Here is a 72,089-nt window from a genome sequence, read left to right on the forward strand (position 1 = left end):
GCATTAAGAAAAACACTAAATTGAAGATACAACATAAAAGCCAATAATCAAAGCACAATCTCAATAGAGCTTTGACAGAAACAATATCTGGACTGACAGTAGGTATACTGTAGGTATTTGGACTGAGAGTAGTAACAGCATGAAATACTTCCCCCAAAGCAATGGTATGGAAACTTTTCTAATGGGTAGGTGTATGTATGTGGGCGTTGGTACGTAGATGTGTAGGAATATGTTGAATTATTTTTAAAAGTAAAACAAGAAATAAAGTATATGATGGATTTTTGTACACAAGCAAAAGCATCATTCCTTCAAAAACCATAAGGATCAGGAACCACGCTTGACGGTATTTACAGGACCCCAATTATTATCGCGGTAGAGACTAACAGAATTACCTTCCTATTTAAATGTTTCCATCTTAAAGTACAGGCATTCTTGACAATAAATCCAAAGTTAGCCCTAGGTTACAGGAGAAAGGTGCAGAGGGAATTTACCTGGGAATAAGAACAACTTGCTGATGTCCTATTCTCTCCCTAACCAGGACCTCAGGGTACCATCTCACTTTTACATGAGCCACCAGTCATTAAGTTACAGTAACATGAAGAGCTGCCAGAGGACCCTCTGCCGAGAAGGATCTGTGAGTGTCTTCTGCTCTAACAATGAAAGCTGTAATGCTTCATTGCCTTCGTATGTACCTGTAGCAGAACAAAATGTCATATAAACAGCTTTCGCTTTAATTCTGCTTCTCACGGAGGAAGAAACACTAGTTTAACATGATCCTAATCATCTTGATTTCCAGTGGGACATGTAGATGCAATGCCATCATGCAAGAGCTTATTTCAACCCCAGAAGATGTCTGTTACACTACCAGGCAGCTCAGGGAAGGCAAACATCAGAGGTACTGATGCTGATGATGGGAAGACAAATCTCATCGAATCCTCGGGTACATGACTGTGATTCCCAATAGGCAAGAAGAAAACTGAGGCTTCAGTTAAGCAAAGTGTCTGAACTTGTATGAGAATACCAAATCCTTCCTTTTGGCAACACGAAGAAGCTGCCTCTCTATGTAATCTACAAGGAGGGGAAAGGAAGTTTCCAGTAGAAAGAAATCCTACTTGTTGCATCAGAAAAACATCTGTATGAGGGAGCAATTCAGTTGTGTTTTTTATGTTGGAGAAAGTAACTGGCATTCTGTCCCAACACTGCCACACTCTGGTCATCTGGTCCTGCAGTCATGTCATAGATCGTAAGTAGGGTATCAAAACCAGAAAAGAGCTCGACACAGAAGTCAAAAGGCAGGGCCTCAAAAGATGTCTAACTTCTGTAACTGATTCTACATGCCTTGAAATCTTACATACATGTGTGTTAATGTTTTCAGTCCTCCATTAGATGTACACAAAGAGCTAGAACTGCCAGCAACACGACACTGAAAGTCAGTCCACAATGTCCAACTCAGGAAATGCACTGTCACTGGGGCAGAGCTTCCAGACATTGGGTCTGGGATGTCAACTTTGAACAAACCTCCAGCTGATTATGTGTAATTCATCACACCGACCAGTAACCACTGCCCTGGAAAGAGCTGTCCTATAAAAATCATCATACAAGATTTCATCCCGGGAGTTTCTAAGGATTAGGGTAATGTCTTCTCAAAGTCTCTAACTCCCACATGTCAATCAATTAAAAAACCTCTTAAGTAGATGAAAAGTCAATTTCAAAATGGCTATAAAATGTAAATGTACTTAAAATATTTTCATTCAATATTTTAAACTTTTTAAAGTTCATAGCTCTTGGCGATGAGAGATGGCTCAGCTATTAAGAGCACTTGCTGCTCTTTCCAGAAGACATGAGCTCAATTCTGAGTACCCACATAGGGTAGCTCACAAACACTTGCTGTAACTACAGCTCTAGATCCTAAGCCTCTGGCCTCTGCAGGCACCTGTACTTACACACACACACACACCTAAAATAAACCTATTTTTTTTAAATTCATAGCTTTCAATGTACCAATGTGATATATTTCTTTCCCCTCCTCTCAGGGCTCAGGAACTCTGCAGAAGAGGGGAAAGAAAGATTGTAAGAGCGCATGGTAATGGAAGACATCAATAAAACAGCCTTCTAAACACAGCAGGATTCATGTAAAGGAACTCAAGAGAGACCGAGGTAGCATGTGTGTGTGTGTGTGTGTGTGTGTGTGTGTGTGTGTGCGCGGGGGGGGGGGGGGGGGGGGTCTGTATAGGTCCGAGCCAGACAGAATCCCAGGGCTGAAAAAGGAAGTGAACACTATCATCATCCATGAGCCAGAAGCTATCTTCAAGTGTCAAACACCTGAAAAAGAAAAATTAGTAATCTCCAATGGAATCTCAGTAAGTATACAAACCAAACTTCACGGCAGGCCCCATGTCCAGCAGTAGATGGCCAACACAAAACAAACTCAATGGTATTTTTGTAGACTTTTTGTTTCAGATTGCTTTGATTGGCATTTTTCTTACCTTACTGGTCTTTTGCTTATATAATATAGTGTGTGTACACGTGTCCTGCTTTTTCTTTCTTTTTTTTCCTGTTTGTTTCATTGTTTTGTTTTTGCTCATTTGTTTTTAAAGAGAGGGGAAGGAGGCACAGAGTTGAGTGGGTGGGAAGGAGATGAGGGGAAGGGATCAGAAATACAGTGCATGAAGAAATTATTTTCAATTAAAACTATCTGCACCTAGGACACAATACTTCAGATTCCATCACAACTTATTTTGTTAGAATGACTTAACACCAATGCTTGTTAGCAAGAGAATTTTTAGGTCTCAATAAATGAACAAGATGGTAATTAGAATTTTACAGCTCAAAATACATGGACAAACCAAGTCACTATTCTAGGATTCAGATGGCTGACAACCTGAATTTTGTGAGAAAGAAATACATATATTTCCACACATGGAATATATATGTACATGCATCTATGCAGAATTAATATGTTTTCCAGTTAGGTTATTTGCTACTCGTCATATTCTAAATGAAGTGGCTTCTCTGCAGACTTCATATGAGTTCTGGGTTAGCTACTTTATTTGTTGAACTCACAACTCTCAGGTAAAACCAAGACAAGAAATGATGTCTCTTCATGTCCCTGAAACAATGACTCAATAAAAGAACACACACAAGGGAAGTGGGCTGAGAGATAGGAGAGAGAAAGATGCAGTGTATGTGTGTGTGTGTGTGTGAGAGAGAGAGAGAAAGAGAGAGAGAGAAAAGGAGAGGGAGAGAGAGAGAGAGAAAGGAGAGAGAGAGCAGAGCGCCACACAGACAAAGTAGCTCTTTGTAAACATGAGAACAGCCTCTATTCCCTTCCTATCCCCTTTATAGTTACTGGCATGTATTTGCTTTTGTCTTATTTGTTGGGTGATAGGAGAACATGCAGATGATGGCCTACATGCCACGGCATGCATGTGGAGGTGAGGACAACTTATAACAGTTGGTTCTCTCTTTCCTACATGAGAGTTCTGAGGCCCAAACTCAAATCACCGACTGGCATCAGGGTCCATCATCCTGAGACATTGTGCTAGCTCCCAGACTGGAGTTTTAAAACATGGTTATCAGTGGAATCAGGTGGATTTGTTTTTGAGCGCAGACAGCACAATCCTTCATAACTAAAACATGTCTAAGCTGAAAGCATCAAGGCAGCAAAGTATGGCCTTGGACTGGAACTCAGAGGCCTCAGCTTGCTTAGACAAGAGGCCCTGCATCTTGTTCTCATACAATCAAAAGGAAGAAAGGAGGTGGGAGGGAGGGGAGAGGAGAGCAGGAGACAGGTACAGGTGTTAAACCAAAAATAAAGATTTCGCATTGTTATCTGTTGCAACATAAAACAAAAACATTATCTTTAAAAGTTGAATTGCCTGCATGCATTAAACTGTAACCTATCTCCTAAAACAAACAAACAAACAAACAAAAAACTTCGAGAAGTTTAAGCAATGCTGCAAAACGCAAACCTAATTCCATACCAGAGTTGCTTTTGTCTCAAATCTTGAAGTCTGATATATAACATGTCAGAGAAGTAAAGATGGTGTTAATATAGTTAGAATCTTAAACTGGTTTTCAAAAGGATGACATTTCCATCTATACAATTATATTAACAAACTACATGCCAGCATGTTTCTTATATAAGCAAGGACACTGTTAAAATAACAAACAGCACAGTATCATCTAACAGTTAAACTTTATCAAGACAATGTCTTAAAAATAACATGCTATTTCGTGACCACTTAACTCATAAATTCAAATGATACAACAGTCAAAAACTCTAAATCCCATTGTTTATTAAATATTATGAACTGCAATCAAATTTAACTTACTTTAAGAATAAATTACTATGCCTCCTTTTCAAGCCAAAACAAAATGGCTAAGAAGGAAATTAACATCCTATTTTGGTTTCTGCCCTTCCCCAAGTTCTTTCTCTCAAAAGCAGTGAGTTACAAAAACCAGTTCTTATTTAAGGTGCCCATATGCCTTACTTCCCAGGACTTTGAAGGAAGGAAGCACTATTTAATCTGAAAAACCCTGCAATCTCAGAGGTGTTCTGAGTAAGTTCCAGACATAGGTAAGAGAGAATCAGATTCACTGTCACCATTTTTGGAGACAAGTGTTGAGAAACCCTGGCTTTTTTCTCCAGTTGGACATTTTGAACTCTGCTTTCCCAGTCACGAAAGGGTTAGCTGAGAAATGTGGTGCCAGTATGTGATTTGAGCTGTGTGGACAGCTGAGGCAGAGGGACAGACAATTCCAGGGCTGCTCTGAGCTACAGTGAGTTCAGGAACGACCCTGGGACGCTGTCTCAAAATAAAAGGAGGGCTTGTGGCATAGCTCAGTGGTAGAATGCTGGCCTGGCTTTCACAAGGCCCCAGATGAAAAAGAAATGGGCAAGCAGGAATAGAAGCAGAAAAAAAAAAAAAAAAAAGAATAGTGACTGCGACTTTAACAACTAAAATTTATGAACTACTTCAAAGAGATGTCTAAATTGGGATTTATCTGACAGGGTTAAAATAATTGGTTGGAGATTAGTTGGTTTTTTTTCTGCGAAGTAGAGACTTTCCCAGTTTAAGTTGGTTTAATAGGATTCATATTTTAACTTTCAATTTTTAAATGCCATCCTAATGCACTACATAGAAAAATAATTTTGCTATAAAATAAGCCAATCTTATAGCTACATCAAAATGGATTATTCAACCCATAACAAGCTTATTCAAATACAGTCAAAGTCACTTAAGGTATTTCTACATTAACATCCAAGCTCTGGTTCACACTCACTCAAATGGTTCGGGTACAGTGGGTTTTTACTTTCTTTAAGGCATCACATAACCATGGTCAAGGGTCCTTCCAAACAGAACAGCTGCTCAAGCTCAGAGCGAATGGCAAACTTTTGTGGTTCCGTGTATCTGAAAAGGAATACTAAGTTTTTCAAGAGACACTGTAGCAATCCTGCTTGGATGATGAGATTTATGTACCATTGAACTAGTACAATTATAGAGGATTATGTAATACACACTTGAACTCACAGACTTAAGGGAAAAGTCAAAATAAAATGTGACATTCTGATGTTGGATCAAAAATGGCACAGACATATGTAAAACCAAAATGTGAATACTACAAAAACAAAGCTGGAATTTTGATAAATGGATGTTTGGTAGCTGAGCTTCCTTGTGGTTTAAAGTTACAGGCAATGGAGACTATGGAAGCTAGAGTGAGTTTCTCTGTGTTACTAGTGCTCGCTCCCACAGGGCAACAAGTCCTCTCCTCTCCTTCCACACAATAGAGCTCGACTTCAAGGGGTAGAACAGAGAGAGAAATAAAGTGAATTAGCGAAAACAATTTAGGAAGCTCAATGAGCAAACAAAACTGTATGCTTTATTTACCAAAAGCAGTGAAAAAAAATCAAAAAATAAAAAAAGTACAAAAGAGGTAATAAAACACAGTGAATTTTATTTTTCCTTAAAACTAGAAAAATGGCCCTGAATAGTTAGATGTACCTTTGGTGATAGTGTCTAGCAATGAATTTTGTATGTTCATTATAGGTATATCAGATGACATTTTTTACAGGTGAGCAGTGATGTAATTTCTATCATCTTTACTGTTGATGTTCAAATGCTAAGGTAAAGATGAAAACCAGGGGAGACAGAGGGTGACTTGTAAGGTACCAAGCATTATAGCTATGGATGTAAAAGCAGATTCCAGACAGAGTAATGGTTGCACTCACTCAGTACAGACACTCAACACCCCTATATTTCAGATACATTTCATAGCATGAAAGTACCCATTATCAGTTATCTCAAATCGGCTTATATGAACTTACAAATTAATCTTGCAATCATTAAGCAAGGCACTATTAACAGAACAAGATTTTATTTGCTAAGTTTAACAAACTAAGCATTTAAAGAAAAAAAATGATTACAGTAATATGGAAAGATACATTTATTGGCTTTTTAAAAGACAAATGCAAATGAGAATATTTGATAATCAATTTTTAAATTGTCTTAGATGTAAATAAATATAAAAATCTAACATAATACCTTCTTGTAAGAACTGCTAAGGTGAGTAATCCTTAAATATAAGCTTCTCATTTGAAAATCCCTAAAACTATTATTTCCTCTTAAATTTTTTTTTCTTTAAAGAACATTTGGTTTACTCACATTTTCTTAAAGTTCATGTGAAACCACTCTATCTTTAACAAAGCTATTTCTATATATTTAGTTTACTTAATTTTAAATTAATGAAAAGAAATCTAGACACGATTCCAAGAAAAGAATGTGAAAAGCAACTTATGCATGGTTATTTACAGTTTTCCTAAATAATATCATACTCAAAAATCTGACAGATCTTTTCTAATAATCACACTGCAAGTTTTAATAAACATCATCTATAGCAAAGAATAGTTCATGTTTGGAAATACGAGATGAATCTAAGAGCCAGAAACTAAAGCGTTTGACAAGATGAATAATGTGATTTTTATTACACTAGTGGTCAAGTCAGAAGCACTTACATGCTGGAAGGGTTTATCACTCAGCTCTTCCAAGTACATCAAACACTGATTAACCAAGTGTGACTGGAGTTTGCTGCAACAACTTTACGGAGTCTTTCAAGTATATGCGTATCTTTTAAATAGGCACATATACAAATGTGCAAAATAATGAAGTACAGATAATTAAAGAATGAGCAGACATGGCTTTTAAGCATAACCCACCCTGCCACTGAATTCCGAAGCTCCACCTCTCTCTACGTTTTCTTCTGCTCTCGGCAGTCTTCTATCTTAGCAAAGCTGTAGGTTTACAGGTGATGTGGACATTTCACATTGGTATAAGAAAGGAATGTTGGCTTGATGCAGTCTAGAGACAAAGAAAGAAGTACTCTTAAAATGTATTATACTTGAGCCAGGCGGTGGTGGCTTACGCCTTTCATCCCAGCACTCAGGAGGCAGAGGCAGGCGATCTCTGTAAGTTTGAGATCAACCTGATCTACAAGAGCTAGTTCCAGGACAGACTCCCAAGCCACAGAGAAACCCTGTCTCGAAAATACTTGTCATAATCATAATACTGTAAAAACACATTTTACAGCCGCATTTCATTTATGAATAGAACAGCCTTCTGGATAAAGATAACCATGTGTTTCTATATTTTTCTAAAAGACAAAGCCTCCATAAAAGATCTTCAAATAGTCTATAATATTTACATTATATTTGACTCTCGAAAAACTGCAAAATTAGTATACCACTTAAACAACAGTGCTCAAGTTAGCAATAGTTTTTTGCCTTTTATCTCACTAATACTACTGGTGCCTTGATGCCAATATTCACAAAGACATTTTAACAATTAAAAAGAAAATTTAGTGTCTTCTGCGAATAGGGAATCTTAAGGAATATTTAAACTAATATTTTAACATAATCTGGAAACACATTTATATAGACGTTATTTACATGTATATTCTTCAGCTAAAATAATGGTATTTACTTTTTACCTTTTTAATTTTTTAATTAAATATAATTGAATCATTTCCTCCTATTTTTCTCCCTCCAACCCCTCTCATATAAGCCCCTCTAGAAACCAGGCCTCTTTTTCTGGTACTGTCACATGTATGTATGTATGTATGTATGTATGTATGTATGTATGTACACAATTTCAAAGCTGACTACTTGGTACTGAACAACCAATTAGGGGGCTCATCTGTGAGGAAGACTGTTTCTCTCAATCTCAGTATTCCTTAGCTGCCTATCTTTATCTAAGGGTGGGGCACCTATAAGAAGTAACAAAAGCTATAAATGTAAATAATCAAATCATAAACCACACAGTTTACTTACAAGGAGTATAATCGTCCCTCAATAGCTATAGTGGATTGGTTTCAGAACCTCCCTCCAACACCTAAGTCCTCAGATGCTCAAGTACATTAGACAAAATGGTATGTTATGTACACATACCATGCATGCATCCGGAGCTGAGGAAACACATAAGGTCTCTTCATCTGAAAACTCCTTGGCTGTTGAATAAATAAGTGCTCGCTACACGCACAACTTCCAGAAACTCTCTGGATAACTGTCAAGTTCTCTCTGTCCACTTCCTTTTTTCCCTTACTGTGACAAATCTGTGGTCTTTCTGGATTTTTGGGTTTTTTTCCACCAGATGTCTGCCTACTTTTTGGAAAATATCCATTATTTCTTATTTAAGTATTTTGTTATAAAAATTATACTTTCCAATGTCTTCAGGTTTTGTGCTGCCGGTTACTTCAAATGTGCCTGTGGCAAACCATTAAAAAGAGATTGAGGAAGAAGGATTTAAGTTTCTCTGGGTGGGCTGGAGAGTTAGCTCAGCGGTTGAGAGCACTGGCTGCTCCTTCCAGAGGTCCTGAGTTCAATTCCCAGAAACCACAAGATGGTTCACAACCATTCCTAATGAGAGCTGGTGCCTGCTGCCCTCTTCTGGCCTGCAGGCATAGTGCTGACCTAAAAAGTTTCCTTAGGCACAGTGGTGCACAAGAAGGTCCCAAGTTTAAAGCAAGCCAGTGATATATACTATATACTCTTACTATATACTCTTATATAGTAAGAGCCAGTCTCAAGAGCAGGAGTTAACACGCTTGCTTGTTCCATGTGTGAAGTACTGGGCCTGATCACAACACCACAAAAGTAAATAAATAGTTTTCGTTTCTAATTCTGTATCGTAAAATTTAAATTAGTGAAATTCAATTTTAAAAAAGGGTCAGCAACGTATTAAATTTAACAAAGCTATTAAACACAGCAACTAGTATAAAGCATACTAACTACATGAAGTAAAATTCTGAGTACATATTAAATATTTAGTATGTATCTGGAAAATGTCTGTCTAATAGGACTAAACATACACCACATTAACATTTCTTACCTCTACAGTAAGAAGAAGTATCTTGTTCTGTGTGCAGCTGCCATACTTTCAGACATGTTTCTGACTTTTAGGTAATTAACAAACCCTCTGAAGAAAAGGAGCAGGCCTACAGAGAATAAATAACACGTTAACATGAGGGGCCACATGCACCATAGACCACTATAACTACGGCCTCTTCCGCTCAAGGAAGCAAATCTTAACTATGGCAAATCTGCAGAGTTTATTCTATATATTTCTTAAGCTACAATGATAACGCCATTGTGATAAAATGTAATAACATTTTATTGACATATTTTCGATTCTTTCGATTTCTTAATCCTAACTGTAACACAATTAAAGCAAATGTAAGCTATAAAAATCCAAAGTCACATAGAAATATCTATGTAATGATAGCGTTAAGTGTAAAAGTTAATGAATTTTATTTTATTGGTTCTCTGTGGGTTTCACAGCAGGCATTCCAATCCCACTCATCTCCCCATCCCCTGTGTCTGCTCTCTGCCCCTGCACACTTTCCCTGTCATCAAAGCCAAATTTAAAAGAAGAACCAAAAACCAAGCAAAAAAAAAAAAAAAAAAAAAAAAAAAACAAAGGAGAATCTTGTGGGAGCTATAGTGTGGCCGTAGACACACATACAGTTTACCCGTTAGTCTTTCCTTCCATGAAACTTTCCAATGCATATAACTACTGAGAAATTAAGATGTTTATTTTTAAAGTATTAAGACAAAATGAGTGCAGGTTAAAAAAAAAAAAAAAAAAAAAAAAAAAAGCCTGTCTCACAATATAAAGGGCCTGCCATTTGTTAAATCTGCACTCAAAGATGGGTACGAGTTTAAGTTTTTGTTTTGAACTAATGCAATACTAGTAATAAAAACCGAGACAGGCCCCTCTAGTGGTTTCGTTGTGATAGACAGCCGAGATGGCTCTCTAAGAGGAATACTATTTCACATAAGCAACGCCTGTGAAATGGTCAGAGTTTCAGATAAAGACCACTACATGAGTGTAGAAGCCAGAGCAGTGTTACTAGTACATGCCTCTGAAATCTTTACACAGTTTTCTGGAAAGCACTCAACTCCAGCAAACTCATAACCAGATAGAGTGGGGAGAAAACAAAATAGAAGGATGCATGACCTCCTTCACCAGGAAGAAAAACCCTGCCGGACTTGAAATCTAACGCCCAAAACACATTTTACCCCACACTCGACAGTTTTCAGAGTGCTGCAGAGAGAGGCGGTCTGTAGCAGACTGGAGAGAAGAACATATACTTGATGAGGAAATGAAGGTGTGACGTTTCAGTTAAATTAAGACCCATTTGCTTTCACACCCAACTCTTTCCCTTTGTGACCCTTTCTCTGGATTCTACCCTCATTCCCTTCCAGATGCGGGTCATAAACAAAGACGCTTTTTCTTTTCCCAATACAAAAAGTACTATTTAAAACAGACAAAATTTATTTGTGAGATCCCCTCTTTTGTCTGTGAAGCTGCTAGTTCTTAGACACAGTGTGCTCTTACAGGCATTTTCTAAAAGAAGCCATTCATTCCCACACTAGTCTCAGCATCGTTCCTGTAGTTAGTGCTGATGCAATCTGCATCCTCCTGTAACGGAATCTGAGACCCTGGCTCTGATGTGGAACTGGGACTGTGGTCTCAATTCTGCCCATAGTATCTCTCTCTGACTTCACTCACCTCTTAACCATGGACACTGAAGCAAGCACACTCACTAATAAGAGTGAATAGAATGGATAGCTCCCCCCCCACACACACACACACTTTTAGGTAAAAGACTCAAAGAGCAAAGAATTCAGAAATCTAGGATACAATAAACAATACATAAACCCACCTTAACCAGTATATATTTATGATCTCCAACATAGTTACAACATTAAAATAATTTCACCATAACATTACAGAAAGAATTTAGCGATCTTAATTGGCCACCAACAATTTGTTTTCAAAAAAATCCTAAAGGTCCAATAGTATGACTAAAAACCTAAAGAAAAGACTGCCACCTACTGTAATCTAAAAGAATTAAAATACAAATTGTCAGTGAAGACATTTAAAACACGGGTCAAAAGTATAACATGACGTTACAGTTAACTTAATTAGCATGGACTATTGAAAACTCATAAATGTCAGCATGTAGTAGAAGCCTGCCTTACAAAAGGACAACTAAAGGGAAGTGCTGTGGGCAGCGCAGGGAGCCTCTCCTGCAGCACCACATTAACGACGGATAAAGCGCACATTCCTAAAGCACAAAGAATGCTTCCCTAATTCAAAAATACGAGAAGGCACTGACTGCTCAAACCCTCCTACTCGCATGACAGCATTAAAATTATGCACGTGTGTTTCCTGTGGATAATTAGTAAAGATGACAATATTTACATTAGGCTGAAATTCTCAAACTCTGTAGGACTTGTTTGTCATTCAGCCACGGGTTCTCTGTGCTGACAGTCTCTGCTTTTTCCATGCAGGGGACATGTGGCACCAGAGAACTGAGAATAGCCAGTGCACGGATTTACACCAGAGATCTTACTTTTGCTCTACTAGGAACACAGCGTATCTGCACTTCATGACTTCAGAGTTACCGGTTAATTGAGTAATAAACTAAGGTTATTTAAACAGAACTAAATTAAAAATAAACTTACCAAGTACAAGAAATATCCACCAAAGCCAATATTGTCCATTGAAATAGCCAGTAAAATAGTCAGAAAACTATGGAGTGAACATAAATATGTTAACCATGTAGGTATTATTAAATGTGAACACTCAGATTACTCTAGGCATCAGAATAATTTATCTCAAATAATCTTTAATGCTTAAAAAACAGCATATTAAAAATAGCATGAAAGAAAAGCACAGGGATAATACTTAATGATATACATATATATTTGGGGAAAACTCTTATGCAATTGCACACTTATATAAAATACTTCATAAACAAAAAACTCCAAACTGCTTGCAAGAAAATAAATGTCTAAATGTTATACACTGGAGCTAAACATTTTTTTTTTCATCGAAAAGTTCACATCAGTTTCTTATAGTCTCAAAGATACAATTACCATCCCACACACACCACAGCAACCTGCTGCTTTGGAGATTAGCACAAAAGCCACATTAGTTTAATCTTATGGGACAGGATGTTGTGCTGACCTCTAGAGAGAAAGGCTTTGACCTTCTGTAACCCCCTACTGTTAGTCACTGCCAAAATACTAGGCACATAAAGACCCCCAACTCCTTAGAGAGTTTTCATTTTCAAACTAGATGCCTGGCACTTGGCTCTCAACAGTGCCATTTCTACAGTGGCTGCTACTGGCATGTTAGCCGGCCTTCCTTCCCTTGTGAGGAAGGGAGTAGCAAGCTGCCAGGAGGCTCTCACAGAGCAGGACACCAGGACCTTCTCTCGAACAGACCCGCACTTCACGGAATTTAAAAAGTTTATAACACAGGGTTCTTAAACTACTATGGGTGATTCTTCCCTATCTTAAATTATGTATATTATGTATCTTAAATCACCTCAAATAATTATCTTTTTAAGTATATCACATAACCTACTCTAAATGTTTAAAAGAAAATTTGTTCTAATTTCATTTCTTTTTACTGGTCTCCAGATTGAAACTTACTTTCTTAAAAATAATTTTGTTAAATGCAGACTGATGCTTGTATCTGAAATTAAAAGTATTCCTGACTGTTGATAATTTCTATAAAAGCTTAAAAATCTACAGCTTTGTTAATAATAAAAATACAAATTTCACATGGTGTCACAACTTGGGAAGTATATAAATGGAGATTATCAAATGGTGTTTTTTTAAACTTCTGAAGCGCTTCCTTTGGAATAATTTTAAACTAATAAATACCTAATTATCTAAATCCCAGGCTCAGAGTTTTAGAAATTGCAAAGATTTAAAATGTTCCAGTCCTTTGGGACACACTCACACTTCAAGGGTTCAAGGGCCACACCCCCACACTTACACTGAGAAAAGAACTGACAACTGAAAAATTACTGTGTAATCAAGAAAAAAGTTTCATAAGGGTTTTAGCAGCTGTAAGAAATAAGAAGGTAAAGAACCAAAACTACATTTTCAACTCTCCATATATAATACCCAATAAACAGGATCCAGATACCCTCAAGGTATCGGCTATGCTCAATGGGCTAACTACCTCTTGTATATCAAGAATGACCTACAATGAAACACAACATGGTCGTACTAACCTAGTGGTGTGGAAAAGACCATCTGTACTACCTTGGATGTGACTAAACTACAGGAGCAAAGTAAATGCCTGTGTGACAGTTAATTTAAGAGAGCTACTGGATATTCTTTAGAGGGCGGGGTGTGAAGTAACTGTTGAAAAATGAGTAAATAGGCACTGACCTTCGATGCAATAATAAACCTTGCAAAATTGATTTGTAAACTGTAACTCAATTTCATGTCAAATGACATTAAAAAAAGAATGACCCTAGCAATTGAAAATTAGTTTTTGAATAGTTTTCTGTGTTCTATAATTTAAATGAGAAATCTTATTTGTATAACAGTTTCGCTGGCAATACAGGTAAATCTGGATATACACAGTTCCAACTCTGTTCATTTTCTCCACCAAGAAACTCTGCAAGGCCAGGGTTGCAGGTTTGTATGTTTCACAACATATAGTAGGTTTAAGCTCCTGGTGGAAACTCAAAAAAAAAACAAAAAAACAAAACAAAACCTACCAGAGGACCGGTTCTCACAATGGCTTAAGCTTTAATCATCTTATAATATAGATCCAAACCAAGAATCCATAGATTAACATTCAAAACCTATGATATGTACCAGTATGGGATCTGTTAAAAGAACCAAAACCCTGGGAAGCTATAAAACAAATTAAAAAAATAATATCATTCAGAGGATTAATATTTGTACAATGGCTACTTTTAATAGATTATAATAAAACAGATGCATTACCCAAACATCTGGAACATTTAAAGAAGTATTTCAGACTTGTGATTCTACTGAAAACTTTAGGAAGATTTAGCACTTTCAATCAGAAAGCAATGTTTAAGTAAATACTATTTGTATAATTTAGAAGCTGGCTGACATCATTTAAAACTCTGTGGACAGCAGTCACAGCACAGTCCAAGAATGGAGTCAAGCGAGGGGAATTCTGAATGCTTGTGAGAAAACAGCAGTCTAATGACCTCGGTTTCTTCAAACTGGACACAGAATTGTTCCTGGGATGTGCATCTGTGGTCTGTGGCCTGTGGCCCCAGGGTCTGAGGCTGGGAGTCGAATGAGACTTAAATCCGCCTCATTTTAGGCTCCGTTCCCCCCCAGTAGACAGCGCCTCAGCAAACTTAACACAACAATGAAAGGAGTTACCCATGACCACCCTTTAAAACCCACAGACAGACTACAAACAGCTCACTCGGTAAAGACACCTCACCAAGTTCCAGTTTGGACACTAAAACCCAGATGGTGGACAGACAGAGCAGACTCTCACAGATGCTTTACACACACACACACACACACACACACACACACACACACACACACACGCACACCACACACATGCACACACACACACACCACACACACCACCACCACCCACGCACGCACACACGCACACACACACGCATACCACGCACGCACACCACACACACGCACACACACACACACGCACACACACCACACACACGCGCACACACACCACACACACGCGCACACACACCACACACACGCGCACACACACCACACACACGCGCGCACACACCACACACACGCGCACACACCACACACACGCGCACACACACCACACACGCGCGCACACACACCACACACACGCGCACACACACCACACACACGCGCACACACACCACACACACGCGCACACACACCACACACACGCGCGCACACACCACACACACGCGCACACACCACACACACGCGCACACACACCACACACGCGCGCACACACACCACACACACGCGCACACACACCACACACACACACACCACACACGTACGCATGCACGCACTCACGCACGCACACACACACACACACCACACACGTACGCATGCACGCACTCACGCACGCACACACACACACACACACCACACACGTACGCATGCACGCACTCACGCACGCACGCATGCACACCCCACCCCAAATAAATAAAAGCTATCAAAGCCAGGAAGCAAAGATGCTCACAGGAAACCTTCAGGAGGCAAAGACAGAAACAAACTGACCGTGCCTGACAGCAAGCAAGCCTACACAACCTGTACAGAAAACTCTCATGACAAGAGACACTGTTGTCCCCTAATGGCCCTTGAAAGTCGTTTCAGGGAAGAGGAAATTAGAAAGGCTTTCAAAGAACACAAGGAGCAAGGGATGAGGGCTTTCGGTGAGCTCTCTCCTCCTCTCTCTTTTTTTTTTAAATTTTGAAATACGGCATTACAATGTAGCCTCAGAGTCGGCCTTCCTCAGCGAGTGTAGGCTGCGGGTGTCACCTCACACTCAGCAGGAGCAAGTTCTCAGCCTTTACTTTTGAGCTCTCAGAGCTTTGAGAGAGGAAGTATTTAGTAATTATTTGAAACAGGATTTTCCAATATTCATCTCTTCCTGTTGTATTTTTAAATGTCAGAATTCTCGGTCCAATCTGAATATACTTTAAAAGTCCTTGGCAACCTATATATTATTCTTCGTGACCTTGCTATCTCTTTGACCAATCTTAACTAAGAACAAAAGGACATAGTAAAAAACCACCTTAGGAGACATTTAAATTCATAATAACTTACTAAGCAGAAACTTTGGGTTTTTGATTTAAGACACACTTGAACTACATCACATGAGCAGGAAATATGATTTGTTCAAAACACATATACTATATTTCTGTATGCTATATGTATACACACACACATGTATATATGTGTTTTACTACATGTTCATTCTGCATACTATAGGTAACTGGGTAAGGTACTTTGCTTCCCATCTTCAGAAATAATCCCGTGAGGCAGTTTTTATCAACTTATTATGAGGAAACCAAGTAAAGTTGAGAACATTTAAATGACTTAACATGAGAACACAGGTAGCAAAGCTGGGAGCATCTTATTTCAGGGCAACAGTCTCTCCCACACAGCTGTGGCACATACAAACTAACAGTCTCACACACAGTTATGGCACATACAGTTACACCGAGTCTTCGTGGTTACACACAGTCGAAGGAAGGAAGAGGTGAAGTCTGTATCGGGGAGAATGCGTGTGCATGAAGCAAACACTACAACGAACCACACATTTCAGATAGGAACTATGAGTTGCTTACCCTGACAATAAGGATCCATTTGATCAGAGAAAGGCCAAATCCGCAGATAGCACCATACCTTCCAGCTATGGTATTGGTGATACAGAACGATAAGCAGAATCCAAGCCAGTTGAAAATAAATGCCACTAAAGATAACAGAAACATACTTTTCAAGGTCTTAATTTCTATACAAATTAACAGAAACATAAGAATAGCTATCTAGCTATCCCTCATTGCTTAAGTGAAACAGCAGCCTCTTTGCACTCCAGCCACTGAGCTGTCCTTAGAGACTGCCTTGGCTTGCTGCTTGCACATCTATCCATTACAATAAGCAAATAGACTGGTAAAGTTGGGTTCTGCCAGTCTGGTCAACAGTTTCCTTTCCAGTTCTTTAAGGCTATTACTAGCATGTAAAACTATGTTATTATTGATGAAGTTCGGTTTTCATTACTTTTCTTTAGCAAGCATACAAAATAATCACTTTGATTTACCATACATGCATTTCGCTGTATTTGCTCATATTTGCCCCTTTTACCCTCCTTGAACTCCTGTCCTCCCTCCTACTGGTCACCCCCTCCTTAAATACCCTACTTTCATGTCTCTCATATGTATGTGTATATATAATATGTGTAGATTTATTTAAACATGTGATTTAAGCATAGTTTCTGGATGTGAGAAAGCAGACACTTGCTTTCTTATTTCCTTTCCATATTCTCACTTAAAACTTCGTTTGTAAATCAGCAAATCACGAGATCACAATATTGTTCCTGTGGAGTCTGATCTTCAAGGGATCAGACAAAACTGGAGTTTTTGTAAAGGTAAAACCAAAATAACCAAATATAGTATGTCATAAATAACAGTTATAATTCTGGCATATTCTTTATCTGGATTTAATACCAATATTAATGTCATCTAAAAGCCATTTTAGACAACTTACATGGACAGAACATGTAATTGTTTTCAATACATTAGCATCTATACCACCACTTAAAAAAATGGACCTTTTGACTTTTATATGATAGAATCATAAAAGAATTTACAGAATGAAGATGCTCAGTGTTATAATTATTTGAGAAATGCACATTAAAGACATAATTAGAACACACTACATGCTTTTAAGAAAAGTCTAAAATAGAAATGTCATCAACAGCAGTTTCTGATGATGATAAAATAAGGGCCCTCATGTCTGGTGATATATTAGTTATGATTTAATAAAGACTGCCTGAAGAATCAGAAAGCAAAGGCAGCCACACTAGCTAACTGTAGAAGCTACGTGTTGGTGGCACACACCTTTAATTCCAGGACAGAGGCAGATGGATCTCTCTGAGTTCAAGGCCACTCTTACCTACACAAGAGTGAAGAGTAACAGCTCACGCCTTTGATCCTACCACTTGGGCTCACACACCTTTAATCCCAGCACTAGGGAGGTGGAAACAGGAGGATATGGCTGGGTGGGTGGAGAAAGGAATACAAAGAGGAGAAGGCAGGAACCGAGAGCTTTTGCCTCCGAGGACTCATGGAGACAGGACTGCCATTTCAGCTTGGTAGAAGTAAGATCTACTACTTTGGCTGCTTTGCTTCTCTGATCTTCAGCTTGAAGCTTGAATCCCAATATCTGTCCCTGGGTTTTATTTTCAGGCTACACTCATCTACCACTGACAGGACTGAAAGAGAAAGACACAGTAATCATTTGGAAGTGACTGGTATTTCCCTGTCAGTAAGGCACTATGCTGTGATAAAACACCAGGCATGACCAAAGGAACCTGGGGAGGAAAGGGTCTATTTGGCTTACACTTCCAAACATCACTGTTCATCACCAAAGGAAGTCAGGACAGGAATTCAAACAGGGCCGGAACCTGGAGGCAGAAGCCATGGAGGGGTGCTGCTTATTGGCTTGCTCTTTGTGGCTTGTTCAGCCTGCTTTCTTATAGAATCCAGGACCACCAGCCCAGGGTAGCACCATCCACCCCAGGCTGGGTCCTGCTCCATCAATCAATGATTAAGAAATGCCTTACAGGCTCATTTATGGAGGCATTTTCTTAATTGCACTTCCTGTCTCTCAGATGACTTCAGCTAGTGTCAAGCTGGCATACAACTATCCAGCAAGCCCTACAAGTCATATTTACATTTCAAAACAGTTCTGTTTTCTTTGTAAGTGTTAGGTTATGAGAACACTAACTTTTCTTTCAGCTTTCTTAAGTCTAAAATAAGAGAGCTGGGTAATTAACTATAATGTCTTTCTCTTTCTGATATGAAGTTTCTGACACATGTGATACAATCGGCTACACCTTGAAGGAATAGTTTTCCCAAAATGGTCCACACATTTTTAAAACACTAGCACTCAGTCATTTCCAATATGATCAATTATCTATTGGATCAAATATAACTTCTAGAGTGGAATTAACTGACAAGCAACTCTATTCTACTGTATCCTCTTAAAAATTTAAGAGGTGCTTTAAGATAACAGCTAACTGAATATGAGATGACTTCTCACATTCGTACTACACATTACCCAGAAATATACTCATTTCTTCCCTTTTATTTTCTGCACACGAAAACATAATTAATTCACTAAATTTAACTATAAATCTTCTCTCAGATTACGTGAGATAAGAAGCAAAAATATTAATGCTGTAAGAGAAATCAAAAATTAAACCTATGAAAGGTTTTTTTAATAGAACTCATATTTGCTGTAATTTTATTTGTAAAAATATAACCTGAAATGCTTAAGATGTAAGCTAGATTAAAGAATATATTTCCGGACTACCAGTTTAAGGAAGAATAGAAAGCAAGTTGCAATTTCAAGAATAGCCACTAGATGGTAATAATTACAAATAAATGAATGCTTATTAAAGTTGGGCATACCAACTTTTTAATCTTATATAAAACGTTTGTAGAAACAGAGAGCATAAAAGCAATGTGTAGAAGTACAATTTCACAGAACTTTATTAAAATTTGAAAATTTCATATGAAATCTGGGACTATATTTATATAAATCAATATATTGTCACTAACCAAAAATAATCTAAGTTGCATGCATTTACATCATTTATAAATATTAAAATCTAACACATGAATATTAAATAAAAGGTATTGGGGTTAAAGGAAATATGTAAGTTCAGAGTGAAAAGCTTAGATGATATAAATGGCACACTTGCATTTCTAAGGAGGCTACTACTTACACTGTCAACAGTACATTCATAATCTTTTCTCATTGATATTCTCCCTGTTGGGCCATGGGTATGTGTGTAATGTAGATGCCTGCACATATAAATTTGCATGTTTATGGGCACATGTGTGTGGGATGCACATATGTGAACATGTGTGTGGAGATCAATGGGTGTCTTCCTCAGTTTCTCTCCACTTTATTTACGGAGGCAGGATCTCTCATTTGAACCCAGCTTGCTCCAAGGACCACTGTTTCTTCTCCTAAGTGCTGGGATTACAGGCAGGTGCCACACCTGTTCAGCCTGGGCTTAAGGAATTAAATTCTGGTCTTCATGTGTGCCTGGCAGGGGTTTTCCCATTTCCCTCATTGCCCCAAGATTTCTTAAGAGACCTAATAATGAAAGGAATTAACGTTGAAGACATTCTTTATGTAAACACATGCGTGAATTTGATATTACTATAAAAGCTTACTAGTTGAATAAAAATCAAAGATTAAAACCTAAGGTTCATTAGACTAGCAGTACAAAAAGGCAGTGAGCATCTATGTGTAACCAATGAATCCACTGTCTTTCATTGTATCCATCATACCCAACTGAAAAATCACAGCAAAACTACTTAGGATTTAAACCCTGCACATACTGGACAGTGATGTAAATATCATGAAGTAGGTCTGTCCCTCTCTTTAAACACTTCTTTTGTCTGATAGATGAAATAAAGAGAAGTGTGAAACATTCTCAAACTCGGAGAAGGGTTCAACACATGACAGATGATTTCTGAAGCTGAGTGTGTCATTTTACATTAAGTAAACCATTCCTCATTTGTAGTCTAGAATAAACAATACATAACCTAATCAACTTTGCTGAACATTAGGTGTCTATTAGTTTTAGCCATTCTTATTAGAAATAACAAACACCGTGACAGTATTCCCTCAGTTTAAATTTACTGTGTAAGTCAAATAATTAGCATTTAACCTAACTGTTCCCTGAATAAGACTTATATATCCATACCTTTGTGGCACTCCTAGATTTCTAGAATTTTCCCTTCTCCAACCCTGATGGCTTAAGGCCATTCAAAGGGAAATTTTCTGACCTCAAAGCAGAAATGTACTACAGCCTTAAAGGACACAGTATTTCTCTTAATTCTGCTTTTTCCTCTGTGAAATCTCATTCAGTTTAAATATGCATCTACTTCTGGTCATTATCAACCATAAAGGCGCAATCAGCATTACCTACAAACGCTTAATAGGTTTGAGGATTTATTACGTGCAATGTCTCGAGCAATTCACTCTTTGAGTGAAGGAGGCCCATGCTACAGCATTTTCTTCACTGTTATTTTAAATACACACACACACACACACACACACACACACACACACACACCAGTATTTCTTAAAAGCAGAATGGAAAGGTCACTTACTGAAGAACGCCAGCATGAAAATGCCATCATTGCCCACTCTAAGCTGGTCTACATCGCTGAAGTCATCTCTTGGTGTACACTCTTCCTCCTGGTTCTGTAAAATGCATACCAAAACATTTCACTGAAATAATTACAATTTTATTACCTTCAATTTAAGAGTAAGAACATCAGTAACACCTAACATTCTCAGTGGCCATACAGATAAGAATTAGCAAGTGTTACTTTATCACAGATGCTGTTGAGAAGGGTATCTTTAAAGGCAAACACAAAAAAAGGTAACTTGAGGGCTGGGGACACGGCTCAGTCAGTACAAGCACAAAGACCTGAGCGGGGATCCTCAAAACCCATGTGAAAAGCCTGGCGCTGAAGCATGTGTGTGCCTGCAGCCCCAGGGCTGGTGGGACAGAGACACACAGGTCCCTAAAGCTCAGTGGCCAGCCAATCCGGCTAAACAGATAAATTTTGGGTTATCATTAAGAGCCTATCTAAAAGAAAGGTGGACAGGGACAAAAGAAGGGCACCCCAACAATATCCCAACGCTTAACTCAAGCCTACACACGCCACGCCACACACACGGGGTGGGCGTGTGACATCAGATTCAGGGAAGTGACACAAAGACACAAAGACTACAGATGTGATGCCATGGCAGAATATCAAGTGGGAAACAGAGCTCTCACAATCAGTGACACAATGGAAACCTGTGCAACCTCTTTTAGGAAGTAGACAATAATTACCAAAAATAAAACTCTGTATGCCCTCTCATCCATCAACTTTAATTCTTGAAATATATTGTGCACATATATATAGCAACAATTATGAAAATGATACATTAATCGTGGGCTGAGTTGGGAGATAACTCTACAGGCGTTTCTGTTTCTGCATGTCTTCCATACAGAAACAATGGTTTCTCCTGGACTCTTACACAGTGGATAGCTTTGGAAGAGTGGAATCTCCCAGCAGAGCAAAGGTGTGGGCTTTCTTTTGGGGACAGGGGGTTTCACTGTGTAGCCCTGGCTGTCTTGGAAGCTCTCTGTAGACCACTCTGGCCTCCAACTCAAGAGAGATCTGTCTGCCTCTGCCTCCCGACAGCTGGGATTAAAAGCTATGCATCACTGCCTGGCAGATGTAGGCATTCTCTACGGCAGGTGGGGGACTTGGACTCCCTAGTAACATAACCCTCGGCATGTGGGACTACCAGCTAACCCCCTGATGCCCTGTGGGAACTGGGGCCTGATGGACAGCAGGCAAAGACAAGTGCTACTGCTCTGGGTAATTCAGTCTTCCCTGCAGACCTCAGCAATGCCTGTCCTTTCCAAAATACAGCAAACTGACGGACTGAAAACAAGCTGGGGAAAATGCAAGTCGGTTCTTGGTAGACTGATAAATTACAGGACACACATCTTATGAAACTAAAACAATTCAGCATTAAAATTTTAAAGCAAATTTTAAAAGGGTTTTAATATCTTGGTGTTTTTATTATTCTAATAATCTCTAAAAGATATTACATAAAATACTGTTCGTATGATACACCTTTTGCTTGCAAAATAATACCCTAACATAAATGTCTTTGCTTACAAATATAAAGAACGAAGCTCTGAAATTACTTGCAAAGTCTGTTATCACTGATTGCATCTAAGAGTTAAGCCTTGAGCCCCATCAGTTCACACAAAACAAACCCGCATGCTCTTCTAGAGCCCACATGGCAGATAGATGGAATGACATAATAAAGACACACCAAGCTATTTATGCAACTATTAAAAGGTGCAAACGTATATATGAAAGAGAAGAAGGAGTAAACGGTACAATGCGGTGGAGAAAGAGAAAAGGGAAAAGCAAACAGGAACAGGAAATAAGACAACACAGCTTGGATGAGAAGAAAGTGGAGTCTGAACTGTGTCAGGAGACAAAGTCCGCGGGCCATAGAGAGATGAGTGGAAACGCGGTCCACAGGAAGCAGAGGCAGTGTGAGGGTGGCGCTGAGCAGTGGGCCGACCTGGATGGAAGAGTCAGTGTCCGATCTGCCTGACATCAAAAGCTGGGAAGTGGCCCATGTACTGCAAAGGTCAACAGAAACTGAGGAAGCCAAGGGCAAGAGCAGGTGAATTCATCTGCAGAGTGTAACGTGGCCACACTGGCACACACAGACAGTAACAGGAAGACCACACACACACTGCCACACACAGAGAACGACCTTTATATTAAATCTACAGAAAGCCACAAAAGTATCGTTAAGTGACGTTTTACTCTCTGAGGTGTTTCCGCCGCTGCGGCTGCCAGGACAGCAGCTTTAGCCTTTTCAGCTTCATCGTATGTCGGAAGAGAGGTAGCAACACTGTATGGAGGTGGCACCGGGTAAAACTCACTGTAAATGTCAGTATCTGAAGAAACACAAGATTTATAAAGGATAATCATTAAAATTTAATACGATTTCATAGTCATGATCATACTTTAAAAACTTACAGTAACACAACAAAGATTACTATTGCTATTGCAGGTCTGTATTGTAAGCTGGCTCGCTCACTGGCTCGCTCATTCACTCATTCACTCGCTCACTCACTCACTGGCTCACTCATTCACTTGCTCACTCACACACTCGCTCGCTTGTTCACTCGCTCACTCACACACTCGCTCGCTCACTCACTCACTGGCTCACTCACTCATTCACTCACTCACTCATTCACTCGCTCACTCATTCACTCGCTCGCTCACTCACTGGCTCACTCACTCGCTAGCTACACATTCATTCGCTCACTCGCTCACTTGCTCATTCGCTCACTCACTCACTCACTGGCTCACTCACTCACTTGCTCATTCACTCACACACTCGCTCACTCACACACTCACTCGCTCGCTCACTCAGTCACTGGCTCACTCATTCACTTGCTCACTCACTCACACACTCGCTCACTTGTTCACTCGCTCACTCACACACTCGCTCGCTCACTCACTGGCTCACTAACTCATTCACTCACTGGCTCACTCACTGGCTGGCTCACTTATTCACTCGCTCACTCGCTCGCTCACTCACTTGCTCGCTCACTCGCTCGCTCGCTCACTCATTCACTCATTCACTTGCTCACTCGCTCACTCACTCACTGACACACACTCGCCCACTCGCTCGCCATTTCACAGCCACGCCAATCACAGTGAAGGCCTTGAAGAACTAACTAGTCACCACAGCATCGATGTGGTGCCGGCATGCTGTCTTTTCTGGACACTAATGCTAGCATCCTCGAGGCCCCAGGTCCTCTGCTCTCACGAACTACAGGGTAATTTTTCCACACCGGTTTCAGCAGCTCCCTAACTTAAGAAAACTCTGTTCTGTTCGCGTAAAGACCCATGGGCTCCTATTGTTTCTCATTATCCCTTTTCCTTCAGTTTTCCAAAGAGCCACACAGCTCCCTCCATTTTTACTAACAATTTCTGTCTGATTTTTAAAGCATTTTTGAAAAATAGCTCCCCAAAATTATAGTAAAATAGTATAGACTGCTCATTTTATAAAATAAAACTACAGAATATATTCCTATTAGTATAAATTAAGTTCAGCATGAACTGATAATGTTTATAGTAGACCAATGACAGTGTAAAACGTAGATTCTAAAAGTATGTCAAACACTAAGGAACACAGAATTTTCTCTAACTATAATATTTTGATATTTTCTACAGTAGTTTATACCTTTTTCTTTAACAGAACTTCTTGCATCTCCAATATGAAATTTTTTTATTTTAGTATTATATTTTCAGCTATAGAGGCTTTAAGAAAAAAATAAGTTATCAATATAGGCTAAGAATCTGGTTAGGTTATTTCTAATCTACTACAGAAACAGTAGTAACAGTACAATTGAGAAGCAAAATCTAAATGAAAACAATCTTATTAATCTAAGAAAATAACATTGAATTTATAAATTAAAATAGCACACATCATCCATGGAGATATAATCTATAGGAACAGAATGAAAAATCTTGAAAATCTTTAATATTCATCATAGAAAAGAGTCAAGTCGTTAACATAAGCTGAGACATCGTGAGCTCTGTACATAAGGCTTCTCAACAAGATTAAAGTCTGTAAGCTCTGTCATCCAGCGTCCCAAGGACTGTACCCTCAGTCAAATCACTGACTAAGGCACACATGGTATTAGAGGGAAGTAGCATCCAAGAGAATGTGTCATAAAATATACAGATTACTGATGCTACTCAGATTTAGAAAAAAAAGTCACAAAATGAGCTAATGAAAAATATAGTATCATAGAAAACTAAGAAAAGATCCTATTTAACATATAACTAAGAAACAAAAGAAAATACTAGCAATGATATATCAATGATTTTTCACTGAAGAGACTCCAAATCTGGAATTACTCACTCTCATGGTTAATTAGTCTTAAGCATCCTGTTAGGCAGAGCTGTAGACAATGCAGACTCATCTCTACAGGTTAGTGTGAGAATAAAGAACACTCAACTACCAGATTCTGCTGCGCTTACAGCTGAAATTTGCCTAAACTTTAAGAAGTCTATGCTACATTATCTACACATTATTTACATTATAACAGAGGCCAGAAGCTTCTAGGTTTGTTTTACATTGCTGAATGGTCACACTACCAAGACAGCATATGAAACTTAAGATCCTATTAAGCTATACAAGCACTGCTAAAGGGTTCACATATCTCAATTCGGAAGATATTGAAGCCATGGCATGATGGTTCAGTCCAAAAGTTAAAGATGGATCAACTTTTGAAAAACAAAAATTATTTATGTAGTTAGTTCACATGTGTAATTTTGCTACCGTTACAAATCAGAATGTAAATACCTGTGTTTTCCAATAGTGTCTTGGGGTCACAGCCCATAAGTTGAGAACCACTGCTTTATAGCGTTTCTGGGCAATTAGAGCCTTTTACTGACATGGCAAAGGTTGCAGAAAGGGGCAGAGCAAGGGTGCTGCCAGCAGAGTTTGGAAGTTCTTATCAAGACCGAACAAGCACACTAACAAAGTAAGCATTGTAACAAACAGAATCAGCACACACTAACTTTATTCGAAAGGACCACAGGAGATTACTTGTGAAAACTGCCTTGAAAAGGAAATGAACTTCATGTCGTTCATTCATGTAGACAAAGCTGGTATGAGCTTCCTACATGAAGTCAACCTTCACTATACAAAGAAATAAGGATGCAAACGTAAAGAAGGCTTTGCTTGCTTTTGTGGTGGTAGTGATCAATCCAAGGGTCTCATGCATACTACATGCAAGCAAGCACTCTGCCAAGAAACTCCAGCCCCAACTTACACAGGGTTATTTGTTGCAATGTTTTTTAGTAATTTAAAAAAAAAAACAATTACTTCATAAAGAATGTTAAACAGAGAACTTATAGACACTTTTAGAAATTACTATACTGCTCAGAAATATTATAGTAGCAAACGGAATCATACAACATGGAAGTAAGCAAATAATTATACGAGCAACTGAACACTGCTGAGAAGATACACAGAGTAGGACGGCCTGGCACAGAGGACAAAGAGCAGCAAGTAGGAATGTCGGACTTGCCTGCAGGCATTCTTACCATGTGTATGGCACAACACTTGCACACTGTTCGTGGCTGCTCACATATACCACATTCTTACTCTCATCATTATTAGCTTTCCATTACAACCTTAAGAATATAGAAGTATAAACATATTATGTGTGTGTGTATACAGATGTATGTATACACACACACACACGTATGTATACAGACATGTGTGAGTATATACAAGTGTGGTTAGATATGTGTGTGTGTATTTCTTTCAAGCTAGGTGCAATGACACATGCTTATACTCCAAGCATGCATTTCTTGGGAGGCTGAAGCAGAAAAATTATGAGTTCTAGAACAGCCTGGGCTACACAGTAAGCTCCAGACTAGCATGGGTTATAAAGCAAAACAAAACAAACAACCACGCCATTAAGAGACTTGTTAATCCCACAGCAACAACAAACTGTCAGGAGGAAAAGGGCACAGGGCTTTGTGACTGGCGCATCCCACCTGAAGTTGTAGGTATTTCCACAGTAATGCTACTGTAGGGGGGAGGAGAAGGGTCAGCTTCCAGTGCAGATGCTGAAGCAGCAGCTTCCGCAGTCTGAGCTGCTGAGTTAGAAGTTGATGGCTGCTCTACAGCAGATGATTCTGAATGATCTTCTTCATTGTGAAGCTAAAGGATGGAGGAGAAAGAAAATTAATGTAATGACTTAGTACTCTCTTCACTTCAGCTAATTTTTAAAGCAGGGCTTTTACCAAACAGCTAAGCTGTCTGCTAACAAAAGCAGATACTTTGATTTCATCTTATAATTGTTTGTCTTAGTTTGCATTTTGGGACTGTAATAAACACCATAACCACAACGCCTGTGTGAAATACTATCCCACCAACAAGGGAAGTCAGTGCAGGAACTCAAGCAGGAACCCAGAGGCAGGAACTGAAGCAGAGTTCATGGGGGATGCTGTGCTGGCACATTCTCTATAGCTTGCTCAGCGTGTTTTCTTACAGTATCCCAGATCACTTTCCCGGGTCGGCACCACCCACAGTGGGCTGGGCTCTCCCACATCACTCAGTCAGGAAAATGACTCACAGACTTGCTTACAGGCCGATCTGAGGGAGGTATTTCCTCTACTGAAGTTTCCTCTTCTCAAATGACCTTTTCTTATGTCAAGTTGAAGAAAACACAAACACACACACAAACGTACATACACACACGCCCCCACTCACGCACACACACGCCCTCACTCACGCACACACAAATGAACTAACCAGCACATCGCTGCTATCTACTCTTATGAATGAAAAAAAAAAGCCGTAAAGAGTATAGGGTATAACTGGATTTTAAGACAAGGACATAATACCAATTAGTAACACATAAGAACAATCCAGATTTTTAGAAGGGTATAGTTTTAAATTGGAAGAAGAAATCACATTCTTGTTTTTGAAATCTTCACCCCACATTTAAATGAACGAAAGCTTTAACTTTTTTTGTTGTTTGAGACAGAGTCTCACTATGCTGGGATTAGAGGCATCCACCACCATACCTGAGTACTTTAACATGTTAATAAATTAAACAAAATGCAGTAAGATGGAATCCAGAACTGCGAGTTTTGCATGTCTCAGGAGAAAAAATGCTAAGATAGGTACTGCTCCATATAAGAAATGATTTTCTCCAACATACAATGTAGCAGAGATTGGTACAACAGCTCCATTGTTTTTTGTTGAAAATGGTACATCACAAAACTATATCCAGTCAAAAATGTGCCTGGACAGAGCAAATCAGAAAAGGTACCCATATTCTCCAGAAAATAAAAGAGAAAGATATTAGTAAGCCTGTGAGATAATTATAGAGTAGACAGATAATAAATGTTTTTTCCTTTTTCTTTTCTTTCTTTTTGGAGACAGAGCTCTTCGGGTAGCTCTGGCTGTCCTTGGCTGTCCTGGAACTCGCTCTGTAGACCAGGCTGGCCTCCAACTCAGAGATCTGCCTGCATGTACGTCCTGAGGGCTGGGGCTAAAAGCATGTGCTACCACTGCCAGGCAACCATCAAATTTATATTACAAGACTAGATTCTTCCAGGCTCCAGACCTGTATATCCATTTACTAATCCGTTCTTTAAAAAGATACCAAACAATGACCAAAAACAGAGCTCTTGATTTCTGTTCATTTTCTCTTCTCTGCCAGTGTCCAGCTAGTCTCCATAATGTCTTTTCTGACTCTGTCTCTCTATGTAGCCCACGCTGTCCCAGCTCTCCTGGTCTACCTGTCTCACATACTTCACTAGTCAGGTTAGATCTGTACGCTTCTCACAGGGATAGGTCGAATCCAGGGCCTCCCTACTCTGAGCTCTTTAACAATCCTAACCATAAGTGGCCTTCAAAGGGCTTAGAGCATTAATTTCCAACAGGATCACAGCTCATTGTCACTGGAGAACTTTTTAGGAAACCATGGACATATAAGGCTATAAAACAAGTACACAAGTCAAACACTTTGTGACAAGAAATCAAAAGCAAATTTATTGTAAGGACTGATGTAGCCATCAAACTGCCTTCTAAATAACAACACTCAGCTGTTATCAGCTCTGATCAGAACTGCAGAGATTCATTAACCAGTCTAGTGAGACAGGACTGCAGAACACTCAGCCACAAACAGTACACTTACAGCAAGCCTCGGGAAGAGCACCGAGAGGAATCAAAAGCTGTGGGGAGAGGAGAGGAGGGGTGTGGAAGGCTGACTCCCAGGTACCCCAGATCTGTTGTACTCCTGAACTCACAAGAGCTGTGATTGCTAACTAACTAGCCAAGAGCTGCACAGTAGGAGGGAGGGGCCCTGCGTGTTTATACAGTTAACAGCTGGTAGGTAAGCAAGACAGTTTCTTCCATAATACAGCCACTAGTAAGTGCCACAAAATCCTCACCAGGCAATTAAAAATAACACAAGACAATAGAAAGGGACCAAAGAAGCAGTAAGAGAGGTCAGGAAATAGAGAGAGCATGAACATGGGTGAACTACATTATGTATTTGTATGGAAATGTCATGTGTAAAAGCCTTTACTAAGTGTAATTATTTACTAATAAAATGTTAGAAAATAGATTTTAAAGCAGTTTTTGATGTACTTATAATTTACCATTTTACATAAAAAGCAAAGCTTCATACAAATGAGATAATCTATTATTCTTAACATAAAAAAGCAACCGCTGACTCAGTGTTTGAAACTGCAAGACACAGAACATCTTCAACATCTTTCAGAGTTGACTGATACTCTGATTTTATAGTTACCAATGCTGAGGACATTGCCTCACGTAAATATGGAGTACAGAATGAGATATGTTTACGGTCATTTCAGAAACACCAGAAAACCTCTCCTAATCCCCAGCCAAAATCATTAAAATGGTTTCTTTGTAAAACCCAAGTCACCAACTCAAACAGTAATTTAAAAAAGCAAAACAAAACTCTGTGTTTGGGGAGGGTATGTGTGGTGTGTGTGGCTGCTCACACCTGTGTATAATGACGTGGGAACCACAGGAGGACTTTGGGTGTTGTGGAATATTAGCTGAAGACGTGTTACATTTGTTTGTGCTGTGGGATATTTGTTTAGAGATGCAAAGATGTGTTGCCTTCTTTTCTGTTGCATTTGTTTAACTCTATCAAGCTCTGTTACTTTCTTTGCCTATCTAAAACAACTGAATGGTCTAATAAAGATCTGAACAGCCAATGGCTTGGCAGAAGAGAGAAATAGGTAGGGCTGCCAGGCAGAGAATAAACAGGAGAAAATGAGCACAGGGGAGGAGGGAAAGGAGGAGGAGAGGAGGGCACCAGGGCCTAGCCACTCAGTCACACAGCCAGCTATGAAGAAAGAGTGAAAGACAGACAGAATAAAGATAAAAGCCCACAGACAGAGGGTAGATGGGACAGTTTAAGTTAAGAAAAGCTGACTAGAAACAAGCCAACTTAAGATCAGGCATTCAAAAGTAAGAATAAGTTTCTGTGTATTTATTTGGTAGCAAACCTTCAACAACAACAAAAACTTTGGGCATCTAATACTCTATTTTAATCTTTGGAAATAGGGTCTCTCACTGAACACAGCCTGGTACCCAGCAAGGTCCAGAGATCCTCCTGTCTCTGTCCCCACAATGATGATGTTATAGATACACATGTGGCCATGCCCAGCTTTTTACATAGGACCTACAATCAAAACTCAGATCCTCATGTTTCTGAGCAAGTGGTATTACCCACTAAATCATGGAACCTGTCAAATAACAAATTTTAAAGTTAAACATTGTAACTCAATAAAACCCAAAGTTACATACATATAAGTTTCATACTTAGCTAATGAATAGCAGTAAAAAAAAAAAAAAAAAAAAAGTGTTTTCTATAATTAAACCACTGCTTCTCTAAAAGCAAATTACTTCATATGTACAGTAAAACCACTGCAATTCATACCATACAATAAGTGCCAATCTGAGGTGGGATGGGTTAGGCAGTGTCAGCTGGCACTGTGCTACACAGGGCAGCAGTGTGTGCAAACGACATGTGTTCAGAACCAAAGCTGTCTAACCAAAGTGGTTAGACAATGCAGTATTAGCAAGCTCTGCCACCACCAAACATTACCAGAAACATTCTGGATTCTTTACATGTTTCATTTGTACTTAATTTTTGGTTTTTGTTCATCTGAACTGGCTAGCTTTATGGCAACTTGGCACAAGCTAGTGTCATCAGAGAAGAGGGAGCCTCAATTGAGAAAATACCTTCCTCCAGGGAGACCTCTGAGGCAGGCAGAATGAGTTCCAGGACAGCCAAGGCTACACAGAAAAACCCTGGCAGGGGGAGGAGGGAGGGAGGGAGGGAGGGAGGGAGGGAGGGAGGGAGGGAGGGAGGGAGGGAGGGAGGGAAGGAGGGAGAAGAGAGAAAATGTGCCTTTATAAAATCCTGCCGTATAAAATGTAGGCTATTTTCTTAATTGATGATTGATGAGAAAGCAGGCTTAGCAAGCTATGGGAGAGCAAGCAGTAAGCAGCATCCTCCATGGCCTCTGCGTCGGTTCCTGCCTCCAGGTTCCTGTGCTGTATGAGTTTCTGTCCTGGTTTCCTTCATGAACCCTTTCCTCCCCAATTTGCTTTCAGTCATGGTGTTACGACCGAAAATCACAGCAATGGAAACCCTAAGACAACATCCAAAAACCTTTTATTGTTGCCAAGCTTTTGTGCCCCCTTCAGTTACAGGACTCCCACAGTTTAAGAAGCTGTGGTTTACAATGTGTTCTACTGACCAAAGATATCTATAAAGGTGGAAATTAAGTCTGTTGTAAATTCTGTGAAAGTAAAAGTACCCCCCCCCCAGATTACTTATTCAACCCTGCTTCAAAAAAAAAAAAAGAACGAAAGAAGAAGAAAAATATGCATTATAGGTCATAGTCACAAAGAGAATATGAAGGAATAAAATGAAAGAGAATCCTTGCTACCCCTGTCCTTTGAAACCCCTCAGAGCTAGTCACTGACTTCCTTAAGTTAAAGGGTAGGAATGGAAGACTCATCTCAAAGACTTCCAAAGAACAAAGAAATCATGTAGGTGGAGTAAAGATCTTATATAAATTTCTGCTTTCAAAAGATCACACCCCTGCCTGAATTCTCTTTTGCTAAAGTTGCAGCAGATATATCTGGGAAATGCTAAGATGCTAAGATGGCAGCTCATGTTCAGTCCCTCAGTCAAGAAACATATGCTGCTTAAACTGTTCTATCGACCAAACTCCATAAACCACTTAGAAGCAGCAGTAAGGAAGATGCATGTCAAGGTGGGAAACATGAATGCTCGTACCCTGAGACTCATTACATGTACAATTAATGTACTTAGTAATACTAGCTCTCTCAGACCTCAGCTACGAAATGTTTATAAATCTTTAACCAGGCAATATGATCTTAAGAGATGATTAGCAGATTGCTGACCTAGTCCTAAAGAAGAAGGGGAAAAAGGAACAAGAAAAAAAAAAAAAAAAAAAAAAAAGGAAAAAAGCTAAATAACTAAAGCCAGTAAAAGACTTGCCTGTGCTGGACTGGGGCCTTCACCTGTGTTTTTTTTTAATGTGAGGGTACGCTGCTGGGTGGCATCAGAAGGATGGAGCCCTCCCTCATCAGCAGCAGTGGGTGAAACCAGAACAGAAACTGCAGGACTCTAATTACTGGTCAGAGGCCTAGACCCTGAATCCCATCTGACCCTGACTGCCTGGAGCATCACTAACTGGTAACTAAGCCTGGTTCTGGAGCCTTAAACGTTGTCAGAGTACTGGATAGCATGACTATAAAGAACAAAGGTATACCACTGCCTCCTCCTCTAAGAGTCGATCACCAAAGACAGGAAAGCATCCTCACGAAAGATCTGCCATGGGCATTTTAGAGTTTATAAAATCCACCTAAGTGTACACTGGAGGGTTGTGGTGTCTGCTGCTCTACTCCACAGCCTAACAGCGCCTTACTTTCCTTGGTCGTAAACACTGTCTACCTGCTCCACTGCACTGGGTCCTATCTGGGTTCTTTCCAGAGAGAGCACAGACTGCAAAGCAGACGGGAGGGAAGATCCCAGTGGCAGTCCATCACAGGATACAGCTTCCTCCTGACCTCCACACGATCTTCTCAGTCCAGGTACGTCATCGATCTGTCATGCCAGTGTGTCATGGAAAGACCAAAATCAATGACATAAATGTCTACATAGCTAATCGTGGAAAACTATTTGTCTCCCTTTCAGTTTTATACCAAACTGTAAGATAGGCATGGTGTTTTAAGTTCACTTTTTGCTGTTTGGTTTTGGTTTGCTGAGAGTCGGGATCTTAATATGTAGACCCAGCAGGCTTTGGACTCCTATCCTCCTACTATAACCATCCCGGTAGGAATGAAGACATTCTAAAAAGAGATACCGGTGCCCTCCATTTGGCTACCACACTATTAAGATGGTCCCCAAGGAACTGAAATTTCCCCACAGGGATCTCAGGGAAGAAGGAATCCCATGAGAAGGAAACACACAAGCCTGGTGCCGGCCAGAAGAGGAATCTGCCTCCCAGAAAGAGAATACAGACAGTTCTGACAACTGTGAGACCAGCAAGCAGAAAAAAGGTAGGGAGACAAGACCAGAGAAGTGCCTTACCCAGGGCTCCTTAGTGACACACACACACACACACACACACACACGGCCCTGTTTAAATGTTAGCCACACCCCACTCCAAATAGACTAGGGATCACTGGATCGCTGTTTCCTCTTTGAAATACGGCCAAATTGAATAAATCTCCTTCGCCTATTTTCATGTCTTGTCTCTTCCACTGGTTTATTGGGGATGGGTGACTTGCTAGGATCCATGCTCTCAACTAACTACTCCAGTAACACTCTTTCTGCCTTGTGAGGGCTGAGATCCACATCTGGTCCACCATGTCAGACTTGGATTTGCTTTCAAAAGATGGAAGTTCTTGAAATCCAGTCTCTAGGTTTGGTGTAGTATTTGTTCATGGCACACTGTTCTATTTCATTTCTTCAAGCAGGTTTTTGAGATGCATTTATTAGTGAGTACACTACAGTTTTAAGGAATTAAATGAAAATATATGACTGTTTCCCTAAAAGGCTTTCCTTCCTTCTCATCACATGGCTCTTTGGGTGGGCATCAGTTATATCTAGACTATACGTAGATACTAACCATATTACTCATCATACTCCCAACACCCAGCAAGGCCCTCCTTCTGGGAAGGGTACCTGGGAAAAAGACAGGCTAAAATAAAAGGGTGACCTAATAAAGGTCACACAAAAGTATTCTAACTAAGGACAAGAAAAGAAGGAAAACTTTCACACAACTGCAGAAATATCAAGGTATGTACTGTATAAATTTAACAGAGCTCACTCATTTTCAGGATGAGCATGCTTTCTATCAAATCACATATTAGCAATAACAATACAATACAGGGAATCCTACTTAAGCTTCTTTTCCTTAAATGGCTTGGGACCAGAACTTAGAAACCCAGATGGAAAAGACACTATAAAACATTTTTTAAGCAGGAAAAACATTTTTAAAAATGTTTGATTTTACACAGTCATTTAAAAGTTGAGTTTTAAGAAGATTCTGATGCTGACTGTACACATTCTACTCCATACAAGGACTGATAATAGAATAGCAACAGCAATTTGTAATATGAGCTTCTACTCCTTTCCTGTTCCTGTAATCAAATTAAGAACATTCTGACATATCCTCCATAAAGTTTCTAATTTGCATGAACTAAAAATAAGACAGCAAAGTGGTACTGGCAAAGCCTGAAGACTAAAACTGTCTACGAGCACATTTTCTTGACGAAGAGCTGAGAGTGCAAACCTTAAAGCAGATGTCACGGGACTCGACAAATGTCTCTTTTAGCCATCAGAATCCGAACAATCTAGAAGATTTTAAAGCAAAACTGCTGGGAGCATGGCTAGTGAACTTTAATTGTAACCAGCCTCTCCCACGGAGCACCAACTCTGTGCTGTCGTCATGGAGCTCTAGGGCTAGACACCTTGGCTGGATACTGTCGTCTTCCTAATCAGGTAATAAGCCTAAAGGTTTAGAAGTGTGTTCTGGTCATTTCAGTAGTCACTAAAGCAAGCAGCAGAGTTCCCTACGCTTCCACCAATTTTCTCTAATTGAATGTGAGCTTACTCAAGCAGTTACATATGCTGAGCAACCCAAGACCGAGTAGTATACAGATAGCCACAATTCTAAGGGTAAAATGTGCAACTTTCATCACTCGGTTATCATGAAGCATTCATAGTAACTACATAAACAACTATCTGCCTCCTAAATTTACTAAATGATACTGTTTTCCAAAACCACAGATCACTATACACTACTAAACACAAACTTCAGGGGCTGGAAAGGCAGTTCAATGGTCAAGAGCTCTGGCTGGTCTCCTAGAGTACCATTCCCAACACCCACATGGCAGCTCACAACTGTCAGTCCAGTTCCAGAAGATCCAGCACCTTTTTCTGGCCTCCACAGGAATGGGCATGCATGTGGTACACAGATATATACGCAGGCAAACACTAAAACACAGCAGTGGTGGTGCACACCTTTAATCCCAGCACTCACTCGGGAGGCAGAGGCACGAGGATCCCTGTTGACTTTGGAGTCAGCCTGGTCTACAGAGTAAGTTCCAGGACAGTCAGAGCGACATAAAAACTTTGCCAATAAATAAATAAATGGGAAGGGAGGGAGGGAAAGGGATGGGGGAAGGAGGGAGTGAGTGCTGGCTGTTCTTCCAGAAGAACCAGGTGTAATTGCCTGTACCACATGACCACTCACAGCTGTCTTCACTCCAGTTTCAGGAGATTAGATGCCCTCTTCTGGCCTCCTCGAGTACTGCAAAGGCATACAGGAAGGCAAAACACACATAGCTTCAGAAGGGGACTTTGTCCATCTATCTCAGTCCCACTGGATCGGTTTCTCGCCACCCACCAGGCTTAATATCAGTTACAGCTGTTTGGTCAATGACTCCGGCTTCTTATTGACTAGCTTTCTCTTATAAATTAACCCATTTCTATTAATCTGTGTATCACCACACGGCTATGATTTTCCTAGGTTGTACCCTGGCATCCTGCCTCCCTGGCAGCTACCTGGTATCTTCTTGACCCTGCCTTCCTTCTCTCTGCCTCTTTGTTTGGATTGCCCACATAACTAAACTCTGCCTGTCCATTGGCTGAAACCACATTATTCATCAACCAATAAGACAAATGCATAGTGACAGCATAGAAAATGACATGCTCCACCACATACTCATAAAATAAAAAAAAAACTAAAAGAATTAAGTAGAAAACTAATGTAACAAATACAATTCATATAATCTAATCCTAAAGGATAGATTGTACACAGAAACATTTTATAATCAATAAAAGCAAAGAAAGAATACACAAACAGAGGACCTTTAGGGTCACTTGAAGGAGGGAAGAGAGACAAAGCAAGGCATGTATGTATAGCTTGGAATTTGGGTAGGTGGGAGAAATGCTGATGACCTAAAACTACACAACAAAAGACCAACACTGCTCTTTCCATGGCAGTGTGAAGTCTTTTATATTGTTCCATTATTTCCATTTTGGAAATGTTTCATAATTTTAAGATTTTTTTAAAACTGAGCCAACCAAACCAAATTGTCTTCCAAACTCAACACTGAAAGGAATATTTCACAGCATAAAAGCAATCACAGAGCACAAAGCAGTGTTCTCCTGTTGCGTTTTTGCAATAAAACTGCTTCAGGATGAAAAACACAGGCAAAGAAGCAATCGAAACAAAAACTAAGGAAACAGAACATCGACTTCCTCTTTTTTTTTTTTTTTTTTTTTTTTTTTTTTTTTTATGTAGAACCAAGGATAAATACAGAACTAAAGACTAGGTTAACTTCTGGTAAACAAAAGGCAAATCTAGTACAGAGAAACATACCTAAAACCAACGTGAATACCAGAGCTGGGAAATAGAGCTAAATATTTCTATCACTCTGCCTTTCAGTATAGAAATCTAATCTCTAATATATTTAAATCTTCACCGTGCAGTTTCAAATTTTACTCTGACTTCTTACTTTTTTTTTCTAAACTCTTAATTTTTGTGAAATCTTATACAATTTTAGACTTCTGAGGTGGCCTGGCATGGTGACACATGCCTTTAGCCTCAGAACTTGAGAGGCAGAGGCAGGGGCAACTATGAGTTCACGGTCAGCCTGATCCAGTCTCAAAACAAAAACAGTAACAAAAGAGTTCCATTGGGGGGAATCTGTAAATCAAATATTTCATTGTAGATTTAAACAGGATCATTATCTAGTCAGGGTTTCTGTTGCTGTGAAGAGACACCGTGACCACTGCAACTCTCACAAAGGAAAACAGTTCACTGAGGTGGCAGTTACAGTCCAGAGGTTCAGTCCATTGTCATCATGGTGGGACATGGGGATATGCAGGCAGACAAGGTGCTGGAGAAGCAGCCAAGAGTCTACATCTCGCAGGCAACAGGAAGTGGTCTGTCTCACTGGGTGTGGTTTGAGCATGTATGAGACCTCAAAGCCCGCCCCCACAGTGACACACTTCCTCCAACAAGGCCACGCCCACTCCCAGGGCACCTCCCATTACTGACACTCCCTTTCGAGGCCATTCTCTTTCAAACTCCACAATCATGTTTATACTTTTACTTTTAAAATAGCACAGCCCCACTCATAAACTGTTAGTATAGGCTTTTCTGCCTGATAAGATCTGTGTGCCTAGAATTGCTGGCTTCTTTATACTTCTACTGCATGTTCTTTTTAAGCTAAGCAAAATCACTTTTTACACAGTGAAGGAGTGGGAGAGAAAGTGCACATTCCCAGCCCTTGGGAGGCTGAGGTAGAACAATCACCAATTCAAGGATGGCATGGGCCAGCTAGCAACACAGCCAAACTGGACTATGTCTGTACTAAGACCCTGTCTCAGAAAACAGATAAACAACAAAGCAAACAACAAAAACACTAAAAAATAAAAATAAGAGGGGAATCACTATAACACACATTTCAAATTAATATTTTCCATTTTAATATTATGCCCTACAAAACTATACTCAAAGTTAAAACAAGAATTCTTATAAAGACATCCCTCACAATGTCGTTAAGAGAAAATAAGAAAAAGCCTATTAATCCAAAGTGGAATAAACATGCTGTGTCACTATAACAGAATGTAAGCATTTTAAACAGTGTTTTGAAAGAATATTTAACAACTTAAAGAAATTAAAATAGACTTGACAAGTAAATCATGTTGGCTATATAAGCAAGCTTATATCTGTAAAATTTCTCCTTGGTACTGAACCCTGGTCAGGAGAAAGTCAGTCACATCCGCCAGGCTACTGTTCCAGTCAACCACCTTACAGCAGCACTTCATACTGTACTATCAGTATCAACCTATTTCCATGTAGTGAGTTCCTAATGAAATTCAGCTTAAAGATCAAAGGTTTCAGACAGGCTCTTTGCTGCTTTACTACCTGTAGTAACACTCTTCCACCCTGGTGTCCTCTCCCCACACATGACATAAACCACATATATTCACGGATATAATCTAAAGTGGTATTCTAAAGTCAAGGTCCTCAGAATACACCCTGCCTCAAAAAAAAAAATTAATCAGCCTTTAGTTTTGAACAACGAAGATTACCTATTCCTTGTAAGTATGTTGAGGCTGGCACACATTGTACACAGCTCTATGAGAAATGCGCATTAGGCATCTACAGCAAGGGGGGAGCAGCTTCCTCCCACAGCTGCCCTGCCCACAAGTGCAAACAGCCCTTGAACCCACACCAAATCCCAGAGCTGTATGGTAACAAAGTGCCAGAATGATGGGGCCCTGTTGCAAAGACATGATCTGACTATTATATACAGTAAGTATATAATTATAACTCAGAGAACAAAATATGAATCTGTGAATTCAATCTGATGTAAGTGAATAAACAAATTAGAGCATGGGAAAGGTCATCCACTTAGAATTAAAATTACTAAGAAAATAGTTTGACAACCACTGTAGTTAGTATTTCAGTCAAGAATGTCAAAGAACTCAAAGCCAGTAGACCTTTTTTAAAACCAGGACATTTGTAGGCTGTTACAAAAGAACTGAGCTAACCTCTTCCAAAACACTGATGTCTAACTCCTCTACCCTATTCTCAAAATGTTACAAAACCATCTCTCCACATACAATGACAACGCTATTCCTCCTGTCCCTCCCCTTGACTAGTCACAAGAATAAAATCATTTGGGAGATGACAACTGCAGATCATAAGCCCCTCTGAAGTCTGTACAACCCACACCGCCTGCCAGACCCTTTTGAGGCAGGGTAAGAAGATGAGGCAAATGAAGCGAACATGAGAAATAATAAAGAGCCTCTCCATCTCTTGCTTTTGATTTACGTCTCATAGAGTCAAGAATTTCAATAAACACCAAACCAATACAAGACAAAATGACTACACTCTTGTTATGTTCTGTAGAATTTGGGGGATTTCTTTAAGAAACATTTTAAACAAGAGCATTAAAACAGCTAATGAACAATGCTAAGATCAAAACATGTCTTAAATCCTTGTGACTTTTTATTTTTAATCTTATCTTAATCCTTTATAATCCATAAATAGGGACTACACCCTGTACAAACTGTGCCTTGACCTCACAAAGGAAACTCTTTAGATAAACCTTTGTACCTTATTTTAAAATGTATTGTTTTAATCTTTAAACTTAGCTACAGAGTATATCTCTACAACAAAGTAACTTTAAATCTCTTACACAGTTACTATTTCAGTGCCTTTTTAAAACAAAGCATTATGAGCTCTTTTTTCCCTATTTTAGTCCGTATGCACTGGTGCTGTGTCTGCACGTATGTCTATGTGAGGATGTCAGATCTCCTGGACCTGGGGCCACAGACAGCCATGAGCTGATATGTGGGTGGTGGGAACTGAACCCAGGTCCTCTGGAAGAAAGCGCAGTGCCCTCAACCCCTGAGCCATCTGTCCAGGTCCTCCACACTGTGCACACTCTCCTCTGACTAATAAACTCCAGCTTTGCTCATATTCTTCACTCCCAAATACTGAGAAGACCCTGCCTCCAAGTGGCGTGTCCTCTCTACACTCTCTCCAGGTGGACTGTCCTCTCTACACTCTCTCCAGGTGGCGTGTCCTCTCTACACTCTCTCCAGGTGGCGTGTCCTCTCTACACTCTCTCCAGGTGCAGTGTCCTCTCTACACTCTCTCCAGGTGGCGTGTCCTCTCTACACTCTCTCCAGGTGCAGTGTCCTCTCTACACTCTCTCCAGGTGCAGTGTCCTCTCTACACTCTCTCCAGGTGCAGTGTCCTCTCTACACTCTCTCCAGGTGGACTGTCCTCTCTACACTCTCTCCAGGTGGACTGCCTTCTCTACACTCTCTCCAGGTGCAGTGTCCTCTCTACACTCTCTCCAGGTGCAGTGTCCTCTCTACACTCTCTCCAGGTGGACTGCCTTCTCTACACTCTCTCCAGGTGCAGTGTCCTCTCTACACTCTCTCCAGGTGGACTGTCCTCTCTACACTCTCTCCAGGTGCAGTGTCCTCTCTACACTCTCTCCAGGTGGAGTGTCCTCTCTACACTCTCTCCAGGTGGACTGTCTTCTCTACACTCTCTCCAGGTGCAGTGTCCTCTCTACACTCTCTCCAGGTGCAGTGTCCTCTCTACACTCTCTCCAGGTGCAGTGTCCTCTCTACACTCTCTCCAGGTGCAGTGTCCTCTCTACACTCTCTCCAGGTGCAGTGTCCTCTCTACACTCTCTCCAGGTGGAGTGTCCTCTCTACACTCTCTCCAGGTGCAGTGTCCTCTCTACACTCTCTCCAGGTGCAGTGTCCTCTCTACACTCTCTCCAGGTGCAGTGTCCTCTCTACACTCTCTCCAGGTGGACTGTCCTCTCTACACTCTCTCCAGGTGCAGTGTCCTCTCTACACTCTCTCCAGGTGGACTGTCCTCTCTACACTCTCTCCAGGTGGACTGTCCTCTCTACACTCTCTCCAGGTGCAGTGTCCTCTCTACACTCCCTCCAGGTGGACTGTCCTCTCTACACTCTCTCCAGGTGCAGTGTCCTCTCTACACTCTCTCCAGGTGCAGTGTCCTCTCTACACTCTCTCCAGGTGCAGTGTCCTCTCTACACTCTCTCCAGGTGCAGTGTCCTCTCTACACTCTCTCCAGGTGGACTGTCCTCTCTACACTCTCTCCAGGTGGACTGTCCTCTCTACACTCTCTCCAGGTGGACTGTCCTCTCTACACTCTCTCCAGGTGCAGTGTCCTCTCTACACTCTCTCCAGGTGGACTGCCTTCTCTACACTCTCTCCAGGTGGACTGTCCTCTCTACACTCTCTCCAGGTGCAGTGTCCTCTCTACACTCTCTCCAGGTGGACTGTCCTCTCTACACTCTCTCCAGGTGGACTGCCTTCTCTACACTCTCCAGGTGGACTGTCCTCTCTACACTCTCTCCAGGTGCAGTGTCCTCTCTACACTCTCTCCAGGTGCAGTGTCCTCTCTACACTCTCTCCAGGTGCAGTGTCCTCTCTACACTCTCTCCAGGTGCAGTGTCCTCTCTACACTCTCTCCAGGTGGAGTGTCCTCTCTACACTCTCTCCAGGTGCAGTGTCCTCTCTACACTCTCTCCAGGTGCAGTGTCCTCTCTACACTCTCTCCAGGTGCAGTGTCCTCTCTACACTCTCTCCAGGTGCAGTGTCCTCTCTACACTCTCTCCAGGTGGACTGTCCTCTCTACACTCTCTCCAGGTGGACTGTCCTCTCTACACTCTCTCCAGCTTCGTGCGCTCCACCTGCATCACCCACGTGCATTTCACTTACATCACACTAACAACAGCAAGCAAAAACCTGCCTTTAAATTACTCTTCCTTGCTTGTGAATTGTCTCAGTCTCATGTCATTTCTTCACTGTGGTGATATACTGCTTATGATCTAATAAAGCCACTGAATATCAGAATGCAAAGACAGCCACAGTCATAGAAGTGGTGGCCACACTTTTAATCTCAGGATTCAGGAGACAAAGACAGATGGATCTCTGAGTTCTAAGCCACCCAGGGCTACCTAAGAGTGAATCAGTCCAAAAGAGCAACAGAGCTCACGCCTTTAGTCCCAGCACTAGAGGTATATAAGGGAGAAGCAAAGGGTCTCGTGTGGGATTCAGTCTCCAGTCCGTGGAGGACAGGGTCAGCCCAGCCTTGGCAGAGGTTAGAGCTACTGGCTGGCCGCTTTGCTTTTCTGATCTTCAGCTTGAACCTCAGTATCTGTCTCTGGTTTTTATTATTTGTGCTACACTTCACACTCATCCCGAAAAGAAAAAATAAAGTAAAAGATGTATTAATTTCATTCTCTGTGATTCTAATTTCCATTTTTTCCCCAATCCATTACCATGTAGCTTTTACTCAAATACCTCTTACTAAGAATGATGACTGTTCTGGTGGAAGCTCCACCTCAGGCCCTGGCATCCATTTACCCAAAGAGTCTGGAATGTTCTGATGGAAATTCTACCTCAACACCCTCCCCCATCTCTCTCCAAACCCTGCCTCATCTCAGAAAGTTTGCCAAATGATTGAGCCCTCCCCCAGAGACACTCAAGACCACTCCCACAGGGTATTTAAACTGACCCTTCCCCCCAAAACAGACATATGGTTTTTCAGTCTCCCTTCCCTGCCCCCTCTGGGGGCGGAAAATCACCTGGGAGTGTTTTATTCATTAAACCTGGGTTTTTCCTAATTCAGTTTGAATTAGATTGCTGCATCGCCAGAGAGGCTTATCAGGGTGCAGAAAGTTTTCAATGAACTTCTAGTTAAATTTGAATTTTATTTCCAGTCCTCAGCCTCACGGAGGTCTTAAAATACTTTCAACACACCAAACTATATGGGTTAGATTTTAGCTTCCAATCATTCCCTTCTTTTCCTTACTGACTGTTCAATCCTTTAAACCAAATTTTTGGTTTAAAGACTGTGGTAGTTTGAATGAGAATGGCCCCTTCTGCTCATATATTTGAATATCTGGGTCCTGGTTAGAAGAACTATTTGGGAAGGACTAGGAGGTGTGGCCTTGTTGGTGGAGGTGGGTGGGTCACTGAGGACAGGTTTAAGGTTGCAAAGGATGCTCTACCATTCTCCCAGTGCTTTCCACTTCCTGTCCACAGACTGCAAGGGCGGTCTCGGCTACTGCCTGAGTGCTGTGCCTGCCTGCAACCATTACACCACAATGGTAATGTACTCCTATTGTTCTGGACCATTCGTCCCACATAAACCCTTCCTTCTATAAGCTGCCTTGGTCATGTTGTTTTACCACAGCAACTGAAAAGACTAAAGCCAAGACTCTTAGCTAAAACTGAACCCTGAGGAACAGACACTATCTCTGATGCCTACGAGCTGGATGAAGCTACATAACACATAATGGACTCAGCATTAAAGTACCTAATCTATGGCATCCCTGTCCCTGCACTACCACGAGCATTCGTCTGACATTTACACGCTAGCATGATGCACACCTGGTCATCTCATATACTTCTAGAACAGTGGTTCTAAACCTTCCTGAATGCTGTGACCCTTTAATACATGTTGTCATGGCCAACCATAAAATTATTTTGTTGTTACTTCCTAACTAATTTTGCTACTATTATACATCATAGTGTAAATATCTGTATTTCCCGATGGTTTCCGGCAAACCCTGTGAAATGATGGTTTGAACCCCAAATGGGTCATGACCCAGGTTGAGAACCACTGTTATTGAAGATCAGGTAGTTGCTAACTAAATAACTAAAAATAAATAAATGAACATGATTTGATGTCAAGAGATACAAATTAAGATCGACATCCTACTAATTAGATAAGCTTAGCTGCATTAATGACCTCACTAAGCTTCATTTTATTTGTGATTCAAGTATTTTTACTTACTATCAGTCATCAATTAGTTTTACAACCAAGACTTACTAAAGCTAGGTTTAGTAACATAATAATGGGCACAGTGGATACATTCAATACCATTAAGGCCCAGAACCTTTGATTCCAAAGACTAAGCAGCTCCAGGGAAGGCTGTGACAGAGTGCATCTTGTGGTGCATCCAGGAGAATAAAGGAGAATGACTATATTTGATCACAAGTAACATAGTGAACCGAGACTACCAAGGATCGGGCAGAAATGTCATTTTTCTTCATATTTTTCTTCATAGAAAGCTTTATTCTTTACAAATGGAGAGAGACTAAGAACAGAATCCTCAAGCAACACTAAATACAGTGACATTTGTTACTAAGGCATGCTGTTGTTAGTGATTCATTCAGGAAGCAGCAAGTGCCAAGATACCAGTATAGACACTATTAAAGGGCTGATCCATCAAAGTGTTACATGCAAAACCAAAGACTCTCAAAAGTTGGCAAGGTCTAAACACATAAACCGAGAAACTCTAGATTACCAGAAGACAAAGACCCATGTAAGCCTCCCTCCCTTGTCTCCCTTCCTCTCCCTCCCCGCCCCATCACGGTTAGCATTAATGTATAAGGTATCTCTAAACTTATTTACCATATAGTAAGTCTTAGTAAGTGTTTAGATTTTAGCTCACAGCAAATATCAGCCTACCATGCAGAACTTCCCATATAACCTGCCCCCCACACACGAAGCCCCCTCCCCCATTATCTTTATCTCTTCCAAACTGGCATATTTGCTAAAACTGATGAACCCACCATGGTAAACATCATTGCCATTCAAAGTTTAGTCTTGCTGTTAATTTTGCAGCTTATGATAAACGTCTCAGCACCTCTATCCATTCTCACAGTATCAAACACAGGTTTCACCATACCCCTTGTGTATACCCAACCTCCCCTCTTTCCTCACTAGGACACAGCTGCCGTTGACTTTTTTAACTATCTCTGAAAATCGTGTCTCCAGAATGTCACACAGTTGAAAATCTTACAATGCCCAGATTTGTCAGTCTGCCTTCGCAGTTTGTACCCTGAACTCCTGTTTCCTCCATGGAGTTTGGTGTCTAGATCACTAGTTTTTGTTCTAAATATATGTAACTGTCTAGAAGAACTACACTTTATTTACCCATTGAAGGTACAATGGTTGTTTCCATTTGGGAAATTACAATCAAAGCTGCTCTAGGCATATATGTGAATACTGTATGTGAACCACATCCTTTGAGAACTTCTGATTGCATTTGCTCACTGTTTACAGAGAAACTGACTTTTCCCTGTTAATGTCATATTTTTATTGTAATCACTTGTAAGTTCCAAGAGTTGTTTGTTCTTCCATATTTCTACCAACAGATTAACTTATTTCCTAATCTATACATTTTATTTCCTTTTGTAGTGAAATATGCAACATCCTCTCTGCTATTTTGAAATATACGCTACTAACAATAGCTATATAGTGAAGCAACAAAACAGAATTTATTCTTAACTAGCTGTAACTGTGTGTCAGCTGGCCAACTTTGCAACTCACTCTGCAAACCACTATTACACTTCCACTTTTCCTAATAGCAGACATTAGCTTTGGAAGCCCCCAGCTAAAAGGCTGACTCCAAGAAATGACATAATTCTGCAATCACAGAACAAGTGAAGGACACAAACTCAGCTTATAGGAGTATAAATAGGCCCAGAGGAACATCAAAGTTAAAAAAAAAAAAAAAAAACCTTGGGAGGAGCAGAAATCAAATACAGAAATTTAAGACCTCCAACATACATTAAAGAAATGTACCAATTGGGATACCCCAAGGTCAGAAGTTCTCTGCATTCTGACTAGCCATGACTTTGCAATGCAATCTCCATCTGCTGCAAAAGAACGATTCTTATGAGATAAGTATTTCACATGCAGTTAGGAATTACACTGGCTTAGTAAAGTGGCATCAGTAGGTCCTTCTCTAAGCCCTCCTCCATGATCTCACTAACATGGGCAACTGCCAAAGTTTATAGTATCGGGTATGATTTTCCTCTCATCAAAGCAGATCTTAAGTCCAATTAGACAGCTGTTGGCTACCATCAAGATATGAATGCCACTATTTTCCCATGATGGTCACTGTAATAGTCCATAGGCATCACATCTGGTTCTTGGCAGCTTGCATAACACCTTCTAGTACGGAAAAGGTGGCTGTCAAAGAGGAGGCTTTCAGATCAGTTCCAGCTCAAGTCCTGTGTCAGAAATGTGTGGTGTCTTCAGAAACAGGGACTTATCTTCAATTTCTGGGAGGCAACAAAGAGCAACAGCAATTGCCTAAATTGCTTGGGAGTCTCTGGGACTCCCCTGACCAAAAACTTAAAGGAAGTGTCTCATGCTGGAACTGGAGTTTTGTCACACAGTGTATGGCTCTAGGGGAAAGCATTATTACAAAAAGTGTCATAAACTCATTTAAGGTATTACACATATACACACACATACTCCAGTGTGTATTACATACAATTTTGGGCAAATATAAAATGATTCCCTATGGCCATTTCAAACATCGTTAGAATTATTCATTCACCCTCCCTCCCTGCCCGTCTTTATTGTTTTAGTATAATTTTAATGCTGCAATTATGTTTCTAAGTAATGAAATTTGTCCTCCAAAATTATTGTATAACCTCAAACAGAAGCTCCTGTAGATAGACTTCTATCATATGGGATGGCTGAAGAAAATGATTAAGTACTTCCTACTTACAAAATACCTACAAAGAACTATCTCCTTTTCAAGGTATTTTACTTAGGGTTTTCATTGCTGTGAAGAGACACCGTGACCACAGCAAGTCTTATAAAGAAAACATGTAATTGAGGTTCAGTCCATTATCCTCATGACAGGGGCATTGCATGGTGCAGGCAGATGTGTAGTGCTGGAACTCAGACTGCTCCATCTTGCTAGGCAGGCAGCAAGGAAGCCGACTCACACGGAAGGAAGCTTAAGCAAAAGGGACCTCAGAACCTGAGACCTGTCCCCTCAGTGACACACTCCCTCCAACAAGGCCACACCTCCAAACAGTGTCATCACATATGGATAGAATAATTTACCCACGCCCAAAATTGTATGTAATACACAGAAGAGGCATTATGTAAAATTATCACAATCAAATAGCAGGATTTAGCAAACATTAATGATGTTAGTATTATACAAGTACAACATACTTTTTCGGTTCAAAACTCTGTAAAATTATTATCACTCTATAACACACTCATATCTCTACATTTATACTTTGAACACCCAGAAAAGATACTCAGCTATTTATTTTCATTTTCTTTCCTGTGTATTTGCCTGCTCTGGTTTTCTGAGATAGTTATCATGCTATATAACCCAGACAGGCCTCAACATATAATCTTCCTGCCTTAGTTTCCCAAGTAATGAGATTACAGGTGTGCATCATCATATCTAACTCACTATTTCTTCCAGAAGTCAAGTATTTTATCCCTATAGTCAGGAGGCCCACAACAATGTAATATACTATTATAAGCACGTCAGATCTAGTTCCTCCTTCCTATAGACTTTAGTCTACTGAGCAAATATATACCGCAAAATAAAGCATAAGTGCAGAGTGTTAAAGAGACATACATAACTTGGAAGTAAAAAGTGGGAAAAGGCAAGGAGGAGGCAGAAAGGATGGCAGTCTCCAGAGAAAATAACATCTCAATGCAGACACAAGTAAAGATCAGGAAGTAGCCCTGGGAAGGAAGAATAGTGTGTCTCCATATCAGAAAGCACAGATTAGCATGGCTACCACAAAAGGCGAGAACAAGAGAAGTAAGGGTGTAACACATGGCTGAAGAGTGTACTGGTGCAATACAAACTACACAAAGGTAAACCAATTGTTTTGCTAAGATTACAGATAAATTCACTGAAGTCTCAAGTTTTATCTCAAGACCCTGTCTCTTGAAAGAAACTACACAGAATGTCACCTGACTCCCATAAAAGCTCTCCTGTGGTAAAGACAACAAATGGCCTTCAAAAACTGGAATATCCATTGGTGTCGAATATCCAACAGACTACATGTCCTGAGAGCCCCCGCCCCAAAATTACTAAAGAGGTTAGCATCGTCACACTAAAAGATATTTACATGATAAATTCAAGTTTATTGTTTTATTCTCAAATGTGCTGTCCAAGTAGCATGATTTCTCTACATAATGAGAAGGGTAACTCTGCAGAGACATCACAGATGAATGAAAACCCTGCACATTCCTGAACTGAAATTATTATGTTGTTCCTGTTCAAACAGATCTTAAAAGTAAGCAAGTCAAAACAGTGAAGTAATCTGATAGTAAACCTTAAACTACTGCAACATTTCCCAACTTGCACTTGGCATGTCTTTAACAAGAACTTTTACCCACACCTTAATTCCAGCTAAGTGATCAAACTTCTAAAAGAAACCATAACGACATGGCCAGAAAGCCATAATGATGGCTTAAAATCACTCACATGGTAAGCCGGGCTAGCCTTAATTACAATGATCATGTCAGTAAATTCACATTAATAATGTCAACAGGATGTATTCCATCGTTATTTAAGTTCATATCAAGACTATCTATACAGAATACAAACAGAGTTCCAAAATATTATCAAATACACACACAACCAGATAATATTTTAGAATGTGAGCTGGATATTAAGTCAAGAGTAAAAAGAACATAACTGCTAAAAAAGTCAATATAAAACAAGTAAGGACAAGCTGAAGAAATGGCTTAGTGTTTAAGAGCATTTGCCTCTCTTGCAGAAGATATAAATCTAGTTATGAGCACTCATATCCTGAAGTTCACAAATGTCTATAACTCTAGCCTCAACCAACACTGCACTCATACTTAGAAACTCACACAGAGACACACACAATTAAAAATAGTGTTTAATATAATCTGTAGTCATTGTCTTAAAATTCTTTTTTTCTTTTTTTGGTTTGAGACTTTTTTTCTGTAGCTCTGGTTGTCCTGAAACTGGCTTTGTAGACCAAGCTAGACTCGAATTTACAGACCCACCTGGCCCTGCCTCCCGAGTGCCGGGATCAAAAGTATGCCACCACAGTCAGCCAGGCTGAATCTGGATTTTGTATGTATTGTCCACTTAAGACTGCCATGGAGTGTGCGCTAGGGACTTGCAATCTCAGCTCACAGTTTACCTCCCCTGCAAGGATTTAATCAGCTTCACCCTCTGATTCAGTTCATAGTCTCCCAACTTCACATAGAGCCACAAGGTTACAGCCACATATTATAGGCTGGCGTCACCTTGGAACTTTAAGCCAGCAAACCAGAAGAACCTCTACACTACTGCTGATTCAGATACTGGCATGTCCTACCGTGGTGGTGGCACGGTAGACTTGCAGTCTGCCTGCAATGAACTCAAGCGACAGACTATAGAAAAGGTGAGCTGACTTCTTCACTTCAGACCCGAGTCTCACTCTTTCATTTCACCCTGTGTCTTGCTACTTTCCTGAACCTCACTGCTTTCATGAAATAAAAATGAGAAACCACAGTTATCATTGGAGTTGCCTTTTCCCACCAAATTCGGATACAAGTTAGTATGAGTTCTGGCCCATCCCCAAACCCCACCTCACAGAAGCCTCATGGCTTTCCGTCTAAAACTGACAAACTCAAGTAGGCCATTAGCATACCTGCAACACACCCACAAAACTAGTTCTGCTTCAGTCAAGTTTCAACCTGACTACTACACCTTCCTAGAGGATGGGGTCCCGAGTAGTTATTTACTGAGGGGTCAAATGTCTAACTCAAAGATGAACAACATCAATTTATTCCTTCCACATAGGTACATCCTCTATCCCATTAAAAGATGGAAGTTGAGCCAGTCTGGTAGCTCATGCCTATAATTCTAGAACTTCAGAGGCTGAGACAGGATAATTGCTGGAAGTTCAAGGCCCAGCCTGAGCTACACGATGTAACTCTATTGTCAAAACAAATGTGAGAGTGAGGCAGGGAAATTCATTCCCTTTCCTTTTGAATCTGGGCTGGTTTTACAATCGCTTTGACTAAAAGAGATGCTAGAGAAACTGAATTCTAAACTTTATGTCTAGACCAAGAAAAATGGCAACTTCTTCCTTCTCCTATGCTGTGAGAAGCCAAGGCCATATTGAAAAGTACATGAAGATGACAGAAGAAAGCATACAGAGAATTGGAGTGTTCCTGTGAACATATATTTTCTTTTGAAATATTTTTATTATTTTTAATTATGTATGTCTGTATGCATGTGTACATGTGTGCATGTACCTTAAAGGTAAACACCACCCAACAAGGGTGCTGGAAACTGAACTCAGGTCTTCTGCAAAAATACATACCCTTAATCCCTGAGCCATCTCTCCAGCCTCCAAGATGAACCTACAGATTATCTGTGTCACAGTATTTTCCTGGTCTAAATTATTAAGTGTTACTGAATATATATATTACACTAGTACTAGAATATAACAGCTCAAATATATCTAATAAGGGTCTGAATTTGATTCAGCATTGCTCATGAATGCTGAAGTAATTAACTAATTCATGTATATAGGTATTTTAATGAGATACATTCAAGACAATGGCACAATTAAAACTGTTAGAACATTCACAGAAGTAGCAAGGGGAACTTTAAGGAGCACTGAAAAATAATTTACCCTTGCAATCAAAGGAACAGAATATTGATTCTAGAACTGAACATAGCACATCAGAGTGTTAGTATACACACCTTGGTAAACTACTTGGTACACCAAGTAAATTGTCTCATATAGAGATTTTCTAAATGTTCAGTCTATTTGAAAGATTAATACAATTCAGTCTTCCACAGAACCTCTGAAGTATCTCTGAGGACTAGCTCCCAGAGTGGAAGGGCATACACATGTAATTCAAGACAACAATTTTTCTAATACTGTGATTCTCAACTTTTCCTTTGCCTTGGTGCAAATGGCAGACCCAAAAACTCTTCTAATAACAGAATTAAAAGGATTCCTGTATTTAAGAATAAGGTTGTGCGAGCAAATAAACCAAACTAGGACTTCACATCAAGTGGGAAGAAATGTAAGTGGGAGAGAATATACTATGGTTGAAGAACTAACAAGAAAAAAGCCCTGCTACGCATCAGCAATCAGCACATGACAACGGAAGAGGGAAGGCCTCTGAGATGCAGCTCTATACAGGTTTGGGAGGCCCAATCAAGGGACACGCATGCTGAGAATCACACACTTCAAACACTCAAAAGAGTCATCAGAGTAGACGCAATTTTAAAGACTGAAAGGACCCAAACCTTAAAAAGCAAAAGTTAAATTTATCTATGAGGGAAGAAAAAGAACTAGGCAACTAATTTCAGGAAGAGAAGTCTGGGTCTGGCAGTTTTTTGTGCAATTAAATATACACTATTATCTATTAATTCTATCCAAAAGAAATATGTAATGTTCACAAAAAGACTGATACAGGAGTTTCATTTATAACAGCCAAAAGCTAAAATGTCTCCCAACAAAGCAACAGATAAGAGAAGGACATTCATTCACATTTGTGTATTCATACAACTTGTAAAACTATTCAATAGGAAAAAGAGATGATCCATTGACATTGATAACATGGATCCATCTCAAAACCTTCACTGAGTAAAAAGCTTTATAGTCTAAGCTAACAGTTCTAAAACTAGAAGGCATATCTATTTAATGCAGGAAAAAAAAATCACCTGGGCGATAGGAACTGACTGGCAAAGGCTGTAGGGAAACTTTCTGGAGTGATGGTAATATTTTGTATGATGGCAGTGAGTTTTATTTGTAAACAACAATGGTACAGACTGGGTATTTGTATTTCTCAGGGCTGCAGAGTGAGATCTTGTCTCAAATTTTAAAAATTAAAATGGGGGGGGGATCGTGGTGGTGGCACACACTTTTAATCCCAGCACTCCAGAGGCAGTGAAAACCACTGAAAGTTTTTAAGGAAAAAAAAATCAAATTTATATTAAGAGAACATGACTCATACCATGCAAACAATAAACCAAAGGGCGGCTAAACGACAGAAGAAAGGATTAATTATTTCACAGCAATGAAATGCACCAGCATTTAAGGAACTGGGAAGAATTTACATGGAGAATAATGGCAAAGATGTCAAAGAAACATTCTAAATACCAGGACTGTGGAAGGACTTTCAAGGACTAAGTTCACTGTCAATATGATAGAGACTGGAGTAGACAAGAGATTAGAGGTATCAGATTATGCAACTGGGCAAGCCTGAGTGTGTAAAAAGCAGTAACATAAGACAGATAATGTATATTGATAAATTCAAAAGAAACAAAGGTCACAGAAATCAGGAGGGACAAAAAAAAGATGAAGCAACATACAGTAAAAGCGTATGGTATTTCTTTAAAATGGAAAATGAAAGTAAACAACTATACCTAGAACTCAACATCTATTACATCACCTACTGGGTGAGGTGGCGGTTCTGGGCCTGAAAATCTCTCTGCATCCTTGCTTAGGAGAGCTGTCCCAAGCACAGTGCTTCTGGGCTTCCTGATGAGCCTTCTTTGTGATTAAGTCCACAGACAACAGAGAACTAAGACAAGCACAGAAGCCTTCCCAAGGCAAATAAAACCAGCACTGCTGTTTGCTACAATGTTATCTGCTTCCTAGGAAATAAACAGATGTGATGTTAACTCATCCCTGTGTCCCTCCAAATACTCATTAACCTCACAGGACTTTGGAACAAGGAAAACTACTCAAATAATGCTGTGTTCCTCTTGTTTCATGAGACTATGAGTAACGTTTGTTCTGACTTAGGAGTCCTCTGTTTTCTGCTAACAACCATGAAACATTAACAGACTAATTCACTCGTTCATGAAAGCAGTAGTTACTTCTGTGTGCCACCTTCTATATCAGTGGTTCTCAACCTTCCTAATGTTGTCATTCTTTAATAGTTCCTCATGTTGTGGTGACCCCCCAACCATAAAATTATTTCATTGCTACTTCACAACTGTAATCTTGCTACTGTTATGAATCATAATGTAAATATCTGATATGCAGGATATCTGATATGGGACCCCTGTGAAAGAGATGTTCAACACATCCCCGCCAAGAAAGTGCGACCCACAGGCTAAGAACCATTGCTCTGTATGTTTTACATGAATTACAGTATCTAATTCTCATAATAAACAATACTTACGAGGCTGTACTAATATGTGGAAACTGTGCTTTAAGATGTCAAGTAACTAACCCAATGTTTCAAACCCTGTAAACAGGAGGCTGCTAAGGTGCCTCAGTAGAATGGAAACAGATGCAGAGACTGACAGCCAAACCTTAGGCAGACCTTGGGAAATCCTGTGGAAGAGGGGGAGGAAGGATTATGGGAGCCAGGGGACCAAAGACACCATGGGAAAACACACAGCCAACTGACCTGCGCTCACTGGGGGCTCATGTGGAGACTGAACCACCAATCAGAAAACTCGCACGGGGCTGACCTGGGCCCTCTACACATGTGTTGCAGTTGTGTAGTTTAGTCGTCTTGTGGCACTCCAGGCAGAGGGAAGAGGGGCTGTCTCTGACTCTGCTGCCTGCTCTTGGGACCCTTTCCTCCTGCCGGGTTGCCCCCCTGGCCTCAGTATTGGAGGAGGAGCCTAGTCTGGCTGCATCTTGGTGTGTCATGGCTGGCTGATGTCCATGGGAGGCCTGAGCTTCTCAGGACAACTGGGAAAAGAAAAGGGAGCGAGGGGAAACTGATTGGGCTGGAAAAAATAATAATTAATAAAAACTTAAAGAAGAGACAAAGATGGCTCAGTGTTTAGGGTATTTGGTGTTCTTCCAATGACCAGAGTTCAGTTTCCAGCACTCACACTAAGTGGCTTACAACCATCTGAAACCAAAGCTCCAGGGGATTTCTGGTATCCTTGAGGACCAGCACACATATGACACACAGACACACATTCTACAAAAAAGAAAAAGGTTTGTTGTTTTTTTTCTTTTTCTTTTTAATTGCAAACAGAACAACCTACATAAGCCTAGATGGCATTAAAGTCTTTTTGTTCCTTTGTACTGGCAGAGATGAAACCAGAGCCTTCTGTGCAAACATACTAGGTCAAGTAGACTATCACTGAGCTGCATCCCAGTCCCCCAACTTGACTTTAGCATTTCAAACCTCCTTCTTATCAGGAGCAACTAAATAACTAAATTCTTCAGATATAAAAGTACAAATATCTCAAATTATATTTCATAGAAAACTTACATTGTAGAAATGTTAACATTATCTTAAAATGTAAAGAAAAATACTTTGTGGTCAAACATAAAAAATAACTATGGTAAAAAAAAAAATCTAAGCTACTGTCTTTTTACTCAAGAATTTCTCACTGTTAGTACACTAGATGTACTCCAAGAACACCTACTGTTGGCATTCTAGTATACAGTCTGAGAAACTGCTGCTACAGTTAACACTGCCAATCTAAATTGCACACAGTCATTTAAATCTTTTGAATCTTAGTAGTCAGCTTGTTGTAGGTACATGAGCCTTCGAAATAGAGAACATCAAAGCCAGAATGTAGTTTGGCAGCTGCAAGACAAGTTAACTACTTAACCGTTTGGTACATTACTCTTTTCCTATCAAGCACAACTAAATTTCCCATAACACAGTGAAAGTATACATCACGCCCGATTTTTCTCCCTGAAGTTAGAAAAGTGCTGAGACTTTGTGGCTGTGATTTTGCCTACTGTTAGTTATCTGTTTAACAATGGAGAGGAAAGATGAGGGGACAAACAACAATTTCTATAGTCAGGAATGGTGGCTTGTGCCTGTTATCCTAGTAGGGAGGCCAAGGATAGACATGAGGATGTTTTATTCAGCTGTAAAGAATAAAACTACAACATTCACAGGGAGCAGGAAGACAGATGGAACTAGGTGGTAAGATGTTAAGTGAAAGAAGCCAGGTTCAAAGAGAAAAATACAACATGTTTCCTGGCATTAAGGGGAATACAGATTTAAATTTATACATATATACATACATAATATGTGCATGTAGGATGTAAAAGTACAAAAAAACATAAAATATGCTAGCTAAAGCAATAATAAAAATTCACATTAGAGTTAAAAACAGTAGATCAATTCCAACGGGCCCCCAAGAACACTATATAGAGCTGAGTTTTAGATCTTTAAATGAGTGAAGTAGCATAGGACAGCATTTTTCAGCCCTACATATAGTTCCCTATCTCCTACCTAACCATCTCTTCACACCCAGCAACCAACACTATTCAATAATCATTCTAGAGTTTCAAAATAAGGCTTGAGCTATAGGAAGCCAAAAAACAGCCATGGTCATCATATGAACCAGGGTTCCAGACTGACAACTAGCTAAAAAAATCTACTTAAAACATCAAATTCTGTTGTACCTATGCCATGGTCCCAGACACAAACTTACTATGTAAATGCACAAGAAAAAGAAATAAAATGCAAATTTAGAATGTGATAAAAATCCTGTAATTCTCCTGCTTATAAAGAAAAAATAATATTCTATCTAAAATAAATATTTTACTTAGAATGACTGATTTTTGCCCTCTGACTCTATGGAGTACCCCCACCCATTCAAAGTCTATATAGGACAGCTTCAGTTCTAAAGGAGCCAAAAACAAAATAAAAAGACTGTGGTATTTTCAACCTACTTTGAAAGTTCAGAGAAGAAGGAAATATATTAACAGCAAAAAGTAAACAACATTTTACCTGGAGAGATGATGAGAGAGAGAGAGAGAAAAAAAAAAAATAGTTCCAACTAGTTACATCTATTGAAAGCAAAAGAGACAACATAAGACTGCTTACTGTTAAAACTATTGTTAAGTAGCGACTATGGTTGAGCCCAATAAGAAAACTCAGACCAAAGAAAGAATTCCAATCAATTTATATTACTAAGAGACACAAATAGAAATGGAAAAGATTTGAAAACTAAAACAAATATCAATGATAAGGTTATCCAAGACGTTTATCAGCGGCATTTCATTTTTGCAAACACTTAGAAAAATGTCTTTAAAAGTATAATGCCACCCAAAATTGATAACTTGAAAAATGGCATTTTTTTCCTAAGCCATTTTGAAAATACTGAAAATTCATAATCTGAATCACCTGGCCATGTTACAGCAAATAAACTCTTACCAAAGAAAAGTGAAAAATTAGTTAAGGTACGATCCACTCTTCCACAATCCTTGGCATTTGTCAAAAGGCACTTGCACAAATGCTTGGGTTGCACAACACATGTAAACAGACAGGAAAGGTGACATATGGGGACTAACTGTACAATTTTATAGAATGTTTCTCTCCTCTCCCTCACTGGACAGGTTTCACTAAATTATCTGAGAGTTTATAAATGAAAACGCAACACAGCAAATATTGCTGACAGAGTTATCCCCCAAAGACACCATTAGAATACACAAGGGAGGAAAAAAAAATACAGATAATCTAACCACACTGGGCACGGTTCACTCATTTAAAATGTACTTAAGAGGTTTATACACTTGAGAGGTAAATTCTGTATTAAATAGAAACTTAATTTTTCCAAACGAGATCCGAAATTTGTTTGTAATAAAACGCTGCACTCCCACCACACACACACACACACACACACACTCACACACACACACACACACACACACACACACTCAGCGTAGGGACAGATTATTTTGTTCCTTCCCAGCAAACGATCACTTTGATACTAACACAATGGAAAGGGCAAAATGACAAGGTTAGGCGGGACGGAGGCACGTTCGTCCCCCACCCCGGCCTGCCTATCCCCCAAGGGGCCACAGCCCCTAAAGCGGGTTTCCAGCGCAGCCCAGCTGCACCCCACCCTCCCCAGTCCATCCGCGACGCCCCCAGACGGGCGGGCCGGTGCAAGCGGCCCCGCCGCGGGTGGAAACCCCACGACCGGGTCTCCCGGGCGTCTGCGTCGGGGAAGAAGGCTGAGGGTGCCGAGCAGGCCGTCGGGCGGTCCCGCCGCGGCCCCGGGCCCGCGCACTCACCACCTGGTAGCGGCCAGTCCCCAGCTGGTGGTGGTCCATGCTGCCCGCGGGGTCTGGCTGCCGAGCGGCCGTGTGCCCCCGGCGCTCAGCTCCCTCGGCCTCCCCGCTCGACGACGTCGCCGCCGCACGGCCCCTGCCGCCGCCCCGGGTTCTGCCGCCGCGCTCGCGCTCGCGCTCGCCCGGCGGGGCCGCTTCACTTCCTGTCGCTGCCCCGGCTCCCGCGGAGACGTCCGCGTCGCTCGCCGATCGGCGCCGGAGCTCCGGGGAGCCGCGCGAGCTACTGGGCATGCTCGGGGCGGACGCGCATGCTCTCTGGCTCCGCCGGCGTCCCATCCGCGTCCCGGCTGCGAAGGCGCCCCTGGGTGGGAGGAGATGCACGAGTCAGGCAAGTCCCGGGGAGCCCTCGAGGATGCCAGCCTGTCCGGAGTGGGCGGTGGCCAAAGAAGAGGGGAGGGGAAAAATAATAATAATAAATAAAAGCAGTCGCTCCACTTGATTGGACTTTTCCGAGAGGGCAGGTTTCACTGTGGGACGGACGAGCGAATGCACCGTCACTGCGGAAAGGATGCATTCCTAGAGAACCTGAGGACAAGGCGTCCTTTTCATAGTCCCAAGCCCAGAACATTTCAAAGAGATCCATCTTCAGGGCAGTCCTAAAGTGCTCGTTCAAGTCGTGAATGAGGTAATGAGCTACCAAATATAGGTATATATACATACATACATACATATATACGTGTGTGCATGCATATATGTGTGTATACATACACGTGTGTCTGTATGTGCGCAGATATGTGTGTGTATGCATACGTGTATATATGTATGTATGTATGTATGTATGTATATCTCCAGCTTTAAATCACAGTAAAATTCCTCAGTAGAACATCGCGTTTGTAACAAATGTTGAACCCACGATAACATGCCACTGTCACCTGGAGTCCACAGATTGCATTGGGGTTCATTTTCAGGACCGTACGTTCTAGGGGTTCAGACAAATATGCCGTAATGATGCGTCATTATAGTTCATACCGACTTTTTCCCCGGCCCTGAAAGTCAAGTGTAGGATTTTACCTGCCTCTTTCTTTTGCCCTCTTCTTGATAGTGAAAGATTGACGAATCCAGCCGATTCCTCGGACATATCCCTATACCTTACAGAGAAAAAAAGGCCTTTAGAAATAGGAAATGAGACAGACAGAGGAAAATTCTGACACAACGTGGGATTTTTGTGGCAATACCCAGGTATTACTAAGATCTGATAATGGTAAGGAATCACTTTTTGTGCATCTTTTTCCCTCTCAGAAGAGACAGTGTGTACCACGCTTTTAACTTGAGGCCACCGACCCGCTCCCAAATCATGACACGATGAATTTTATTTGTTATGAATGCTCAGCCTGCCTTAGGCTCGTGTATGGCTGGCTCTTTGAGCCTAGTGTGTTTCTCTTCATCTCCCTTTTGCCTTGGGGCTTTTGTTTTCCTTTCCTTCTATATATCTTACTTTGGCTGCTTCCTCCAGCATCTGGCTGGCTAGGGGCTGCTGGTTTCTGGCCCCAGGTGTGCCCCTCTCTTTCTCCCTAGTTCTCTCCTTCGTTCCTGTCTGGAGCCTCGATTTCTCCTCCTGTTTATTCTCTCTGTCTGCCGACACCGCCTAGCCTTTCTATGCCTAGCTATTGGCAGTTCAACTCTTTATTAAACCAATCAGATACCTTAGGCAGGCAAGGAGAAACAAATGTAATGCATCTTTTCATAATTAAACACACGTTCCTTAGATAATTAAGCAAATGCAGCATAAACAAATGTAACCCATCTTTTGCCTGGTTAAAATGATATTCCACAACAATAGCAAGTTTCTCTAACAAGAAAGATACGGCAGACCAGCAAAACATCTGGCCCAACTATCTTTTATAAGATAACCAAGCCCTTTCTTCATAAATTATCTTACTCTGGAGATGTCCTGAGGGGAGCAGGGAGGGATATCTGGAAATCTCTCACTTTACTTTCATATATATACAGAGAAGAATTCTAAAATAAGGAAGACATTAGACGAGCCTGGACAACTGGTTCAACTAGCAAGACACAACAAAGTTCATTAATCTTTGGATAATAATTAAATTAAAAAGTTAAGTCTTCCTGATATTTATATTTTGCAAATCATTCACCAGATCTCTATTTGGGCCATCTTGAAATACCTAATATCAGCATTGACAGTCTAGCAATAATAGAAATAAAACTTGCTGTCATGTGTTCCAAAGCAATATGTTTTAGATTCTAATATAATATGCATGCCATTTCATTGATATTATTACTGTAAGTGCTAGCTCCCCTTTACCGTATCACCCTGAATAGAATTACCTCTAATGACACCTAATGTTAGCAAAGAAAAATTAGATTTCTAAGTAATTTGTTATCTATAAAGATAATTTAGAAATAAATTTTTGTGTCCTTTATTTTCATTGGCCACTTGAGTTCACTTGTTCTTAGATTTTATTACTTATAAGAAAAAGAAATCAACTGGGTGGTGGTGGTGGTGTATGCCTTTAGTCCCAGCACTCAGGAGGCAGGGGCAGGCAAATCTCTGTGAGTTCAAGACCAGCCTGGTCTACAAGAGCTAGTTCCAAGACAGCCTCCAAAACCACAGAGAAACCCTGTCTCAAAAAACAAAAAACAAAAAAAAGAAGAAGAAAGAAAAGAAAAGAAAGGAAGAAAGAAAGGAAAAGAAGTCATTCAAAAATCAGAGACCTGACTCAAAGTAGGCAACTTGAATCCTGTTTATATATCAATTATTTCATTTTACCACCCCCCTGCCCAGGTTCTCTGAATATGCTCTACTTTCATAGAGCAGATAACACAATTCAATGACACAACACATTTTCCAGTGAGGCAGTATAAGTGAACAATGAAACAAAGCCCCAGCATACAGCAACTGAAATCTCCTGAATCTGGTCCCTGTGTTGTGTATTATTCTAGCCTCCACACAACTCTTTGGTGTAGGTAGGCATGACTCTAGTCACCACTTAACAGAAAGAGAAACTAGAGGACAGAGATAGTAAGCAACTTTATCAGTGCTAAAGTCACCAGGAAGTAATGATAAATGCCAGGACCTCCACAATGTTAGGCACTGTGCTGAATATTGCACCCTAGAAAAAAGAACAAGTCCTTGTCTCCTTTCCCCTTCCTGGCTATCTCTACGGTGGCACTTGTGCAGAAGAGAGAAAATAATGATATGTTATACATAGTCAACCCGAATTACCTCCATTTTACCTTTTTCATCCGCATGAAATCATGATGCTTTCTCATCATCTGCAGAAAAGACATTCTGATCACCTTTTTCCCATGTCAACTAATGTATGTGCACAACAGAACAAGATGCTCACATGTCCCCTGGGAGCCACTCTTTGGAGATGAAACAGAAATCCTCAAGAGATCTGAAACAAGAAATGACAATATTCTCTTGAGGTCTTAAACAACATCTGGTAATATTTTCAACACTTGATCTTTTAACGATGAGTCCACTGATCAAAACAAACAAACAAATTAATGCTGATTCACTACCCTAAGCTACTGCACGCAAATAGAACTGTAGAATTTAGTTGACTGAAACTTCCTTCTAACCCAATCAAATTCCATCTCCAAATGTGGCCACCTGATTGTTTACAAGTGCTGCACTCATTGCCATCCTGGGTAGGACATGTGCCCCAGATTCTCTTCCAGGAAAGTTCAGTCTGCTCAGCTGTAAGGAATGTGGGCTGCCAGCATCTTCCAGTTGTTGGCCTTGAAGCTTTAATACTGAAGTGATGCCCTTCACAGACGAGTCAGTTGGACCATGCCTAAGCCGTTCTTTTGCAACACCAGACCTCTTTAAGCCAAGCTTACCAAACTGTTGAGCAGGTACTTTATCAAATCTGCATCATCTCATGGTGGCTCTCCCCTCCTCACCCCTGCCTCCCCCGCCCCTTTTCCCTTCAGACTTGTTACTCCCCATTGAATCTTTCCCACTCGTAATTTTATGTCAGCATCTGCTTTCTGGAAAGCCCAACCTAGGCAAGTACCAAGAGGTAAAATGACAGAATATTACTGATACTATCAAAATTGTGTTAAAATAACTACAACTGTCATTTTGTGTGGCTAGTTTTCCATGTCCACTGTAACTTTCAGTACTCTACATTAGCATAAATATGATGTGTCTTTAACCTTCACATTAAGAACAGCTTTGACACTATTCAATAGAACAATAATGTGAGGTCATAGCTGACTCTTTGAGTTTTCACTGGGAACTACTCCCGCCTTCCCAGAGCCAGAGCCACTCCCTCTAGGAGTAAACTGATCTCTTTCACCATCAGCCTCCTAAGCAGGTCTGTTGGCTGTATATACGGATACTGTATTCTTCACTATCATTCCCATAAGTTTAAGAGTAGTAGAGATGCTGTTGCCCACAGAGAGCCACAGGTCCAAATCACAAGTTGGCAAGGGATCCAACTTCTAGAGGTTTTTAGTTTTGTGTTATTCCTTCCACACTGTATAGATAACCTGTAAATAAGTTATCCTCAAAGTAGCCGCTAGCTTTTGGTGGTCAGTGGGACCCAATTAATTGAAGGAATGTATATATGACTTCGTACATTTACCTACAGAATGACTGAAAAGAAGTAAATTACCTTCTCCTGGAGACTTCTATCTATATCTAGCTAAAGGCCATTGTCATTTTCTGAACTTTAATAGTCTAAAATATATTTCAGATCATGCAAACATCTCCTTCACATTTATCAATCCAAAAGGTTTCAACATTACTGTATATATTTGTCCTTAAAGCAGTTGTAGGCTTGAACTCAATTTAGCATCATATCATGTTCTGTATTTAGCTGGTTATGAGATTCCAGTCATCTGTTCAGCTCCATAATTTTAGAAAGAAAATGTAAAGTTAGCAATTTGACAATGTGGCACATGCTTTTTGGCTCTCTCCTTATTCTCTCCCAATACAAAGGAGAAATCTAAAGTGAAGCTAGTCTTCAGTCCATCAGAATTCAACTACAGAAACAGAAACAGAAGGAAATATATGTTAAGAATATATTGGGGAGGGCTAGAGAGATGATGGCTCAGTCATTAAAGGCTACCCTTAAAATACAAAAAGATGTATTTTTGATTTGGGGTTTTCTTTCCTGTCTGTTTTTTAACTTTGCTTGTTTTGAGGGAGTTACATTTGTTTTTTATTTTGCATAGATTGATGCATGTAACTGTGGGTGCTTGCTAGACAACTCAAGTTCTAAAGCTGTGCCTCTGTGGCAGGAGCTGAAGGTTCTGTCTTAGGCAGAAAAAGAATCTGCTTAGGGAAGGCCAGCTTTCACAAACACTTAAGTGATCAAATCAGGCCCATTCAAATTTTGTAGGATAAACTTCACTTAAAGTCAACTGAATGTGAACTTCAGTCATACTTTAAAATGCCATCACGGCCCAGCTGCTTTTGACTGATGAATCAGACTACACCCTAGCCATATTGATGTGCTGAACTGGCATCGCAGGCGTACTTAAACCTAAGCTAAAATGGTCTATGTAGAATAAAGATAGAGCATAAATAGAAAGAGGAGAGAGGCGGAAGTACTGAAAAGGTAGCTTATACATTGAAACAATTTTCTTATATTTGTTTCCTGTCAGGTTTACTTCATATAAAGTACTTAGGTGTGGTTATGTGTGGTGTCATCACTAGGCAACAAGTCAAAAGGTCAGGAATATGATTCACGGTACTTCAGTCCTGACAGTTAGCATTTTCATTGTTTTTCCATTGTTTGGTTATGGAAAACAAACATGAACAAATCAATAGCCATTTTGCATTAGGGAATTCAAACTTGAATTTGAACAACACATAAGTTATTAAACTAATCTCTTCTATACACTGAACATCATCAGTTCTTTGAGTGTACTAAGCCGAGCTTTGTGAGATATTATTTTTGTCTCCTTTTTTTCTCTGCAAGTCAACCCTTGTTATTGTAAGAAATGAAAGTCTTGTATTGGCACAAAAATAGACAGGTAGACCAATGGAAGGGAATGGAAAATCCTGATATTAACCCACACACCTACGAACACCTGATTTTTGACAAAACAGCTAAAAGTATACAATGGGAGGAGGAAAGCGTCTTCAACAAATGGTGCTGGCACAATTGGATGATGGTGTGTAGAAGACTGAGATAGACCCATGTCTGTCCCCATGCACAAAACTCAAGTCCAACTGGATCGAGGACCTCAACATAAATCCAGCCACACTGAATCTCTTAGAAGAGAAAGTGGGAAGTACCCTTGAACAAATTGGTACAGGAGATCACTTCCTGAACATAACTCCAGTAGCACAGACACTGAGATCAACAATTAATACATGGGACCTCCTCAAAATGAGAAGCTTCTATAAGGCAAAGGACACAGTTGACAAGACCAAATGGCAGCCCACAGACTGGGAAAAGATCTTCAAAAGCCCTACATCTGACAGAGGGCTGATCTCCAAAATATACAAAGAACTCAAGAAACTAATCAACAAAACACTAAATAACCCTATTTAAAAATGGGGTACAGAACTGAAGAAAGAATTCTCAATAGAGGAAATCAAAAAGACACTTAAGTGCTCAACATCCTTAGCTATCAGGGAAATACAAATCAAAACAGCTCTGAGATACCATCTTACTCCTGCCAGAATGGCTAAAATTAGAAACACCAATGACAACTCATGCTGGAGAGGATGTGGAAAAGGGGATCACTCCTTCACTGCTGGTGGGAGTGCAAACTTGTACAGCCATTTTGGAGATCAATATGGGGGTTCCTCAGGAAAATGGGGATCAGTCTACCACAGAATCAGGCAATCCCCCTCTTAGGCATATACCCAAATGATCCACATCCATGCAACAAAGACATGTGTTCAACTATGTTCGTAGCAGCATTATTTGTAATAGCAAAGACCTGGAAGCAACCTAGATGCCCCTCAACTGAAGAATGGATAAAGAAGATGTGGCATGTTTACACAATGCAATACTACTCTATGGGGAAAAAAAAAAAAAAAACAATGGAATCTTGAAATTCTCAGGCAAATGAATGGAACTTGAAGAAACCACCCTGAATGAGGTAACCCAATCACAAAAAGAGAAACATGGTATGTACTCATTCATATATGGATTTTAGACATAGAGCAAAGGATCACCAGCCTATAATTCACACCACCAGAGAAACTAGGATACAAGGAGGATTCTAAGAGATTCATACAAGGTCCCTCACAAAAGGGGAAAGGAACAAGATCTCCTGAGCATATGGGGGGGGGCATTGAGTGGAGTGGGAGCCAAGAGAAAGAGAAGGGGAGGAGAGGAAAGCATGTGGGACTAGGAAGATTGAGTCAGGGGAGGAATAGATGAGAGAAAGAGAGAGAGAGAGATACCATAGAAGAGGAAGCCATTATAGATTTCAAGAGAAAACTGACTCTAGAGAAATGCCCAAAGACCTACAAGACTGACCACTAACAATCAGAGCAACAGTGGAAAGGCTACCATAAATGCCCTTCCCTGATAATGAGATTAATGACTAACTTATTCACCATCATGGAGCCCTTATCTAGTAGCTGTTGGAAACAGAAGCAGACACTCACAGCTAAACACTGAGCCAAACTAGAATCCAGATGCAGAGAGGGAGGACAAGACCAGGCTACAGAAACCCACAGAGACAGCTGACCTGAACAAGGAGGCACTAACGGGCCCTCAGACTGTTAGCTGGGAAGCCAGCATTGGACCAACTCAGACTCCCTGAACATGGGTCTCAGTTAGAAGGCCTGGGCAGTCTAAGGGAGCTCTGACAGTGGAACCAGGATGTATCCCTGGTGCACGAAAGGACTTAGGGAGTACATTCCCCATGGAGGGATACTCCCCTAACCTAGAGGCAGGAGGGAGGGCCTAGTCCCTACTCCAAATGACTTGACAGATTTTGTTGACCCCTCCTGGAAGGCACCACTCTCCCTGGGGGGGGGGGGGGTGGAATGGGATGGGAGGGAGATCGGGGGACATGGGTGGGAGGGAAAAAGGGTGGGAGAGAAGGGGAGAGACCTGGGATCAATATGTAAAATAAGAAAAAAAATTAAAAAAAGAAAGAAATCAGACATGACCTGAGCTCTGTTGTCTATTGTGACAGGTTTCTTTTAACTGACTAATATATGATCTGTGTGTAAAAAAAAATGAGATTACCTTATGAAAGCTGCCTTATTTTCAGTACTGAGTATAAAGAATGTCTAGCATCCAGAAGGATGAATGAAGATGATAATCAGGCAAAATGGCCCCCAAAATGCTTCTTTTTCAGAAGCAAGAAGCAACTCAAACCTATTTCCTGCCCTTTGCTTTCAAGTAAAAAAAGGGCTGGTGGTGTTATACAGCCAAAGAAAGTAAACATAGTAAAGAAAAGGCCATCCCTTTGACATCTCCCTTTGATTGTCCCTAGTGTGTAAACTTTCCTTGAAATATAAGGCCAGTCCGGTGGACACAGCAAATTCCAGGTAGCCAGAGCTACATAATAAGACCCTGTCTCAAGAAAAAATCATAAACAAACAAATTTCAACATAGTGTTCCTCTAAATCAAAGACATCATTAATAAAGACATTAATGATCCAAACACATGTGGCCACATAAAATTCAGTGTATGTAGTTAAAAAAAATCAAACTTTCTGTTAGTTCAAAAGAAAGAGATGATATGAATGACAAGGACATTTGACTAGAAACTAAATGTCTAGAAAACAGTCATAAAACTCTTGCATCTGTGTACCTACCACCCAAAACTACAAGCTCACCCAAGTCAACACCTTCCTTTGAAAGCAGAGATGGGTTCTAGGAGCTGGGGAGATAGTTCACTTTGTAACGTTTGATCCCCAGAGCTCCAGTTTAAAAGGCAGGCAGAGTGACATATGTTCTCATTGCAGCAGAGGGGAGACAGAGACAGGTGGGTTTCTGGAGCTAAGTGGCCAGCCAGCCCAGTCTATGGGGGGGGGGGGAATCCAGGTCAGTGAGGAATCCTGCCTACAGCAACCACAACAAAATAGACAGTGGTTGAGTAATAACACCCATATTGACCTCTGCCACATGCTACATGTTCATATGCCAAACATGTGCACACACGCACGTGTGAGAGAGAGAAAGAGAGAGAGAGAGAGTGTGTGTGTGTGTGTGTGTAGCACGCATAAACTGAAGCTGTAAGAGATAAGTTCAGACACTTAGGCTACATCTGCAATCCGCTACCACTCCTCTCTCGGCTTTGCTTAATTGTTGAAACCTTTTTTTAAAAATCCAAAATACTTTTGGCTTTTCCCACCTCACCCAACAAGAAATAGCTTTCTAAAACACTACTACTCTTGTAAATCAAGAAGGTAGAACTCCAGCAGTCATGAGCTCAGCATGTTAAATTCCTTTAAAAGAAATGAGACAGGTAAATGTATTTCCCCTTTAAAAAAAAAAAAAAAAAAAAAAAAAAAGCTCTAAATTGAATTCCTTCAAGGTTTCTGCTTTGGAACAAATAAGACAAATGCAGTAAAATATGTTCCCCATAAATCATTTCTTTGAAAATATAGTAGGCAATGTGAATTGTACATACTCAGGCATGGAAGCCAAATAATCCTTTTTATTTATATAGAGTTGGTGATGTAAGAAAACCTAAATATAGAGATAAATATCATTCTCTCTCTGTCTTGACTAAGCCTCCACTCTATGGCCATGGCCATTTTGACATGTTTTCTAAAACAATGCATCAACACTATCCACCTCAACAGGCCCTAGTCACATATGGTCATTTATATATAAAATAAATAAACTACAAGTCATTTTCCTTACTCACCCAAGACACATTTCAAATATTCAGTTGTCACATGTAGGTCTAGTGGCTACCATACTGATCACCATAGATATAGAACACTTACATCACAGAAAGGTCCATTGGACATTATTGCCCAATAAACCATTCTCTTATTCACCTTGAAATATCCCCAACACCCTTGACTTCCAGAATTAGCCAACTAATTTAGTAATGGCCTTGGTGTTGACTTTGCCACGGCTTAGCAAAGTAGTGCCTGGGTAAGTCAGCCTGCTGAGCTGGTTTGCTCATGTTCAGTATCATAATCATCCCTTCTCCACCTGTCTCACAGATTATTCTGAAGCTCATGTAAAAATGTAACTATACAAACACACAGGACTATTGTTTCTGGAGTCATTTTCCCTATCATTAGTGTTCTGGTGGCTGACAGTGGCTGACAAATGTTTGCACTTAAATTCTGAGGTATTATAACCTCTGTATAACACCGGAGTGAGTTACCACCTTGACCACAGCATATGTTTTTCTAGAATGACTGGGCTTATACTGTACATATCAAGTCATCATAAAGTAATAGGCTCCACTGTGTGTCATCATAAAAATGTCTGACATTGTTTATCCAGTAGTAAAGTTATGACATGGCATATTAGTCAACCATAATTATGGTAATCATGGGTAATGTTTCCTAAATGTCGATAGCAGTTTTGCTGGGTGTTTCATGCATATTATCTCACTACATCTTCAGAGTAAAAATATGAAGTAAGCACTATTGTTGCTAACTTTACACATAGCAGAAAATTTACAATGTGAAGGGATTTACCAAAAGATACAAGCAAGTCAGAGAAGAAGGATGCACCATATTATAGTCTTACTTTAACTATTTTATTTCAATATAATCACACACAAGAAAGTATATAACTCATAAGTCTATACCTTGATAGTTTCTATAAAGTATGTAATCTCATACAGCCAGGATTAAGAAATAGAATTATTTCCAGAACACCCAAAATACCACAGTGGCTTGTTTCCTATCTTTTCCCTTGTGCAAGGAATAACAATTAACTTGACTAGTGGCACTAAAAATTAGTTTTTACTTTTCAAAATTTTATGTTTAATTCACTATTTCATGTATTTATTCATATTGTTGAATGTGGTTGCTTATCTATTCTGTCATGATGTATTTATAGGTGAATATACCTTTCATTCATTACAAGTTTTACTGAGTAAGCATGACTTATATTCCTTCCCTGGGACTCACTACAGTAAAGTTCCATAAACTGTGTGGTTTAAGAAACAGAAATGTATACTTTCATAGTTCTGCAGGTTAGAAGTTCAAGATCAGGGTTTCTACGGGGCTGTTTCCTTCAAATAGCCACAAGAAAGAATCAGCTTCTGGCCTCCCCAACTCTTTCTGGTGGCTTGCTTGGCAATCTTTTGTGTTTGGGGTGTGTAGATGTATCATTTACTCTCAGTGTTCATCTCCCTATGGTCTTGTCTGTGTGCTGCTTCTACAAAAAAGGTTTCCACTCTACAGGATCACCACATAGTGGATAAGGGTTCCAAAGTGCTGTCTGGCTTCATCTTCACCACAACTGTTGACAGCAACACTATTTCCTAATCGATTCAAGTTCCCAAGCCAGGGCTTTCAACACCGGAATGGAGGAGATACAAAGATCAACCCCTAAGAGAGACATTGTGAACAATACTGTTAAAAATGCTCTCATGCATGTTTTGGTGAATCAGTCTATTCATGGTTTAAAATGTATGTCCCTACAAGTGTATATGATGGATGCATATTAAATGTTTGTATAAATATGTGTGTGTTTGTAGATTTGTGTATGTGTATTTCAGCCTTAGGTGATGCTGCAAAATGGTTTTCCAAAATGGTTATACGATTATTTTTCTCTCCTAATCAGTATATGGAGATTAAATTGATCCACAGCTTTGCAAACATTTGATTCACAAGAAAAAGAAAAAGAAAAAGGTTCTTTTGTTTTGTTTTGTTTTGTTTTTCTTAAGGATTAACCATTCTGGGGCTAGAGAGAGGACAGCTCAGCAGTTAAGAGTACTGGCTGCTCTTCCAGAGGACCACAGTGCAATTCCCATCACCCACATGGTGGCTCCTAACCATCTGTAACTCTACCTCCAGGGGCTCCAACGCCCTCTTCTGGCCTCTGTGTGCAGCAGGCATACCAGAGGTGCACAGACACATATGCAGGCAAAACACCCATATACACCAAGTGATGTTTAAAATTGAATATTAGCCGGTTTTGTAAGCGTCTTGCTTCTCTTAATGATAACAAGTTTGAATTCATTTAGATGCATCTTAGTTGTCTTTTCCAAACTGCGCATTTGTCTACTTTGTATAACACTGACATGTTGTTGTCGTTGGATTTTTCCATCTGTATTCATTTATTTATTTCAATGGGTCCTTTCTTAGGTATGGCGTTGGAGTTATCAGGAGACCCTAGCATCCATTTCCATTCTCCTTGATCTTAGGAGGCAAACTTCGAGAGTGGACACATGCAGTCGATTTCCTCCCTTTTTCTACATTCTTCTCTAGTGTGTTTTAAATGCCTACCTTAGTTAGAGTTTCTATAGTTGTGATAAAACATCATGACCAAAAGCAACTTGTGATGAAAGAGTTTTAGTTTGTGCTTTTCCAGATAACAGTCCATTACTGAGGGAAATCAGGAAAGAAATTCAAGCAGGAGCCGGAGGTAGAAACTCATTCAGAGGCCATGGAGGAGTGCTGCTTACTGGCTTGCTCCTCATAGCTTACTCAGCCTGTTTCTCATTCCACCCAGAACCACCTGCATAGGAATGGCACTGCCCACAGTCAGCTGGGTCCTCACACATCAGTCATCAATCAGGAAAATGCAGTAAAGGAAAATTTATAAGGGCATTCTCTCAATTGAGACTCTGTCTTCCCAGATGGTCCTAGCTTGTGTCAGCTTGACATAAAAACCATCCAGGGCAATGCCCAATCCATGATGGAAGGGGAAAATCATCCTATAAAGCAGAAACAGGAGCTGTAAATCATACATGACTGTCCATCAGTAAATGGTTTATGTGACGATTTCTATTTGCCTTCATTACTGGACCTTGGGTTTCAGGAATAAATGTGGGTACATTTATCTCTGTGAGCATCAAACTCACCTGCAACTGAATTTCCTTTCAGAGACTGTAGCTGTTTCGCCTGCTTGCCTTTCTCCCTGGGTTTTCATTCATCTTGATTCCCCTTTCCTGTGCTCTGAAATTGTTAAGATTTATTCATAACATCATAATGCTTCTGGCATGGGTCTCTCCCAGAACCTGCTACGGGTCCTGCGCAGAGTCGGCCACCCTTATTACTGTATCCACTCTAACTGATTAATATTCCTATTCTATCACAATGATGGGGTGATGATAAAACACTACTGCATTTAATATGCATTTTCAGACCCAACAAAGAAATACCTGGGGACATAACAGAAGTGTCACGCTTTACAGGTGCAGTTTAAGAAGCCTCTTATAGTTCTCCTTGACTTTCCCAAAGTATACATGGGTCCGGCCACTTCAACGCCACCCTTTCTATTTCAACTGTTACTGTACATAGAGGCTCTTAGGCTCTCAATCATTGTTGGTTCATTATGAGCTAAAATGCAACTTGGGTTTTCAAAAATCACTTTATGATTGTTTTCTGGCCTCCACCAAAGCCATCCCTCACATCAGAGCTTTCACTATCACGTCCCTCGTCTGTGTGAAATTATATCAGGTTTGGGTTTTTTCTTTCACTTATTTCAATTACCATAAGGTCTTCACAATTCACCGGTGTTAGGCCTGTGATATGGCTCATTGGATAACAGCACCTGCTACCAAGCCTAATGACCTAAGTTCCATCCCCAGTGTTGGGAACCAGCAGTCTGCTGACCCCGCCCCCTGATGATGGGCCGGATGCTCATGGCCATGTCATCTCTAAGTCATGACTTACCTGGCTGCTCAAGCTTTACCTGGCTGCCAGGGGACTCAGTTACACATACGCGCAAGTTTCCCTTTTAAAACAAGCACGCCTCTCTCTTGCTCTCTCTCTCTCTCTCTCTCTCTCTCTCTCTCTCTCTCTCTCTCTCTCTCTCTCCCTTGCTCTCTTTCCCCCATCTTCCTCTCTTCTCTCTCTCTCCTGCTTTCGGGTGGCCACCAGCTACCCCCCCCCTTCTCTCCCCTCTATCAGTAAACTCCACGCGGGCGCTGACTCTCGTGTCTGTGTTTCATAGGCAATAGCAAAGCAAAAGAACAACACCCAGGACCAACATGATGGAGAGAGTGAGCTCTCTCTCTCTCTCTCTCTCTCTCTCTCTCTCTCTCTCTCTCTCTCACACACACACACACACACACACACACACACACACGTGTCATTCATGTGTGCGTAAACAATGTGTCAAATCTCATTCCTTTTGATATGTCAGAATTTCATCCATGTTACAGCATGTGTGGTATTTGGCAAAATAATGTTCCATTATATAATCAGCTAAGACTTATTTATATAATATTTGAATAGACATTGGGCTGTTTCTTCTTGAGATATTTTTATTTAATCCCTGTAACTACAGCCCAAGGCAAAACTGAATTTTAACTGAGCTGTGGTGGCTCACGCCTTTAATCCCCGCACTCAGGAGGCAGAGGCAGGCAGATCTTTGTAAGTTGGAGGCCAGCCTGGTTGACAAAGCTACATAGAGGATACCCTGTCTTGAAAAACAAAACAAGACAAGACCCTGAATTTTAAAGCTGACTGTGTCGCTAGATATCAGTTGACCCTAGATAAGTTGAATATTCTCTTTATATCTTAATTTATTCCTTGCAAATAAAAATGAATGTACCCACCTCACTGTAGTGGATTTAATAAGAAAGCAAAATATCTGGTATATCTAGAGCCTGCCAAATAGTTGGCAGTTGGACATGGTTCCCTTGATAGTAGACAACTGAAGAGTTTGTTCTGCACATCTAAGACGACATCCAGACTGATGTCTACAATATATATCTTGCTTTATGAAAAGTCATCTTAGGTCAAATATATCTGGTTTATCCCCAAGATACTTTTAGCTTCCACAATATACAAAAATCAATGAAGGGAGGCAGGGATAATTTGTGAACCATGTACTT

The 72,089-nt window shown here is 40.3% G+C and overlaps 1 protein-coding gene across 1 annotated transcript; it reads right to left on the reverse strand.

Moving 5' to 3' along the window:
• Positions 1–6,361: 6,361 nt before the first annotated feature.
• Positions 6,362–57,497, reverse strand: Ndfip2 (Nedd4 family interacting protein 2). Its single transcript, XM_051195237.1, has 8 exons — positions 57,150–57,497; positions 27,244–27,409; positions 23,479–23,612; positions 21,235–21,328; positions 16,672–16,796; positions 12,026–12,092; positions 9,384–9,489; positions 6,362–7,358 (listed from the first exon to the last, which is right to left on the reverse strand). The coding sequence occupies exons 1-7, from the start codon at positions 57,480–57,482 to the stop codon at positions 9,386–9,388; spliced, it is 1,023 nt and encodes a 340-aa protein (XP_051051194.1). The 5' UTR covers positions 57,483–57,497; the 3' UTR covers positions 6,362–7,358; positions 9,384–9,385.
• Positions 57,498–72,089: the final 14,592 nt, after the last annotated feature.

The sequence above is a fragment of the Phodopus roborovskii genome, unplaced genomic scaffold, assembly GCF_943737965.1.
Source record: "Phodopus roborovskii unplaced genomic scaffold, PHOROB, whole genome shotgun sequence".
NCBI lineage: Eukaryota > Metazoa > Chordata > Mammalia > Rodentia > Cricetidae > Phodopus > Phodopus roborovskii.

Coding starts and splice junctions, on each gene's coding strand:
- Ndfip2 (XM_051195237.1), bottom strand. CDS start 57,482: ATGGGACGCCGGCGGAGCCAGAGAGCATGCGCGTCCGCCCCGAGCATG. Junction 21,329..23,478: donor CGGCGGAAACACCTCAGAGA/GTAAAACGTCAC, acceptor TGCATTTTACAG/AACCAGGAGGAAGAGTGTAC. Junction 12,093..16,671: donor AATGGATCCTTATTGTCAGG/GTAAGCAACTCA, acceptor TTCACTCCATAG/TTTTCTGACTATTTTACTGG.